The sequence below is a fragment of the Grampus griseus genome (genome assembly GCF_964374135.1).
Source record: "Grampus griseus genome assembly, chromosome: 15".
Taxonomy (NCBI): Eukaryota; Metazoa; Chordata; class Mammalia; order Artiodactyla; family Delphinidae; genus Grampus; species Grampus griseus.
The window spans coordinates 62,046,958-62,119,046 of record NC_139009.1 but is presented as its reverse complement, the minus strand read 5'-3'; the positions used below and the strand labels follow the sequence as shown (position 1 = coordinate 62,119,046).

Below are 72,089 nucleotides of genomic sequence, written 5' to 3'. Positions count from 1 at the left end.
TTCCATATATATGTGTTAGCATACAGTATTTGTTTTTCTCTTTCTGACTTACTTCACTCTGTATGACAGACTCTAGGTCCATCCACCTCACTACAAATAACGCAATTTCATTTCTTTTTATGGCTGAGTAATACTCCATTGCATATATGTGCCACATCTTTATCCATTCATCCGTCGATGGACAGGTTGCTAGTTGAAGCTTTTTTGTACAAATAAGCTGGAGGGTTTTGTTTTTGGCTCGATTATATATTTATTCTTTTATAAGGCAGAGAGGAAGAAAGGGAGGGATAGACTAAGAAAGTATGGAGCAAAACATTTCCTTAAATCACATTTAAAATAAGGTAGAGTGTAGTAAAATACAGGAAGGTAGACTGAAAGGCAACAGTTTATAATTATATTACATCACTTGACAGAGCTGTAGTGCTTTGTGTAAGCCTTTAAAACTTCCCCCAAACATGTTCATTCACCTTGATTCAGTCATGTGCAGAGAAGTTCCTTGTTGGGTTGGTAAAGCAGAATCATATCCAGGCTCTAGCTAGAGCCATACGCTATTGCAGTTCTGTACAAACCTGTGTGGTATGTACAGATAGAAACAATAATATGTAAACCTGTTCCCCTTTGGTACATTGATCATTTCCTAAACTTATTTCACCTGTACCCACCACCCCTCCCCCCCCACACACACAAAGCACTAATACCCCTGTAAGATATATTAAATGTGTTGATTTGGATAACTAGAATTTGATGGACAGAATTCCTCCAGCAAGAGGGAGTTTTAGGTGGAATGGAAGAGAAACTCATCGAAACGCTTGAATGGTCCTTTCCTTGATTCCACAAAATGAGTAAGACTGATCGAGTTCCTTTAATATGCAGCATCCATATTGCATTTGTTCTTACATTTTATGCTGTAATTAAATACAGAGTAAAAGTTATTGAGTGAATATTAAGTTTATTGGGTAGCTGAGTTGATAATTGTATTTTATTTTTGTGCATTGGAAATCTATGTACATTTATATTGTAGGAATATGGCAATGCTCCAAGAAAAATGAGAAATTCACTGGTAATTTCCCACCCAAAGAGAGCCATTGTTAACGTTTTAATATTATATACTCTTTGTGTCAGTTTGTTTTTTAGTCAAAAATGCATCTTATTGCTTGAATTTGCATTTCACTGATTATGTGATAAAAACTCCTTTTTAGGGCTTCCCTGGTGGCGCAGTGGTTGAGAGTCTGCCTGCCGATGCAGGGGACGCGGATTCGTGCCCCGATCCGGGAAGATCCCACATGCCGCGGAGTGGCTGGGCCCGTGAGCCATGGCCGCTGAGCCTGCGCGTCCGGAGCCTGCGCTCCGCAACGGGAGAGGCCACAACAGTGAGAGGCCCGTGTACCGTAAAAAAAAAAAAAAAACAACAACTCCGTTTTAATTTAATTTTTCTTGAGGTAACATTGGTTACCGCCTCTCAGCTCGAAATTCAGTTTTGTTACTTGCTCTGTGAAAAGTGCTATGGGTCCTTTAAATAGTTTTTCCTTGGCCAGCTCGTGTGATGTTAGGCTTTCCTAATTGATGGCACCTGAGGAAGGTGTTGCTTCGTGATGCCCCGGTGCTTGCTGGGAAGGCTCTTGGTGGCGTCTTCAGCACCCACTCACTCCTGCAGCTCCGAGGGCGTCCTCAGCCCTGCTCCCGGGGCTCACAACTTCTCCGGTAGTCGGCTTCAGCAGTGCGCAGAGAGACGGAAGCTGTCGTCTTCCGTCAGCATCTTCTATCAAGCAGTTTTGGAGTAGCGCCTCAGGTGAGAAATCTCCCCGTGCATAGTTTTACTGGAACCCTAGAATGTGGATTTCCAGCAACTTACAGAGGGCATATTTCCAGAAAGTTCCACCATGAGACACCACAGCAGCTTCTTTACCATCCAGTGAGCCACAGTCATGCTCTTTTCAACCGGGTCTGGACCTCAGTCCTGTGGGCAGGGAGGAGGAGGTCTTCTTTTCAACTGGAGGGTTAGCGGCTCTCCTTATTTCTGCTAACTGTGTGTTTTGGCGTTCTCTTTACTTGTCGCTGGCCATTCCTTCCTTACTCTAATCGTCTTCCATAATTAATAGTTTTTTCATTACACTTTCCATGCTCAAATTACTGTTTGTTTTTCTTCTGGTTGGACCCAGAATAATAACTAAATAATCTAATATTAGTGTGTTATTGTTTTATTTTAAAACCCATTTTTCACATTTTTTTGTTTCTACATCATTATTTTAATGGTTTCATAGTAGTCCATGTAGTAGTAAATACTTCATGCCTATTGTTATACAGTTTATAATATATGTTTTCATTTTCACAATTGTAGACAGTGCTTTAGTGAACATCTTGGTACACATCCTTTGCTCCTATCCATAATGATTTTCATTAATTCTCAGTCATTTGGACATTTTAGTCAGAGGCAAGTGATGAACACACCACGTCAAGTGCTTTATATATTTCCAGGGGAATACTGAACATATTATTTAGCGCCATAGCAAAACATCAGAAAGAAGTGAGGAAATCATGATTTTTATTGTCTTCTGCCAAACTCTCATAGCAAGAATCTGAAAAATCTCTGGTGAAACACAACTGAAACTAGATTTGAGATTGAGCCATTAAATCCCAGTTATCACCAATCACTTCTGGCTGCTTCTGATTAAACACTTTCTTTGTGTTTACGATTGGGGAATCCACCTCATGAAAAGAATGGCAAATGGGAAAGAAGTAAATGATTCGGAATATCTTGGTCGTTCCTGGGAGAGCGCTCTGACAAAGCAAGCGATTTACCTGAATGTCTTAAGCAAACTGAGCTTGGCTGATTTCCTGTGCTTACAGAAAAGAACCGCTGTAGCTTCAGCTGGAAACCCTAAGCCAGTGGCTCAGTGGTTGTTTTTTTTTGACGTGCCTGCATCACAGGTATAAACAATCTGCGATGTTGAGCTAAACATACCTAAACTGCTGAGGATCTTTCAGGTTAATTTAAACCAACAGGGAATGATCCTGACTGGCAACAATAGAAGATTCTCTCCCAGCAGGAAGTGCATGGGGGCATCCCTTCTAGATCAGACATGCTTCAGAGACTGCTTCTGGAAGCAGTCGTCTTAATTGAATGTTTCTGTATGAATGTTTGTTGCTCACAGATGTTTCTCACCAATACTGTTGAGCCTTTTGGTGGTTTCTAAAAGAGGCTATGTTAATCTCAGAACAAGGAGATACAACATATATGACGTGTAATCACACTATAATGATAAAAATAGACACATGCCATCATTGTTGTCATGGGCAGTATCAACAACACAACACAATCACTGTAACTTATTGGGCACCTGTTATGTAGACAACATGTCTCTTGTCCATGGATTAGTGTAGTTAATCCTCACAAAGCTCTTAAGAAGTAAGTACCAATAATATCCCCGTTTTACAGATGAAGACACTGAGGAAGAGAAAAGTTAAGAATTTGCCTATGATCAGTTATCCATCTGTTCAGCCAGTGCACAAATTACACTGCCCAACTCCAAGATCAGGTGAGTACAGTGGCCTGAGCACCCTGCTTTACTGCTTCCCACATATTTAGGAGCTAAAAGAAATCAAGTAGTGGACCTTAAAGAAAATCTTCCTCTACCTTCGTTCAACTCTTTTCGCTTTCATTGTGGTGGAGTCTGTGAGAGACTTAATGTATCATGTAGAATTATCAAGTTAAATGACTGCATTTTTCCCCTTAATTGACCATTTTGAATTGAATTGCTTGGATTTATCAGATTTTTTGTAATGCAGTGTGGTCTACAATAGCTATTGCCAGCCTCTTTCCCACCATCACTACACCTGAAAAATAAAATTCACACATAAGACATTCTATCATGTGCTTATCCAGAATTAATGCACAAAGCTGCATAAGTAAAAATCTGTGGTTTATGCACAGTTTCTTCCAGGCCAGCTGCTGTGTCTCCCAGTCACCCTAGGGTCTGCAGTTAAGGACCTACAAGTCTAGAGAAACTGAGAGAGACGTGTTGGCTTGGCCAATAGATCTTGAGCACCTATGAAGTGCAAGGAGCTGGTTCACTGTGGTGGACTTGTCGGGGATTTAAAAATAATAAGACAGCCTAGGAGACAGGCTTTGACACCACTGACAAAAATACACTTCAATTACCAGGCAGTGAGAAAAGGAGGGACGTGGGTAGAGGAACATGTCAGCAGGGTGTGCTGCGTGTGGCCCATCTTCAAGTCTCAGTTGAATTCTACTGTTCAAATGTGGGCCATTTGTGGGAAATTCTGTACCATGAGGGTTTTGCTTAATGTTTAAAAAGTCTTACAAAAAGATGAATAGGAGACATAGCAGGTGGCAAATCAGAAAGTTGTGTCTTGTAAACGGGAAGGTCAATCCAACCTCCAAATCCCAAAATATAGCAATATCCCATAATAGAGAATCACTATCAGGGAACTTGCTGTTTGTTTATTAGTGGCAGCATGGCATAAAATCAGGATAATTCAGCGTTTAAAATCCCTACTTTGTTTGAATTTATAACTAGTATAAATACTTCTAAGATTATATACATTTAAATTTTTTCTGCAACAAGTTAGACAGGATCACAAATTCACATGATGCTCAAAAGAACACTCAAATATTTAATGAAAACCTTCATTCTAGTGATGAGGAAACTCTAGCTCAAATAAGAAGCAAAAAACCATACTCAAGCAAACAAATCTGTAAAAGAGCTGTAATCAGAAATATCCAGTTGTCCTACCTCCTAATTTTGTGATCCATCTGCTTCACCATCAGTCAAAAAATCTGATTCTTCGAAGAAAGAACTTTGGCTTGGCTTTAGAGAGTAAGATTAAAAAAAAAAGAAAAAACCAAACACTTAGGCAAAGGAACAACAGCCAAAATTAAGTAAATCTGGGATTTTTTTTAAACCAGCTTGTCTGCATTGTTATTTTGGGCTCAGAGCGATGGCTTGATGCCAAATTTAAATGGAAAGCATTATCTACTCCATATTTATAAATCTTTAGATTCTGCATGTGTCATGAAAAATGTAAGTAAATTTTATAATAGTAAGGTGTGTGGGATTAATTTGTATTCTATGTTGAAAAGCTCCACGGTAGGCAATTAATTCATGAAACACTAGCGATTGCTGCCTTAAGGGCTATATTGCTAGATAAAATTACAGACCTCAAATCTTATGATTACACTGGTATCTATCTTTTGTGTGGTCTAGGGAATATATCATCTTAAATTGAATATTTACCTAATCAGTAGGCTAAGGGTATGTTCTGGGTTCTGCCCCCTTCGACTCTAGAACACACTGTCTAGTTGTGAATATTAATATGCTGCTTATATAGTTAGGTACTACTGCTTACTGTTTTCACTTCATGGCACACTTATTAAATGATACTTGTATGCTATACTAGAATAAACTAGAGGGGATCTAAATGGAGCTTGGTAAAAATTGTATAGCCTTTATATTAAACAATGATAAAGTAAAACAACTAATATAAATAAAAATTTAAAATAACAAGCCATAATAAAGTATAAAGTATTGGGAAAGATATCAAATACTTAATTTACATAATTTTCAAGTAATGCTTTTCAGGATTTTTACTGAGAAACTTGTAGTTGCTTCCACAAACATAAGTGGTTTTTGGTTTTTTGTTTTGTTTTGTTTACCAGGTCTTATTCTTGAAGTTGTGACTGTAATTCTAATCAATGTTTTAATAACATCTCTCTATTTTTGATCGTCACATTAGACAAAATTTTAATCATTTTTACGATCACAAATTTTAAGCCAGTGTCTTTCAAAGAATCTAGTTTCTTTTTTCTTTGGCACACAAAAACTCATTGCAGTATCATCTGATGATGTGTATGAGACTGATTTCGTTCCAAGTTGGTGGTTGCTTTTGTTAGGTATGTCCCAATAATGATGGTAGAAGGCACAGACTGTGGTAGAGCCTTCACATCCACTAGGTGGTCATATCATCTTTACATGAAGACAGAGATGGGCGGGTAACCACCTAAACCCACGCTGACAAGGTCTCCTGGGACTCCCGCCCCTGACCTGCTGTATCTTTGCTCTGGATCATTAGTTCTTGTAGCAGTCCTAGCAATCTCTTGTTCACCATGAGCATTGGCATACTCGCCGCTGGCTGTTGCACAAGTTGATGCCCGCTGGTTGAATGGCGAGAGAACTTTGATGGACCCATGGGTGTGGCGTTTCTCACTGTGTCTGCCATCCGAGACCACTTTTGACCTTTTGTCTGACTCTCTCTCTCGGGTAACCTTCCTGGGAGACCCTACAGAGGCTATTTGTGGCTGAATGTGAATAATTCCAGGGTTCTGGGTAACCCAGGCTGTACCAGGCAGCCCCAAGGGTTGAGGGGATCATTATCTCATGTCCCACTTACAAACATTAGATTCAGAACTGTATACCTAAGCAGACTGCTTGGTACCCTCTGATTCAGGTATGTGACTTAAAACAGCCTTGAAGAACTTTGAAAGTAATATAAAAAATGGCAAACTTCTCTATTTTACCCTTTCTTTACCTAGACTAAACCTGCAGCCTCACAGGAGCTGAGAACATATTTATTCTTTATCTTTTACTTCAGACACTCAGCAGGAAGGAACACACTTTGAATGAAAAAGGACAATTCAAGTTAGGTTGGTGCTTTGCCTAAGCCAGAAAGGTTTAGGGAGAGAAATTGAGGATGAAGAACACAAGAGACAAGCTTTTTCCTTTTCTTTTTTTTAACCTCTCATGGTTTGACTTAATTCTATTATTTGAATGATTTTGAATTGATTTGGACACAGCCACATTTAAATATAAGTTCAAAAATGCATTCTAAAGTCAAATGGAAAGTAATTTGTGTGGTCTTGTTATGAAAATAATTGTTTTATTCTCTGTACACTCCAGTCTCTCCACTCATTTATTCATACTTGTATTCATCTATTTACACATCATTCATATATTCACAAAATATTTGTTACTGTGGATACTATACCTGGTATTGATCTAGGTGCTGAGCTGGAAAGGTGAAAAAGTCATTATCATTACCTTGGAGGGTCTCCCAGTCTTGAGGGGAGTCATAGAGGTTAACACATAATTATTGTACAGTTGGACAAGTATCATTATAGTCTTAGGAACAGAATATCCGGAGAAAAATATTTTATTTAGTCTTATTATGTATTTGAGTATTCACCTGCCCAAGATGGAAATCTATCTAATAGAGTTTGTGCTTTTAAGGACATAATCCAACATGATATTTTTTATTTGCTGAGATCTTTTCTCCATGAAGTGAATTAGGAGCCCAGGCTTCTTCTATGTCCTGACTCTATTTCCTAGGGCCTCAAAGCCTTTGGAATGTAGTTGGAAGACAGAGGAGAAAAGGGTGTAGAGGCTCTGCTCTTAATCACTCCATCCCAGAAGTGACATTCATTACCTTTGCTCACATTCCATTGACAGGGTATACATGCAGGAGGTGCTGGGTCCTGCAGCCCTGGCAAGTTAACATCTAGCAATAGTTTTACACAGACGAAGGCTAGGAGCTCTTTGCTGAATTGCTCACATTCTCTGGACAAAAGTAAGGAAGTCTGTGGCTGTTTATCCCCTTCTCAAATATATGCTTCATTTTTTTCCATTCTTCTAACTCTAATCATGGGCAGCAATATTTCTTCAATATTTTATCCACTCACACTGTCCAGGGAGGTTTCTTCGGCACAACAAGCAAGGCACACTGGGTTTATTTTTATAGCACATTTCCCACAGTCGTATCAGATAAAATGCATTACATCTCACCAGGTGACTGCTGAATAATCTCACAACTGTGGCTTCCATGTGAAAGGCAGAGGTGATTAGCTTCCAAGGTGTTTGTGGGCCAGAATTGCTCTGCTTCTCTTAACTAGGTAGGTTAGTAGCTGTTCGAGTTCTTTGAGCTTTGTATACTGTTCCCTTGATTCACAGGAAGAAATCATAGACTTAATAGTCTGGTTGTGAGGATTAAATGAGATATTTTATATAAATTGCTAAGCATGGCTTTAGGCACATATAGAAAGCAATCCATAATTGAGGCTCTTGTCATTGCTAATTAAGGATAGGATATTAAGCGAAAGTGGAAGTGTCATTTTTGTGGAGGAGGATGATATACTGAAACATTTAAACGTATTATTTGCTGTAACTAGTTTCTAATGAGATTTCAATGTGTGCTTGCTGTCTGATTCCCCAAGAGAATGGATTTTCTCCCTCACTTTATCACATAGATATTGCCTGAATAAGGTCCTAATACCTGTAACTGAATTCACTTTTAGGATTGCACTATCCTTTAAGAGGCAGCAAAATATATTAATAAAGAGTGTTAGTTCTAAACTCAGATTTCAAGTTGTAACTGGGTTACTTATCAGCTGTGTGACCTTGATCAACCTGTTTCTGAATCTGTGAAACCAAAATTATCTGAGAAAACCAACCTGTTTCTAAATCTGTGAAACCAAAATTATCTGAGAAAACCAAAATTCAAAAAGATTCATGTACCAAAATGTTCAGTGCAGCTCTATTTACAATAGCCTGGAGATGGAAACAACCTAAGTGCCCATCGTCGGATGAGTGGATAAAGAAGATGTGGCACATATATACAATGGAATATTACTCAGCCATAAAAAGAAACGAAATTGAACTATTTGTAATGAGGTGGATAGACCTAGAGTCTGTCATACAGAGTGAAGTAAGTCAGAAAGAGAAAGACAAATACCGTATGCTAACACATATATATATGGAATTTAAGAAAAAAAAATGTCTTGAAGAACCTAGGGGTAAGACAGGAATAAAGACACAGACGTACTGGAGAACGGACTTGAGAATATGGGGAGGGGGAAGGGTGAGCTGTGACAGGGCGAGAGAGAGGCATGGACATATATACACTAACAAACGTAAGGTAGATAACTAGTGGGAAGCAGCCGTATGGCACAGGGATAGCGGCTCGGTGCTTTGTGACCGCCTGGAGGGGTGGTATAGGGAGGGTGGGAGGGAGGGAGATGCAAGAGGGAAGAGATATGGGAACATATGTATATGTATAACTGATTCACTTTGTTATAAAGCAGAAACTAACACACCATTGTAAAGCAATTATACCCCAATAAAGGTGTTAAAAAAAAAAAACACACACAATTTAAGTTCTGAAATATGCATATACCCATGGACCTGCCAACACAATGAAAAGAAAGAACATATCCATCACTTGCAAGTGTTTTTATGCCTCATTCATAAAGCCCCTTTTTTTCCCCTCACATTCCACCCCTCCACATCCCCAAGTGACCACTGATACGCTTTCTATCGTTAGACATGTGTTTGCATTTTTCTAGAAATTTACATAAATGGATTCACACAGTGAGGACTCTTTTATCTGGCTTCTTTCACACAATGTAATTATTTTGAGAGTAATTCATATTTTTGTGGGTAGCAATAGTTAATCACTTTGCTTTGCTGAGTAGTGTTTCACTGTATGAGTATACCACAGTATGTTTATTCATTTGCCTATTGATGGGTGCTCGAGGTTTGTTACAATTCTGTCTATTAAAAATAAAGATGCTGTGATGATCCATGTACAAGTCTTTGTATGAACATACGCTTTCATTTTTCTTGCATAAATATCTAGGTGCAGAAAGGCTGGATCATACAGTAGGTGTATGTTCAACTTATAAGGAAACAGCCAAACTGTTGACTGAAGTGACTGTACCATTTTCCTTCCCACTAGCAGTGTAAAAGACTTGCAGTTCCTACACTGCCTCACCAATACTTGGTGTGGTTGGACTTTTCTAGTGGTATCTCCTGGGGCTTTCATTTTCATTTAGCTAATAATTGATTACATTGAGCAACTTCATGTGCTTATTTGCATCTGTACACCTCCTTGGCAGGATCTCTTTTTAAATATTTTTACCCATATTGTTAATTAAAAATTTTTTTTCTAATTACTGAGTTTTGAGAGTTCTATATGTGTTGGAGACACAAGTCTTTTCAGGTATATAATTTTTTTTTAAATATTTTCTTCCAACCTGTGGCTTTTCTTTTATTAATAATGGCTTCCAAAGATGAAACCCAATTTATCACTTTTTTTCTTTTATGGATCTTGTTTTTGGTGTCATCTCTAGGAAATCTTTGCTTAACCCAAGGTCAAAAAGATTTTGTCCACGTTTTAGAGATTTATGTTTTGATCTACATTTAGTTAATTCTTTATATGGTGTGAAGTAGGGATCAAAGGTCATACTTTTGCATATGGCTATCTATGCACAGTATCCGTGTGCTATATGCTTCTGGCACCATTGGTCAAGAAGACTATCCTTTCTCCTCGAAATTCGCTTTGCAGCTCTGTTGAATAATCAATTGTTCTTATATGTGTGGATACGTTTCTGGGATCTACATTCTATTAGATTGACGTATTATATGTGACTCTTGGTTATAATATATTCTTTCACGGATGTCTTTCCACTTGCTCATGTAAATAGTCTCCCAGTAATATAGCCTTACCATTTTACTGGACATACCTATGTATACCAGAGATGCATTTGATAAATCGATGGAACTTGCACTCAAACTAGGGTTACTTTCCAAAAACACTTAAAATGTTCAGGTGTAAAAACTATGTACTCTACAGCCTTCCTGCCTCAACCAAGAGTATGTTAACGCATCCCCACAAGCTATTTTGCACGTGTATGGGGCTGTAGAGTCTGGGGAGTATGAGAGTGGTGTGTGCTGTCTATCCCAAAAGATCATCATAGGACACAAAGGAAACATTAAGGAAATAGACAGGAATAGTCAAATGCCAAACGTTAAAATATTTCTCATGCGTTTTTAATATTTACATTGAGATAAGCAAATTATAAAATACAAAAATTTATAGAATATTTCAAAATGCTCTTTTTTGCCAGATGCAACCAGATACTAGGAATAAATAGAGGAATTTTCTGGAACCAGCTTGTCTTTCCTTTTTTTTATCACCATTGAGTGATGGGGTTGTATTTTATTCAGTCTAGTACATGTGGGTGTGAATAAGATGGAACTTCTCTCAAAAAGAGATATGAGCAAAGAATATATGTTGTCAAATTGTCTAAAACATTTTTTCATGTTCTGACTAATTTTCCTTTGTATTGGCATTTCAAGGGATTTTGTTTTTTAATTTGACTTTTAAGAAACCTTGATAACTTCAGTGATATCCCATGAAGATAATATAAACAACTGTAATGGAAAATGAAAAGATGATAATAGCAACCAACACTGTGATATTTCTTGTCATAGTTCTTTTCTATTTAGGATAGTAACAAACCCCATATTAATTTGACTTTTTGAACTTTGGCCTTTACTTTGGTGGAAGAAGTTCCTTTCACTTTGCTTATTATCTGTTTGCAATTAAAAACAATGAATGGGGGCTTCCCTCGTGGTGCAGTGGTTGAGAGTCCACCTGCCGATGCAGGGACGCGGGTTCGTGCCCCGGTCCGGGAAGATCCCACATGCCGCGGAGCGGCTGGGCCCGCGAGCCATGGCCGCTGAGCCTGAGCGTCCGGAGCCTGTGCTCCACAACGGGAGAAGCCACAACAGTGAGAGGCCCGCGTACTGAAAAAAAAAAAAAAAAAAAACAATTAATGACCATACTTTGATATGATCATCTTAGAGTTGTATAGAGGGAGGATAGTTATGCAACTATTTATATATCTGTGGGTTCAAGAAAGTTTAAAGGCTTGATATTTGAATCCTGTGGAATGTAGCTTCCTTTCCCAGAGGGAAATGAACATATACATGTACTAACTGTAGTTTAAAATAAAGCAACACCTGTTCGTAGAGGCACCTTCTATTCCAGGCATGTTTAGGTATAGGGAAGGGGAACAAGAGCTATAAAACATAATTCTTGTCTATAAGGAGTTTACAGTTTAGGGGAGTTGAGGACACTCAATGACTCAACGAGGATGAGCCTGATGCAGGTGGCTACAAGGTCACCCTTGGATAAAGTCTGCTTTAGGAAAGACCAGCTTACTCTTATTCTGTTAAACTCTTCAATGCGGTGTCCAATAAACCTGAATATCAAGCTCAAAAGCCACTTTAGGAATGTTTTCAGGGGGGTAGCAGCCAAGAAGTTAATATGATTCCTACACACTTAACACAACTCACCAGAGGTCTTGAATTTGGTGAGCATATTGACCTCCTTTAAGAAAGATCACCATTTAAATTTCGAATGCTAAGTTCTAAGAGAATGAAGTAAGTAATAAGTGATATCAGGTTCAGAGGTGGAAGAGAAAAGAGGTCTCCCCTTGAGTAGAACATTTTGTTGGATTCTCCAAAGTGGCAAACAATAAGGAGAACACTAACCAGCTAAGACTCTGAAGAAGTTGAGAATTAAGATGAAAGCCTAAGATGGAGGTCAAAATGTCCCCTAGATTTAAGGATACACTTAGGCTGAAAGGGAAACTATTGAAAAAGATGTAGAAAATGCTAAGTATTTCACAAAAAATTTATTAGAACTAATAAAACTTAGCAGAATTGGTTTGCAGAATATGAAATCAACATATACGCATCACTTGCATTTCTGCACATTAACAATGAACAATCCGAAAAAGAAATTAGGAGAACAATTCCATTTACAATAGCATCAAAAAGAATAAAATACTTAGGAATAAGCTTAACCAAAGACATGAAAGACTTGTACACTGAAAACTACAGCATTATTGAAAGAAACTAAGGAAAACATAAATAAATGGGAAGACATCTCACGCTCATGAACTATTGTTAAAATGTCCATATTACACAAAGCTACCTACAGATTTAATGCAATGTCTATCAAAATACCCTATTTTTGCAGAAATAGAAGAAACGACTCCAAAATTGATATGTAACCACAAAGGACCCTCAACAACCTAAGCAAACATGAAGACCTGACACTCTCTTTTGAAATGAAGTTTTCTTGTTATTGTGGGTTATAAATCCAAAGTCCTAAAAGTCCATAAATTATCCTCCTAAATTTACATTTTGGTTCATTTTCAGTGACAGGCCTTTCTGTGCCTGAGTGGCAGTGAGGGCTGCTTCAATATCTGTAGCTTGGACTTCTGTCACTGACATGGTGTGGGTATCTCAGAGCCTTGGCTCTTTTACCAGTCGATCAAGTCCCGCATGAACCATGCTCAGAAGGGCCCCACGCTTGCTTGGTTTCATGCTGTGCTATTGCTGTCTTGAAATTCTTAATGATTTTATCTTTGAACTTACGTTCTGTAAGTAAAATTTATAGGACAATAAAATAAACACATGAGCAGAGGAGACATGTGCAATATGTGTGTCTGCCACCATTCCTGCTGCCCCATTCACATCTAGTTTTCACCCTGCTTATGGTGTGCTTTCCATGACATGCTTATTTGGTACCCATTTGGAGTCTTACTGAGTTCCACCAGAATTCTGTGCTACTGCTCATATCCAAGACTAAGTGAAGGTGTTAACAGCTCCGGGAGGCCATGCTTTCCATTTGAATCTGAACTTACTTCTAACACAGAAAGAAAGCAGTTGTTTTTTAAAAAACAAGACTATCCAAGGAATCTTATCATATCCTTTCTTACTCGTGTTACTTCCCAATATTAGCCAAACACTTCTGCTGAAAAAGATGACATATATGAAAAACAGAAGAGAGAATAACCCATAGAACCCATTTAGGGCTCACCCTAATCTAGTATGATGTCATCTTATCTCGATTCTATCTGAAAAAAGAATTTACTTGGACACATTCACAGGTTCCAGGTGAACATGAATTTGGGGAGGACACTATGCACCCCAGTGCAAATACTTTCAACAACACTATTTCTTTGCAGTTTGAACAAGAGGCACTATATTTTCATTTTGCACTGGAGCCCACACATTATGTCACTTTTTACTTTTAGAGCCCATGTTGGAAAATGGGGTTTCATGAGACAGCCAAGTGAGTCTGTCAAGTGAATTCTAGAATTATCCAGACTTACCAACACTTTGTTGCAGCAAGTTGGTTCCAGGCAAACCCACGTGAAAGGGGCATGTCCACAATGGAGCAGAGAACTTTTGTCTCTCTATCACCAGACTCACTCCCAAAATGAAGGAAAGAAGAGCAAAGCATGGCCAGTTATTCTTCCCAACTTTGCCAGTCAAGTAGGTCACCTCACCTAGCCAGTGTCAGTGAGTATAAGAGCAGGGAGGTTAAAAGTTATACTACTCAAATTCCCTTCACATGCTGGTACCATTAGGAACGAGAAGGGAAATTGTCACTAATGCTTCCCTGTTTCACTAATGTTTCCCTGTTTTTTTCAATCTCAACCCACTCAACTATGCCTTTAAGCCTGTAATTAACAGAATATGGCTCTCCCTTCAGGACAAAGAAAAGACCTTTATTGGGACAGTCCTGCTCGCACTTTTATGGGGCTACTCGTTTGAGTGGCTTCTGGGAACTGCTGGTGGACGACTTAGAGTTTCATCCCAGAAGTCTCTGATATGGGTGAGAAATTGCTTTAATTTAAATTAACTCCATGGCTACTCATATCCAATGATCAGAAACAACTTTTTGTTCTACCAGCCATCCACAGCACAGCTAACCATAGAAAGTTGATGAGGTTAAGTGACAAACTAAGATTAAATACATAAAAGCATCCAGTAATACAATTCAGAAATCATAGAAATGTTGCAAATTTGAAAGTACACCTCTGCCAGTATCAAATTCTTCACAGAGAAATTAAAAGGGCACACATTAAACGCTCTTATGAGTTAAGGTCCCAAAGTATTAAAGCCCAATTTTGAAATCAAGTTTCCTTGTTACTGTAGGTTAAAAATCCAAAGTCCTAAATGTCCATAAACCATCCTCTCAGATGTACATTTGGTTCATTCTCAGTGACAGGGCTTTCATTGCCTGAATAGGACTGAGGGCTCCTTCAGTATCTGTAGCTTGGACTTCTGTCACTGACACGGGTGTGGGTCTCTCAGGGCCTTGGCTGTTTTATCAGTTTATCAAGTTTCTCATGAACCATGCTTTTAAAGAGTCTAAGGAGTTACTAAGATACAATTTGATTTTACAGCACTATCCCCAAAATTTAAAAACAATCTCAAAAGCAAGCCAATGCCCCACTCCAAGAAGACAGAAACTAGGCACGTGTTTGTTCCCAGAATCCAGTACAGAATTTGACCAAAGAACAAAGCAGAAACTCAATGGCATTTGAGAGAAAGATAAAGTCTCTTTCATTTTAACGTCACTAGGATGTCCATTAGTCTATGCCATTTAACTGAAATTTCTGACTCGCGAACTTCGAACCAGGAGGAATCTTTGAAGCCTGACGTTGAGTTGTCACTATGAATTTGCCACGTGCAGTGCACAGCCCTGAGCATCTGTCACACATGGACTCTTGAGTTATCCTTCTTCTTTGATGACCTTGTGGTTCACACTGCAGTACTGAACTGATTACGGGATCTGTCAAGTGACATTACACCTCCAGTTCTGATGCGTAGATTTGACAGTCCTATGCTGCCATGGCCATTTTCACTGCCTCCTGCTATGGAACTGCATAGACCAAAGGCGGCTGCCTTTAAGAGAACATTTCTTTCTCCAGCATAATTGACAAAACCAGTGTCAGCTTGGGTCCACATGTAAAGGGAGTCACTTCAGCCTACGGTAGACCATATGTGTCAATGCTGACAAGTTCTACAAGACATGTTTTCCTTACAACTGAGTCTTTGTCTCAGTCAAGCCTGCTTGGGAAAAACTGTACCTGAAGAGTAAGGCAAGGTGGACAGCTGCCTGAGACTTTCCTGCCCTGTAAACTCCTGCACACTCTCAAGTCAAGTGCCAGGTAAAGATCTCTGTATACTAAAGACCCTCCAGGTGCCTTATTCATTCCGCTCCAGGTATTGCTCAGTCACCTGCAACTCCCTAACGCCCCTTTTCTTTATGTCAGACCTTTACTTAAGTGACTCGAAAGAAACAGCCACTCTCCCACACCATAAGCTGCAGCCATCAGCCAAAATCAAAGTATCTTATGGCTGGTTGGATGGGTGGCCCCCAAAAGGATATATCCATGTCCTAATCCTTGACTGTTACCTCATTTGAAAAAAAACAGTTTTGCAAATGTCGTTAAGGATCTTGAGATGGGATTTCCATCCTATATTATCTGGATGGGTCTAAATAGAATGACAGTTGTCCTTATTATACAAGAAGGGCAGAGGGACATTTGAGACAGACAAAAGAGAAGATACAGACACAGAAAGGGGGTGATGTGAAGACAGAGACAAAAACTGAGTGATGTGGCTTCAAGCCAAGGAAGATGGCAACCACCAGAACCTGAAAGAGGCAAGGGATAGAATCTCCCCTAGAGCATCTGTAGGGAGAGCTGCCTTGCTGACACCTTGATATCGCACTTCTGGCCTCTACAACTGTGAGATAGTAAATTTCTCTTGTGTTAAGCCTCCAAGTTTATTAGTCTCCCAGCAAGCACGGGACACTTATACAGCATGCATTAAACCTTTTCTAGGCTTTAGCAGTTTACTGCACAAACCTAAATATTTTCAAACAGTCAAAGGTCTCAAAATCCCACCATACATTAAAATCCAAGGCACTGGGCTACCTTCCTTGGCAGTAACAAAATATCTTCCACAAGGACAGTTTGCTCTCTAAGATGTCTGCTCCTTTCTTTTTATTTCTCAGTGTTCCCAGGTAATGCACCAAGTGTTAGGGTTTTTTAATTACCTTCCAGCTAGTACAATGCCTTAATTCCATTTGGTTTGGAATAAATTAGGAAACAAGATAAAAGCGGAAAGATGGAGGGCCGAATATTCCTGTTACTGTTGATAGCCCTGGCTTGAGAATCCAGTTTCAATGAAATGATCACATAACAGAACCCCAGAATTGGGCAGATTTACTAACTAGTAATACACAGAATGAGAGAAACAGAAGACACTCACTCACACTCTCAAGGGAGAGAACAGAATTAGTCAAGGCAAGCATGCTCACTTAATTCTTTTCAAGATTTCTATATAAGTCACTTGATCACCCTGGGGCAGAGTCAGTAAAGAAGCAGGGCTGAAATGACCCTAAGAGCTCTCTTGACAGGACTGAAACAGCAGCAGCAGGAAAGGAACATTCCCTCACTCCTCACCACCACCACACCCAGGAGTAAAAAATGATCATCCACATTGACAATGTAAATCAGAAACTATGCTAACTCTGATTCACTCTTAGTATACCAACAGCTAATCAGGAGCCTTCTGCAAAAACATCTTGATTAGTTGCTAATACAAACTCTTTAGAAGCAGACTCCTCCACATGCCTCAAAGGGAACATGCAGACGTGTATGCTTCAGGATTTTCTCACGAAAACCCCACACAGCCTTGTGCTCCAGGGGTGTGAGAAAATGGTAATGTTGCAGAAGGAAAAACTTGCACTTTGCGTGGAAGCCTGACAGGGGAGTTTTTTCCAGGGCAGCTTTCAGGGCGAACGTTGACCGTTTACTGGAAGCGTTCAGAAGGCGGAGTCTTTAGTGTTACCTGCTTAGACGGGTTCCTCTTCCACGAGGAGTAGCGCTTGCTTCCTGGGTAGTGCAGGCAGAGTCTAGTGGCAGAGCCCTTTCCTTAGGTGGAGGGTCAAATGGAAGTCAAGTGCGAGGTGAGCCCTGTTAAAGGGACAGCCGTGCGAATTAAGAAGAGGCATGCCCTTGAAACATGCCCTCGTGCCAGCGTACACGGTGGATTCATCTAGAGTGAAGGCTGTGTGAAATGTGTGTCGTCCTAGCTTCTCTCTGTAGACCATGGGTGAGTCTCCTGAGTGCCAGACCTCAGAAATGTCACCCATTGTATCGATTCGGCCTTTGAAACTCCTTGGTCTCTTTGGAATAAGGCTACAGTCCCTCTGGAAGGCCTATGCCGCAACGGTTTCCGCACGTTAGTTTACAGCTGCCTTCAGGTAAGGGAGCCAACGGTGAGTTGCCTAGAAATCGTTGCCACTGCCTGAAACGATCCGTATTCCGACCAGAAATACTTTCGTCTTGTCAAATTGAGGCAAAAGGAATTCCGCCTATGTTGTACTCTCTGCCCAAGAGTGCACACCAGAGGGCGCAGTGTGTTAGAACGGTTGCAGAGCTCTGCCTTAATCCTCTTCCTCTTCAGCCCAATGATGAGAAGCGCTCAGCTTAGTATCCTAGTGTGACTAGAGTCGACCGCCTTTAAGTTTGTTTGAGAGGCTGGTGTCCTACTGCTAAAACATACGTGCGTTTTCCCAGGCACAAGGAGGGAACCCCTATCTTAAAAGACATAGGGGTCAGAAACTTAGGAATCACCATCATTGACAGCTATTTCTCCCTCACCCTCATCCTCAACCCACCACCAGTGCTAACAATGATACTGCCTACATACCTCTAGAATCTGTCCACATCTTTCCACCAAAATGACCACCATACCCTGGTCCAAGCCACCATTATGCCCAGTTTCTACAAAAGTCTCCTATCTTGTTTCCTCGCTTCCACTCTTTCTCCCTGCAGTGTATTCTCCACTCGGTAGCAAAATGATAGGTTGAAAATGCAATTGGGTATGTTCCACACACTCACCTCAAAAAAAAAAGTTCAATGGTTTTCTATTACTCTTAAATTCTGAAACCTTAAACATAAGCCTGCACGATCGAGCTCCTGCCCACACTTGTAGCTCCATTATAATCACATGCTCCCCCAACAGCCCCACCTTCCTGGCCAGTTCCTCCAACACAGCATATGCTTTCCTCTTATAGGGTCTTCTGCTATTCCTTATGCTCAGAAATCTGTCCCCAACGTCCCTATCTGGTTAATACCTACTCAACCTTCAGATATCAGCTGAAACATCCCTAAATAAACCTTCTCTAATCTCCATGATGAGATCAAATCCTCCCTAAAATATGTTCTCATGGTACCGTGTTCCTCTCCTTGGCACTTGTCAGAGATGTAATCCTACATGCAGTGTATGATTCTTGAATATCTATTCCTTCTCTGGACAGTTAGAATTCACAAAGGGGAGGTCAAGTCTCTTCACTCACAAAATTTCACAAGTCTTGTTGCTAGCACTCAGCACAGTTCTTAAACATAACACATGCTCAGTAAGTATTTCCTGCATGAACAACCATAAATTGGTACAGTGTAGCAACGTACACAAAATCATAAGGGCATCAACTCTTTGATGCAGAAGTCCCATTCTGAGTGAAGTTAACTGAGACAAAGCATATATATTCAAAGGTGTTCACACAGCAATGTTCATTACTTTGACGTTTTATAATATCATAAACTTCAGACTTTTATGTGTTCATCAGTGAGCAAAGGAACAATGCAGCCTTAAAAAAAATAAGCAAATGGGACCTAATGAAACTTAAAAGCTTTTGCATAGCAAAGGAAAGTATAAACAAGACGAAAAGACAACCCTCAGAATGGGAGAAAATATTTGCAAACGAATCGACAAAGGATTAATCTCCAAAATATATAAATAGGTCATGCAGCTCATTATTAAAAAAACAAACAACCCTATCAAAAAATGGGCAGAAGACCTAAATAGACATTTCTCCAAAGAAGACATACAGATGGCCAAGAGGCACATGAAAAGCTGCTCAACATCACTAATCATCACTCAACATCCTGCTGCACTTGATTCTTTTATCATAATTAACCCACTTAGAGTCACTACACTGTGTGTTTTTTTATTTGTTGGTTCTTGATGAATACTCTGTCATATTAAGCCTCCTGTTTTTAGCGTGCAGAGAATGTTCACCGAAACTGACTGCTGCATGTTGTCAGATAACCTTTTAACATCTGCCAGTTTGGTCCTGTATTTTATTCTCTTTCATTTATTAATTAAGTTGTTGTATCAATGTAAATAATTATATTAATAGATTTTCTAAAGTCGCGTTATCCTTGCATCCTTGGAATAACGCCTTTTTGTAGTCCTGGTGTATATCATTCTTTAATAATTATTGATTAGATGTGCTGATATTTTCTTAGGATTTTTATATCTATATTTGTAAAGCGAAATTGGACCTTTTCTGCAAAACCTTTATTTTCTTTTCTTTTTATTTACAAATGACTCGAATTTTGTTGTTTTTTAGATATTTGATTGATGTAGAAGGCATGTGGTCAGATGATGCAATTGGATGTAAGTATAAGGGTTGTCACTACTTTTCCCTTTTTATAAAATTTGAAGGTAGAAGTGTAGGGGAATTTCTCAAATTTTGGAAAAAGAGAAAAGTTTGTAATTCATTTGTTCTGACATAAGATAACCTTTAACCAAAAGTTTTGAAAGGGATGTATCTGGAAATAGCGAGATATAACAGCCTAAATAATTAGTCAGTGGATTTCAGCATTTTTTTCTTTTTAAAATTTATTTAATTAATTACTTTATTTTTGATATTATATCCACTGCACCACCAAGGAAGTCCCTTTTTCTTCCTTCTTTCCTTCCTTCCTTCCTTCCTTCCTTTAAAGCTCCAAGTCATTTAAAATATATGACTTCTTACTAAAAATCTCCAGTTCATATAACCAATGGGTTTATAACTTCTCCTCTAAAAGTTATATTTCTGGGACTTCCCTGGTGGTCCAGCAGTTAAGACTCTGTGCTTCCAATGCAGCAGGCGTGGGTTCAATCCCTAGTTGGAGAGCTAAGATCCCACATGCTGCGCACCCAAAGAAATTTTTTTAACAAGTTATATTCCTGTATTATTGAATTTAGTGGTTTAGATTTTCTTTTAATGTTTAGAAGATTTCAATTTATTTACCAGGAACAAACAAAACAAAATGTAAAAATCGTTTTCCTGGAAACTATTTCCATCATTCTCTTCTTCCCTTTCTCCTGCAGACTGGTGTTTTATCCTTACAAGTTCTCTGTCATTCCATAAGAGAGCTGCTCTTCTTCTGGTTTCATAAGAGATGGTGAACAGTGGTAAAACATCCAGTTTACCTAAATTTCTAGAGTACACTTCAGGGAGCGAATGATGGGGTGGGATGTTGGGGCAGAGTGAGAGATACAGATTCCGGCGAGACTGAGAGTCATTCACAAAAATTACTGGGCTGTGGTGAGGGGAGAACAAAAATAAATCAGGTTCCTGCTGGTGGACAGGAAGGCAAAATGAAGAAGAATGTTGCGTAGCTGGGCAGTGTAATTAGGCCCATAAGTGCTGTGTCTTCTGATACTAATTATGAACAGAAATCAACTAATAATTACTCATAACATGTAGGTGAACAATCCTTGAGAGCTGAGGCAGAGAGAAGGAAATATGGCATTATACCTTGTCTCTGGTTCATTGAGTTTCCCAGGCTGGATTGTGACCAATCTTGGGTGAAACCATAACTAAATCATTTTTGCTAAGGAGATCAGCCTTTGTGGGGTCCTTTCTCTGCACTCTGTCCAATGATAAAGCCCACTGGTTTATGTCTCCTGGAAAAGAGTTATTTCAAAACAGTGTGTGAAGCACTGATGAAACAGCCATGAGGAACACGTTTCCACATGGCCTCGCACCTCCTTTTCAAAGTGCTTTAAAACTTTTTTCAACCAAAAATCATTAAAAGAAAAGGATTGGGATCAAATCCCGCACAGAGGTAGTGTAAGAAAAAAGAGAATAAGGAGCAGAATAGGATCTCTTCAGACAATAAAATCAAGTTGGAAAAGACAGGTCCACAAAACAGATCAAAACTGTAATCTATTATTTCAAAGTGGGCTAAAAGATGTTAGGAAAAACAATGGAAAAGATGAAACAACATGAATCGAGGAGGGAATGGGAAGTTATTGTTTAATGGCTCTAGAGTCTCTGTTTAGGATGGTGAAAAAGTTCTGGCAATGGTAAATGCTGATAAATGCCACCTATGGGTGTTTGGTTTTAGTTGATCTTCTTCCATGAAACGGTTTGGAGAGATACAGAAACTATGCTGCTGCCTCCATCTTTCTGAGGTCCTGCTCAATCTTTAGACATAATTATTTTGAATTTGGATAGTGGTGATGGTCGCACAGCATTGTGAATGTATTTAATGTCACTGAATTGTATACTTGAAAATGGTAGAAATACTAAATTTTGTTTTATGTATATTTTACCATAATAAAAAAAAAGATGAACAAACAGCATAAACCAGAATTAGTTAAGATGATAGAACTCAGGACGGAATTCAAAATAAAAGAAAAAACATTCAGAAATGAGGACTAAATTTAAAATAATACAAGAGTGGGGACTTCCCTGGTTGTCCAGTGGTTAAGAATATGCCTTCCAATGCAGGCGATGCAGGTTCGATTTCCAAATCGGAAAAGAAGTAAAGCTGTCACTGTTTGCAGATGACATGATACTATACATAGAGAATCCTAAAGATGCTACCAGAAAACTACTAGAACCAATCAATGAATTTGGTAAGGTAGCAGGTTACAAAATTAATGCACAGAAATTTCTGGCATTCTTATACACTAGTGATGAAAAATCTGAAAGTGAAATTAAGAAAACACTCCCATTTACAACTGCAACTAAAAGAATAAAATATCTAGGAATAAACCTACCTAAGGAGACAAAAAACCTGTATGCGGAAAATTATAAGACACTGATGAAAAAGTTAAAGATGATACAAATAGATGGAGAGATATACCATGCTCTTGGATTGGAAGAATCAACATGGTGAAAATGACTCTACTACCCACAGCAATCTACAGATTCAATGCAACCCCTATCAAACTACCCCTGGCATTTTTCACAGAACTAGAACAAAAAGTTTCACAATTTGTGTGGAAACACAAAAGACGCCGAATAGCCAAAGCAATCTTGAGAACGAAAAATGAGGCTTTAGGAATCAGGCTTCCTGACTTCAGACTATACTACAAAGCTACAGTAATCAAGACAGTATGGTACTAGCACAAAAACAGAAATATAGATCAATGGAACAGGATAGAAAGCCCAGAGATAAACCCACGCACATATGGTCACCTTACCTTTGATAAAGGAGGCAAGAATATACAGTGGAGAAAATACAGCCTCTTCAATAATTGGTGCTGGGAAAACTGGAGAAGTACATGTAAAAGTATGATATTAGAACACTCCCTAACACCATACACAAAAATAAACTCAAAATGGATTAAAGACCTAAATGTAAGGCCAGACACTATCAAACTCATAGAGGAAAACATAGGAAGAACACTCTATGACATAGATCACAGCAAGATCCTTTTTGACCCACCTCCTAGAGAAATGGAAATAAAAACAAAAATAAACAAATGGGACCTAATGAAACTTCAAAGCTTTTGCACAGAAAAGGAACCATAAACAAGACCAAAAGACAACCCTCAGAATGGGAGAAAATATTTGCAAATGAATCAACTGACAAAGGATTAATCTCCAAAATTTACAAGCAGCTCATGCAGCTCAATAACAAAAAAACAAACAACCCAATCCAAAAATGGGCAGAAGACCTATATAGACATTTCTCCAAAGAAGATATACAGATTGCCAACAAACACATGCAACATGGCTCAATATCATTAATCATTAGAGAAATACAAATCAAAACTACAATGAGATATCATCTCACACTGGTCAGATGTGACATCATCAAAAAATCTAGAAACAATAAATGCTGGAGAGGGTGTGGAGAAAAGGGAACACTCTTGCACTGTTGGTGGGAATGTAAATTGCTACAGCCACTATGGAGAACAGTATGGAGGTTCCTTAAAAAACTACAAATAGAACACCCATATGACCCAACAATCCCACTGCTGGGCATATACCCTGAGAAAACCAAAATCCAAAAGAGTCATGTACCAAAATATTCATTGCAGCTCTATTTACAATAGCCTGGAGATGGAAACAACCTAAGTGCCCATCATTGGATGAATGGATAAAGAAGATGTGGCACATATATACAATGGAATATTACTCAGCCATAAAAAGAAACGAAATTGAGCTATTTGTAATGAGGTGGATAGACCTAGAGTCTGTCATACAGAGTGAAGTAAGTCAGAAAGAAAAAGACAAATACCATATGCTAACACATATATATGGAATTTAAGAAGAAAAAAAAATGTCATGAAGAACCCAGGGGTAAATCAGGAATAAAGACACAGACCTACTGGAGAACGGACTTGAGAATATGGGGAGGGGGAAGGGTGAGCTGTGACAGGGCGAGAGAGAGTCATAGACATATACGTACTAACAAACGTAAGGTAGATAGCTAGTGGGAAGTAGCTGCATGGCACAGGGGTATCGGCTCAGTGCTCTGTGACCGCCTGGAGGGGTGGGATAAGGAGGGTGGGAGGGAGGGAGACACAAGAGGGAAGAGATATGGGAACATATGTGTATGTATAACTGATTCACTTTGTTATAAAGCAGAAACTAACACACCATTGTAAAGCAATTATACCCCAATAAAGATGTTAAAAAAAAAAAACAACTACAAATAGAACGACCATACGACCCAGCAATCCCACTACTGGGCATATACCCTGATAAACCAATCATTCAAAAAGACTCATGTACCAAAATGTTCAATGCAGTTTTATTTACAATAGCCAGGACATGGAAGGAACCTAAGTGTCCATAAACAGGTGAATGGATAAAGAAGATGTGGCACAGGTATACAATGGAATATTCCTCAGCCATAAAAAGAAACGAAACTGAGTTATTTGTAGTGAGGTGGATGGACCAAGAGTCTGTCATACAGAGTGAAGTAAGTCAGAAACAGAAAAACAAATACTGTATGCTAACACATATATATAGAATCTAAAAAAAAAAAAAAAAGATCATGAAGAACCTAGGGGTAAGACGGGAATAAAGACACAGACGTACTGGACCATAGACTTGAGGATATGGGGAGGGGGAAGTATAAGCTGTGACAAAGTGAGAGAGTGCCATGGACATATATACACCACCAAACGTAAAATAGATAGCTAGTGGGAAGTAGCCGCATAGCACAGAGAGATCAGCTAAGTGGTTTGTGGCCACCTAGAGGGGTGGGATATGGAGGGTGGGAGGGATGGAGATGCAAGAGGGAAGAGATATGGGAACATATATATAAGTATAACTGATTCCTTTGTTATAAAGCAGAAACTAACACACCATTGTAAAGCAATTATACTCTAATAAAGATGTAAAAAAAAAACAAATAAACAAACCAATCCATAAATGGGCAGAAGACCTAAATAGTCATTTCTCCAAAGAAGATACACGGATTGCCAACAAACACATGAAAGAATGCTCAACATCATTAATCATTAGAGAAAGGCAAATCAACACTACAATGAGAAATCAACTCACACCAGTCAGAATGGCCATCATCAAAAAATCTAGAAACAATAAATGCTGTAGAGGGTGTGGAGAAAAGGGAACACTCTTGCACTTTTGGTGGGAATGTAAATTGCTACAGCCACTATGGAGAACAGTATGGAGGTTCCTTAAAAAACTACAAATAGAACACCCATACGATCCAGCAATCCCACTACTGGGCCTATACCCTTAGAAACCCAATAATTCAAAACGGGTCATGTACCAAAATGTTCATTGCAGCTCTATTTACAATAGCCAGGACATGGAAGCAACCTAAGTGTCCATTAACAGATGAATGGATAAAGAAGATGTGGCACATATATAAAATGGAATATTCCTCAGCCATAAAAAGAAACGAAACTGAGTTATTTGTAGTCAGGTGGATGGACCAAGAATCTGTCATACAGAGTGAAGTAAGTCAGAAAGAGAAAAACAAACACCATTTGCTAACACAAATCTAAGGGAAAAAAATATACATGGAATCTAAGGGGGAAAAAAAAGGTCATGAAGAACCTAGGGGTAAGACGGGAATAAAGACACAGACGTACTAGAGCATAGACTTGAGGATATGGGGAGGGGGAAGGGTAAACTGTGACAAAGTGAGAGAGTGGCATGGACATATATACACTACCAAACGTAAAATAGCTAGTGGGAAGTAGCCACATAGCACAGGGAGACCAGCTCAGTGCTTTGTGACCACCTAGAGGGGTGGGATAGGGAGGGTGGGAGGTAGGGAGACGCAAGAGGGAAGAGATATGGGAACATATGTGTATGTATAACTGATTCACTTTGTTACAAAGCAGAAACCAACATACCATTGTAAAGCAATTATACTTCAATACAGATGTTAATAAAAATGAAATTAGAAACTAAAAAGTAAAACTGACAAAAACATTTGTTATAAATAACAATGGAAATTAGTATGCTATTATACCCTTAGAACTACTGTAGAACATGCTGTTCTTTGCTGTTCCACTTGTGGCATGATTCATAGTTTTTCTAACAGGTACAGATCCATATGCTTGATACTGTGCGGAAATGTTATACTTGAGCTCCACTTTTACCTCTCTCAGGCATTTTTTGGAATTGTCTAAAATGTAAATCCATACTGTCAACCTCCAGCATGATACCAGGCACATAATAGAAACCCAATAAATGTTTCACTGTGAGTGGAGTATAAGTTGATAGAATAATTTTGAAGGTTGATTAGGCAGATTAGATTGATCGAAAATCTTTCAATATTTTAAGTTTGCATCTCTTTCATTCCAGAATTTGTATGTCTAGAAATTTATATATAGTTATATACATGTGTAAAGAGGTTCACATTGCAGCCTATCTGAAACAGAGGACAAAACCAGAAAACAAACAAAAAACCGCAAACTGAAAACAACTAAAAGTCCATCAATATTGGGCTGGTCATGTAAATTATGTAATGTTACGCAGCTATTGAAGAGAATAGAATGGATGTACGCAAAAATTGACTGGGAAAATCACTATCCAAGACAGATTGTAGACTATGTACAGTATGTTGCTCTTCTATAAAATACAGGATATCCCTTACGCACAAATACTTAATACAAGATACAGGTGTGTATGTAAGCACTTGGGAAATATGTGAAAGAACCACACAAGAAAGTGGGAGAGTGGGACAGCTTTCCATGTCCCGTATGATTGGAATTCTGAAGGGTACACACACGAACTAATGGACCTCTGCTACCAGCCTCCTGCTAAGGAGGGAAATTGCAGGCATCAGAATCCTCTTTACTAATGAAGAATCTCAGTAGGCCGACGTGATGACATCATCTCGACGGGCGATGGTGATTGCGCAGTAGAAGGAGGTCTGCGAGCTGCGTGGGCTTGTGCCTAGGCGCCTATGTTTCGTGGCCTTGTGCTGGCACCGGGGGCGCCGGGTTGGCGACTTTGGCACTCTTGACGTTGGGTGGACGATATCTTGGGGGTCACATGAGCCAGTGGCATCATGCCCGCGGGCGCTGGGGCCAGCGTCGCGGCTTTTCCGGACGTTCGTCGGCCAAGAGGAAGGGCGGAAAGCACATCCTGGAAAGGTAATACGCCTTGGCCCCTGGGCGTTGCCGGTGGAGCTCAGAGCCCTGGGCCTTGGCTTCGTCTCTTGTGCTGTCGCCTGTCACAGTTGCTCCCGCGAGCTGGCCCATCCGTGCTGTGCTAGGGGGTATTGGTCGTCTCGCAGCTCAGTTCACAGTAGCTGAAAGGGACAGTGTGTGATGTTCTGATTTCTCCCCACCGTTTTAAAAGGGAGGCTCTGGCCATTGCTCCTCGGGTAAAATGCAGAGTGACTGCTTTTTAAGATGGGACTGTCAGTGTTGGGGACCCTCCTTAATTACCAGGATGGAATCCCCTTCAGTTCCTCAAGCTGTGTTGATTTGGCACAGAAAATGTAAGAGGAACTGGAACTAAGTTTGAGTGAAAAAACACACGGGTACCTCCGAATTTTCCATCGAAACAATTGATTTGTGTTGTCTCTTGGAATGATAAAGGGCATACTGTTGCTTCCTAACTGATGTCATTTGAGAGATCTACCTCTGTACGATGAAATGATTAATTTTGAGACTTTGCTCATATGTGCAGTAAACGCTTTAGTTCCCTAAGACCTTCCTTTCCTCCATCTCATACCCCATTAAGCCCGCTTCAGTTTATCTCCTGAATTTCTTCTGAATCTGTCAGCTCTTCCTCAACATCCTAATACTGAACTTTCCTGTCTGTTGCAATTAGGTCCTAACTAGTGTCCATATATCTTGTTTCCTTCCAATCCATTCTTCACACAAGAAACCTTAAAAGCAAGTTGGAACATTGCTCATAAACATAGCTCAAAACCATTGTTTTGAGAATAGAGAACAAACCGTTGGCCTTTAAGACTTTGCGTGGTCTAGAATCCTCTCTTCTGCTCTGGCCCAATCTTGCGCCACTTTTGCCCTCACTTTCTATGCTTCAGCTACACTGAATTAACCTTAGTTCTAACTCATCTTACAGAAGTCAGTTCAGATATTATTTTTCACTGTGATTCCTAGCATTAAGGAATTTTATCATCAGGTTTTGTATGAGGACTGAAAATAAACTGTGAAGTGGAAGAATTGAGTTTGAGCTATTTCAGTCAGCACGCATGTATTAATGATACCTTAGTAGTCAACAGCAGGCTAGGTTTTATCAGGGATACAGAAGTTCTGGCCATCTCTGGTTTTAGATATCCCTTATTTGTTGAGACCTTTGCATTGTTTCGTTGCCTTTTATCTGTTTTCAAGATGGGAAAACAGGAACAAGGGAAGTATAGGTTATTATTAGGTGGGGTTGAATAAGTGGAGCAGCAAAATGCAAAGCATAAAGAAGAACGACCTACTATATAGGGATATGATTTCCATTTTCAATGCGCATCCATCCTATGCAGGGAGACAGCCTAACATAAAATTTTCCTAACAAAAAATATATTAACAGGTGGAAGGACTATCTCCCAGTTGAACAGCGGATGCCTGGGACTCGTTTCATTGCTTTCAAAGTTCCTTTCAGAAAGGTAAGCAAAAGTTAATACCGTATTCTTCCAGAAATCTGAATTCACCATATAGAGCCCTGGCTCTCAACCCCGTCGTACTCCATTTTCCCTTTTTATAGCAAATACTTTTTAATACCTCCTTTACTCTCCAGAAATGGAATTCATAGATAAATACAACCTAATTCTGTACTTAATTGAAAAAAACAACAACAATATAATGCCTTAACTATAAATAAAGAATAAAGTAATTTATAAGAAAGTAATATGTATCTCAGTATGTAAATGTTTAGAGATGACCATACTAGAAATATAGAATAGTCAGTTACTTGTACCATGAATGCAATAAACTATGGACTTTGACTGATAATGATATGTCACTGTTGGTTCATGAATTCTAACAAATGAAGCACACTGGTGTGCCATGTTGATCATGGGGAAGGCTGTGTGGGATGAAGGAGAGCGGGTATAAGTGGGAACTGTGTACTTTTTGCTCACTTTTGCTGTGAATCTCAAACTGCTCTAAAACTAGTCTACTAATTTTAAAAAAAGTGTGTGTTGCTGACACTTGAATAACCAAAGAGATCAATGGAACAGGGTACATGTATAAGCCAAATACATGAAAGAATATTTAGCAGTGAAAGCCATCCTTCCTATATGTAGATATTCAAGAAGTATTTATTTTTGTGTCTATTTTCAGGCACTCTGATTGGAGCCAGCAATACAGTGGTAGGCACAATTGATGTGGTCCCTGCCTTCTGGGAGTTTACAGTCTGGTTAGGAGACCAAAATGAAACAAAGAAACATAGAAATAAATATAGAGAAGTGAACTTATTTTCTTCCATTTAATCTCTCTGGAAGAAAGGATTGTAATATCGCTTGTAAATTCCAGAGGAGGAAACTTTACTTTGAATCTCATATGTTAGCATCACAGGGTTTGAATAAATGAATAATACAGTAAAGGATTTTAAACACATGTGCTTTCTTATTTTATTCTTTCTGATTCTTTTCTGAGTTTTGAAAAGAATCTTGCTCCAGAAGAATAATTTTCCCCCTTCGATCTTTTTTAACAACTGCAAGAGCAGAATGAAGAACTTGGGCTGATTATTGACTTAACATATACTCGCCGCTATTATAAGCCAGAGGTAAATGGAACCCATAATTGAAAATGACCTTCTTTCTGATACTGGAATAATTCATAGTAATTCAGTAGTTATCATCTTATGCTAAGGTGAATCCTGGCCTTCTTTCATGGGTTCAAAAAGGGAAGCTAGTGGTTTCCTTAAATACACATTTGTAATTGCTGTTTCAAAATGAGATTAAAGATATGAATTGAACTATATATTTGGCAGTAGGCTCTAGATATGCTTAAGAAATTCTATAAGCTTCCATGTTCTATATTTTGAAAATGAAGTAAACTTTTACTAAGAATAGTAGTAGCCTAAAAGGAAAGAAAGGTATGTCCATTATGTCTTTAGCCCTTATTTTAAGCAGTTGCCTGAGCATGTTTAAGCATCACAGTAAAAGACAATTGTTCTCTAAGTTTTATGCTTTCTTTCCCTAATATCTTCTGATATAATACAAAAACCCATGTATCCTCTTGGCCCATGTAGGACATACCAGTGCAAAAGAATTATCCTTCTTCTGACCTGTTCCATGGCCTTGGGAGACAGTAACACCTCATGTTCGTTAAGATTTGTATAGCAGTTTGCCATTTAGAAAGTTCTTTCATATGCATTGACTTAGTTAATCTTCACAGCAATCCTTTGCTGTTGAAGTGGAAGTAGTACTGATATCTCCTACTGAGTGCTTACCCTGCACTAAGCTCAGAGGATAGACAACTACAATTACTAATTTTACAGGCGATGAAACTGACTCTCGGAAAAGGAAGAATTGAAATTTCAGCTCAGTTATTTCTCTTTTTTTTATTGTGGTAAAATATAGATAAATTATATTTATTTCAACCATTTATAAATATGCAGTTCAATGGCATTAAATACAGTCACAGTGTTGTGTAACCATCGCCACTGTCTATAACCAAAACTTTTTCATCATGCTCAACAAAAACTGTAACCATCAAACAGTAACAACCCCATTTTCCCTCCCACCAGCCCTTAGAAACCTCTATTCTATTTTCTGTCTCTATGAATTTGCCTATTCTAGGTACCTCGTGTAAGTGGAATCTACAACATTTTTCTTTCTATGTCTGGCTTATTTCACAAAACATCATGTTTTCAAGGTTCATCCATGTTATAGCATGTAACAAAAGGCCATTCCTTTTTTGGCTTGATAAATCCCATTGTGTTTATATACCATGGTTTGTTATTCAATGGTTGATTGACACTTGGGTTTTTTCCACCTTGTAGGTATTGTGAATCATGCTGCTATGATCATTCGTGTACAAATATGTGTTCAAATCCCTGCTTTCAGTTCTGTTAGATGTGCAGTGTAGGTAGTAGCAGAGTTGTTGGATCATATGGTAGCTCTACGCTTAACCTTTGAGAAAGTGCCAAACTGTTTCCTACAGTGTCGTCTTGTTTTTAAACAATTATCACAAATTTTAAGCATATACAAAAGTATTAAAATACTGTAAGTGTTCCTTGTATACCCATGAAATCATCCAGCTTTATTATTTACCAACTGATGGCTGTCATGTTTTATTTGTACCCCCACCTGTTTCACCCCATTCCATATTATCTTGAAGCAGCTTGGAAATAATATATATTTTCATGGTTTTGCCTTGTAGGACTTACAAGAAATTATTCCTTATTTAAAAATTTGTACAATTGGGCATCTGGTGCCAGATGATCACACCATTTTTAAATTCCAATGTGCTGTTAAAGGGTTTCTGAAAGAAAATAAAGATAATGGTGAGTTGTTTTTGTTTTTTTTTTCCTTTACCTGAACTTTGGTATGCATTTTGAGTGGGATTGGGGATTTTTAACATTTTTAATAGTTCTGATATTAGGCCTGTTGTGTTTGGTAACATTAAGGTGGAAATGTCAGATGGTGCTAATAGAGTACGGTGTTTTTCCTGTTTATGGTCACAACAATTTAGTTTAGTTTGGAAAGTGATTTTTGTGAGAAATCTCAACTGAACTAGCTTACTTACCTCTTTTTTAAAAATTTGAATGGAAAATACATAAAAACATAAAAATGTTCTTCTGTCCTATTTATTGGTTGAGAGGTGGAAGAAAAGGTTAAGACTCTCAGGGTCTTAGCGTATATAAAAGAGAAAACAAAAAGCAAAGGTTCGGAGTGAGACAGATCCGTAGAAGCAAAACAAAACAGAGTGGACAAGAAGAGCGGCTTCCTCATCGTATATGTGTTTAAGATATTTTTGCCGCTTTTACACTTCGGGTACAAGTGAGGAAGAACACTTCCACCTCTTATTCTTATCTTCAGACAGGAAGAACTTAAAAGGCTGATGTTTTCTTGTTTCCACTTTAAGATCTACTCTGTTAATAGTAGGTCTTAATAGCGTGTGAATTTAAGGTTCCACTTGCCTATTTCTAGCATCTAGCTATCAGAAAGAACATCGTATTTGTCATGTTTTAAGACTGAGGAATCTTTTGTCTTTGGAACACCACTGACGCCCATGAGAAAGTGTTCATTTTGTCCTCTTTCTAAATTTAGCCTGAGGAGTGTGCACTTTATTAAATAAATCTAACAGACAGTAAATATTCCGTGTATATATAAAAGGATGCACATATATACATAAAACAGGGAGTAGGGGAGAAGGAATAGAGATGGAGGTGGGAAGATAGGGGATAGGAGGTGAGAGAGAGAGGAAGAGACTGGAATTTCAAGATAACTTTTCATTCTATAACCTGGTTGCTTAATGCAGGTACTAGCTCTTAAATATCTTAAGCCCTATTCACAGATCTTCCCTGTACTTTAGCTTTAAAATTTGAGAGACTTGACCTTGCGTGTGATAACCAGGGTGTCTAGAAAGGAGGCAAATTATCTGATTCGTGTAAACTGTAGTCACAGAAATATTACCTCTTAAGATGTTAGGGCGCAGCTGCTGGCCTACTCCCTTCCTCCAGCCTACTTTGTGTGTGTTCTGTCTGTTCCGCGTGGGCTAGTAGATCCTTACAAGTGCATGAGAACACGTTTGTAAACCTTGATTGTTCACATGTTATACCAAGTGTAGTCCAGTGCATATGCTGACTCCTCTGTGGGTCTTCTGCATGCAGTGGGCTAACTTCACCATGCTCTCTGCCATTGCAGTCTCACAACCTTAGTTATGATCCATGGGTGACTTCCTGTGGTATAAGCCCCTCCCACAGGTGCCAGGCTCACTGATAATGAGGAGACTATACTATCCACTCCCTAGAATTGGTAGAGACTCAGAAAATAAATTGTTTCAGTAAACACTGAGAGCCTTATAGGTTTGTTGTTAGGGCACGGGGATACAGAAGTGAGTAGAAGTCTTTGTTCAGTAGCAACTTACAGTTATCTAGGAAGAGAAACATGTAGTGACTATAAGTGGGTTAATTATAATAGAAGAATCAAATGCAGCAGGAATATAGAGGAGAAATTGAGGAAGGCCTGACTGAGGAGACAGCATTTGAGCTGGGCTTTGGGGAAGAGGATTTTTCCGGAATGAGGAAAGGACAGCCCAGGTATTGGGGACAGGTACAGAAGGCACAGGGCTTGAACTTGTGCTCTGGAGGGGCAGCCTCTGGTGTGACTAGAGGGTAGTGTGAAAGGGCAGAGAATTCATACATTCATTTTCAGCAAATATTTGTATAATACCTTCTACATTGAAGGCACTCTTCTAGGAAGTAGGAACAGAACAAAGTTCTTGCCCTTACGTAATTTACATTCTAGTGGGAGAGAGAGATGAATAAATAAGTAAATATATGGAGTGTCAATTGGTGGTAAATGCTTTGGAGAATAACAAAAGAAGATGAAGAGGTGAGGGAATGTGGTAGGTGATCAGGGAAGTCCCCTCTATTAAGATGTCGATTGAGCAGAGCCTTGGAGTGAGAAACAAGCCATTGGATATCTGGGAGAGAGGAGATGGTGCGGGATTGTGTGTTCTAGGAGAGTGCAGATGAGGTGGGAGGGTGTGTTCTGAAGCAGAAGGAATAGTAGGTGCAAAGTCCCTGAGGCATGACTGTGCTTGGCATGTTTGAGGAATAGTAAGGAGGCCAGTGTGGCTGGACAGGGGTAAGTGAGTGAGGGCAGAGCAGTAGAGAATAAGATCAGGGAGGGTGGCAGGGGAAAGGAGGGAGGTGGATGATGTAGGTCCTTGTAAGTCATAGTTTGAACTTATAATTCAGTTGGAGAGACAGAGTGATATTTGTTTATATAGAGTGCTCAATGCTATGCTAAAAACTTGGGCTTTGTTCTGTTCTAAGTGAAGATGTTTAAGCAACAGAGCAATCCAGCCAAGTTTATATTTTAGAAAGATAACATCTTCCATGTGGAGGAGCAGTTGAAATAGACTTTTTTTTTTTTTTTTTTTTTTGTGGCACACAGGCCTCTCATTGCCGTGTTCTCTCCTGGATGCACAGGCTCAGCGGCCATGGCTCATGGCCCCAGCCGCTCGGTGGCATGTGGGATCCTCCTGGACTGGGGCATGAACCCGTGTCACCTGCATCGACAGGGAGACTCTCAACCACTGCGCCACCAGGGAAGCCTGGATCAGTTGAAATAGAAGAGATCGTTAGAATTGTAGGGCGGCAGTAATCCAGGCAGGAGATGACGAATGCCAGACACCACCTAGTCACAGACATACCTTTTGCAGAGATCAGCTACATGTTGTTGTTTTTTATTTACTTTCTCATATAATTTTTCCAGTGCTGGACCACGAAATACTGTGGCATACTTGGAAAAATCTGAGACTCGATTCTAGTCTTTTTTCTGTTTGCGTGCTGTGCAGCTTGGGCTTACGTCTCACGCCTTACTTTTTCATTGTGAAATAAGCACGGTGTTACTTACCCAAGAACTGCACAGGCATATAGACCCATGACGTGTGAGCAGCAGTGAATGAGAGAAGGAATGGAAGTGCTTTGGGACCCCAAAGAAGAAACTGTTTGTTCTTTTTAATATGGAGCATTAAAAGTGAAGGCATTCCATTTGTTTCACTCAAAATCAAATTGTATTCTTCTGATAGCCTGGTTTTTTTCCACTCCCTTTTTCTATAGTCAAATCAGTTCCTTTGGGGCATTCTCCAGTCCACACTATTGCATCTGATTGGAGGCTATGCAAAATTTCCCAGAGACAATGAATTTTGACTTTATAGTACGTTCCTGCAAAAACACTCTTTTCTTCAGAGTTTTTCCTTTTCAGGATAGTGGTAGTGTTGTGGTAACTAATAAAGGCTACTCTTCAGAAAATTGTATAACTTGTTTTTAGTGTATCTACTTTGCTTACTTAATTCCATATTCACTGTTTTATAGACAGGCTTATTGGTGTCCACTGTACCCATGGTTTAAACAGGACTGGCTACCACATCTGCAGGTGAGTTGTCAACCCCAGGAGGCAGACCTTGTTTAAATTGTACTGTATACAGTAGTAACGTAAGCTAATGTAAGCTGAATGCAAAACATGCAGTCAGAGAAATGTATGAAGTGGAAGGCAATTTTGCCCCCTACTCAGAGGTTAAGACCAGTAATTATTTAGCACATACTTTTTCAGACGTTAAAAATGCAGATATAAGCATATACAATTGTCCCTTGGTATCTGCAGGGGATTGGTTTTAGGACTCCCCATGGATACCAAAATCCTCGGATGCTCAAGTCCTGTATGTAAAATGGTGTAGTATAGTCGCCCTTCCATATCTGCAGGATATGGAACCGTTGGATATACAGAACTGACTGTACATGTGATTTAATGGTATAGTATTTAGACATTCTGGTTTATAATTTACTATATGGTACACATCTTCCTATGAAAATATTTGGAGACCTCAATCTTATTTATTTATTATTATTTTTTCCTCCAAATTTGCTTTATGTAGTTGGATATAAATTAATGAACAAAAACTTAAGCAAGATACATGTAAGAGTTTAATAGAACCTGATATTCTAATTCTTTCAGTTTTTTTCAAACTCATCATGGGGCTTATAAGAAAATTAACCAACATGGATACTACTACAGTTGAATGTCAAATTCTTAAGTGCTTATGACATACTAAATTCTTCCCTAATGCACTTATGAAGAACCCTTCAAGAGACTTGTATGTTGTATGTAGAAAAGTGTTGATTTATTTGAGGAGTGAAGCATTCAGCTTTGGTGGATATATCCTTGTTAGGCTGAGGCAATCATTATCATATCCCTCTTTGCCATGAATTGTCTTATGAATGGTCATATCAGTCTGTTTTGGCAAATAAGTAAACAGGGGAAGGCTGTTATTGTGCTTATGAGAATGATATTTTTCTCTGAAAAAAGATAAATATGCATTAGGAAAATGACCATTTGGACTCTTTTTCTGCTTCCTCCTTGTTTTGTGAGAATATGATACTTGGTTTTACAGCAGCCATTTTGTGACCATGAGATGATTATATGCCAATAACGACAAATGGTAGATTAGAAAGAACCAGAAAAGACAGAAAACAGCAACATCAATAGTAACAACAATCACAGCAAAAGAACAATGGGACCTTAACTTGTGGAGTTCCTATAAAGTAAAAAATAAATGCTCTATGTTTATTCTAAAAAAAAAAATAACTATGCAAACAAGCTTAAAACTACTTTTTTTTGTGCCAGTGTTATAAAATGTAGCTTTAAATAAAACCTTGACCCAAATGCCAGCAACTTCAGAAAAGAATTTGGGTAGGGGGAAGAAGAAAGTTATCTCACTTAGGAAAAACAACCACTATCTTTATCCTAATCTTCGACACACAATTGAAACATATATAGCTGCTGTAACACTTTACACAAATCCTATGTACTGGAGCAATAACAAGATCTAAATACAATTATATTTTTAAACACTGGGTGAAGGCTTTACATAAAAATAGCATCTTACTTTTCCCCCTAAATTTCTAAAATATCACGTACTTTTCCCCAACATCTGCAGCCATTCAGGAATTATTAGGAAACTTTCATGCATTATCTTAATTCCTAATCCCCGGCTCTTTGGGCTCAACGACAAAAGATCAAAACCACCAAAAATAATGGTTCTCTTGAAGTCAGGTGAGAGACACTGGCTCAGTTAGTCTCGTAGGGCAAAAGCAGTGCTGCATCAACTGTCTCCTTGCAGGAGGGGCACGTGAAGGATCTCATCAGCCAGTCATCTGTACAGCCCAGGTGACCTGCATACACAGCAGAAATCAAATTGGGTTGTCATAAACAAAGTCCATCACACAGATCACACACTCCTGGATCTTTTTTTTTAATATTTGTTTTATTTTATTTATTGATTTTTTTTTTTTTTTGGTTGCGCCAGGTCTTGGTTGCAGCCGGTGGGCTCCTTAGTTGTGGCATGCAAACTCTTAGTTGCAGCATGTGTGTGGGATCTAGTTCCATGACCAGGGAACGAACCCGGGCCCCCTGCATTGGGAGTGCGGAGTCTTTAGCCAGTGCACCACCAGGGAAGTCCCCCGGATCCTTTTTTCTGATCCATTTCTTCCAGGATCATAAACTCCTTTAGGCTGATGCTGTATGAGGCCTATTCTTTTGAGCTATCCTATTCTGTTCCTCTCAGCTGAGTTGCTAGGCGAGTCTGGCTAGGTGTTTTATGATAGACCAAAACTGGAACTTGATCCAGATATGGCAGCAGTGGCTCCTGATCCAGCTCCGTCCCCTTGCCGAAGCTAGCCCAGTCGGACTGAGACTTGTGAGGCAGGGAGATGTCATCCAAAGTGGGGTACTTAAGGCACTTCCCCATCTTCTGGGGCTTGAGTGTGTGATCTGTGTGCTGTTTTGACAGTCTTCCAACCTCATTCTTTTTTTTAAATGATTATTAATTAATTAATTTTAAAAATTTATTTATTTTTGAATTTAAAAAATTTATTTTTATACAGCAGGTTATTAGTTATCTATTTTATACATATTAGTGTATATATGTCAATCCCAATCTTCCAATTGATCTCACCACTACCGACCCCCACCCTGCCCCACTCTCCCCTCTTGGTGTCCATACGTTTGTTCTCTACATCTGTGTCTCTATTTCTGCCTTGCAAACCAGTTCATCTGTACCATTTTTCTAGATTCCATATATATACATTAATATACAATATTTGTTTTTCTCTTTCTGACTTACTTCACTCTGTATGACAGTCTCTAGGTCTATCCACGTCTCTACAAATGACCCAATTTTGTTCTTTTTTATCTCTGAGTAATATTCCATTGTATATACTTACCACATCTTCTTTGTCCATTCATCTGTCAATGGGCATTTGGGTTGCTTCCATGACCCAGCTATTGTGAATACTGCTGCAGTGAACATTGGGGTGCATATGTCTTTTTGAATTATGCTTTTCTCTGGGTATATGCCCAGTAGTGGGATTGCTGGGTCATATGGTAATTCTATTTTTATTTTTTAAGGAACCTCCGTACTGTTCTCCATAGTGGCTGTATCAGTTGACATTCCCACCAGCAGTGCAAGAGGGTTCCCTTTCCTCACACCCTATCCAGCATTTGTTGTTTGTAGATTTTCTGATGATGCCTACTCTAACCTGTCTGAGGTGATGCCTCATTGTAGTTTTGATTTGCATTTCTTTAATAATTAGTGATGTTGAGCAGCTTTTCATGTGCCTCTTGGCCATCTGTATGTCCTTTTGGAGAAATGTCTATTTAGGTCTTCTGCCCATTTTTTGATTGGGTTGTTTGTTTTTTTAATAGTGAGCTGCATGACCTATTTATATATTTTGGAGATTAATCCTTTGTTGATTCGTTTGCAAACATTTTCTCCCATTCTGAGGGTTGTGTTTTCATCTTGTTTATAGTTTCCTTTGCTGTGCAAAAGCTTTTAAGTTTCATTAGGTCCCATTTGTTTATTTTTTTTAAGGCTGCATTGTACCTTTGCTCACTTATGAACATATAAAAGTCAGAAGTTTTTGATATTATAAAACATCAAAGTAATGGACATTCCTGTGTGAACATCTTTGAATATATATGCTTTGTCTCAGTTAACTTCACTCAGAATGGGACTTCTGCATCAAAGAGTTTATGTCCTTTTGCTTTTTGTGGATGTTGCTACTCTGTACCAATTTATGGTTGTTCATGCAGGAAATACTTATTGAGCATCTGTTATATTTAAGCACTGTGCTGGGTGCTAGTAAAAAGACTTGTGAAATTTCGTGAGTGAAGAGACTTGACCTCCCCTTTGTGAATTCTAACAGTCCAGAGAGGGAATAGATATTCAAGAATCATACTGTGCATGTAGAATTACAACTCTGACAAGTGCCAAGGAGAGGAACATGGTACCATGAGAGCATATTTTAGGGAGGATTTGATCTCATCATGGAGATTAGAGAAGGTTTATTTAGGGATGTTTCAGCTGATATCTGAAGGTTGAGTAGGTATTAAGCAGATACGGACATTGGGGACAGATTTCTGAGCATAAGGAATAGCAGAAGACCCTATAAGAGGAAAGCATATGCTGTGTTGGAGGAACTGGCCAGGAAGGTGGGGCTGTTGGGGGAGCATGTGATTATAACGGAGCTACAAGTGTGGGCAGGAGCTCGATCGTGCAGGCTTATGTTTAAGGTTTCAGAATTTAAGAGTAATAGAAAACCATTGAACTTTTTTTTTTGAGGTGAGTGTGTGGAACATACCCAATTGCATTTTCAACCTATCATTTTGCTACCGAGTGGAGAATACACTGCAGGGAGAAAGAGTGGAAGCGAGGAAACAAGATAGGAGACTTTTGTAGAAATTGGGCATAATGGTGGCTTGGACCAGGCTATGGTGTGCATTTTGGTGGAAAGATGTAGGCAGTATCATTGTTAGCACTGGTGGTGGGTTGAGGATGAGGGTGAGGGAGAAATAGCTGTCAGTGATGGTGATTCCTAAGTTTCTGGCTCCTATGGTTGGTTAGATAGGGTTTTTAGATATGATGTTAATATTTATCCTAATTTGTCTTTTGTTATTTGTTGGTTCTTGATGAATACTGTGTCATATTAAGTCTCCTGTTTTGAGTGTACAAAGCATTTTGACCAAAACTGACTGTTGTATGTTATCAGATAACTTTTTTTTTTTTTTTTTTGGTACGCGGGCCTCTCACTGTTGTGGCCTCTCCCGTTGCGGAGCACAGACTCCGGACGCGCAGGCCTAGCGGCCATGGCTCACGGGCCCAGCCACTCCGTGGCATGTGGGATCTTCCCGGACCGGGGCACGAACCCGCGTTCCCTGCATTGGCAGGCAGACTCTCAACCACTGTGCCACCAGGGAAGCCCTCAGATAACTTTTTAACATCTGCCAGTTTGGTCCTGTATTTTATTCTCTTTCATTTATTAATTAAATTGTTGTATTAGTGTAATATTAATACAACTATATTAATATTAATAGAAAATATTAATAGATTTTCTAAAGTTGCGTTATCCTTGCATCCTTGGAATAAAGCCTTTTTGTATTCATGGTATATATCATTCTTTAATAATTATTGATTAGATGTGCTGATATTTTCTTAGGATTTTTATATCTATATTTGTAAAGCAAAATTGGACCTTTTCTGCAAAACCTTGATTTTCTTTTCTTTTTATTTACAAATGACTCGAATTTTGTTGTTTTTTAGATATTTGGTTGATGTAGAAGGCATGTGGCAAGATGATGCAATTGGATGTAAGTATAAGGGTTGTCACTACTTTTCCCTTTTTATAAAATTTGAAGGTAGAAGTGTAGGGGAATTTCTCAAATTTTGGAAAAAGAGAAAAGTTTGTAATTCATTTGTTCTGACGTAAGATAACCTTTTACCAAAAGTTTATAAAGGGATGTATCTGGAAATAGTGAGATATAACAGCCTAAATAATTAGTCAGTGGATTTCAGCATTTTCTTTTCTTATTAAAATTTATTTTATTTATTTATTTATTTTTGGCTGCGTTGGGTCTTCGTTGCTGTGCGGGCTTTCTCTAGTTGCCACGAGCAGGGGCTACTCTTTGTTGTGGTACGTGGGCCTCTCATTGCGGTGGCTTCTCGTTGTGTAGCTCGGGCTCTAGGCACTCAGGCTTCAGTAGTTGTGGCGCATGGGCTTAGTTGCTCCGCGGCATGTGAGATCTTCCCGGACCAGGGCTCGAACCCCTGTCCCCTGCATTGGCAGGCGGATTCTTAACCACTGCGCCACCAGGGAAGTCCCTGGATTTCAGCTTTGATCTGCTTTCTCTGGGAAAGATTTGCTTTTTGTACAGTTATTTCTAACAGTTCATCCGCTCCTCAGTATTTAATAGGAGCTGTGGACATTGCTTAGAAAGACAAAACTACATTGAAAACCTTCAGAATGGTCTCATCAGAAAGTAAGTTGCATTTTATATATGAAATTTGTGGTTAGGAAGATCTATTTTATATCATTTAAGTTGCACATGTCCCTTCTTCTTGTAGCTTGTTTACTTGCTCGAGGAAACCTAAACAAATAGGAATGGGGGGAGGATGGAATTGTTATTTTCACAGGCCAAAATATAGTCACTAAATTGGCTACTGAATTTGCAGACCAGTAACATTTTGTGGAAACATTCTGTTTGAGGAATCAGGATTCCAGTGTATCCAGAACAAGTGGTTTTGATGACTCAGCGCATATGATGGAACCAGTTCACACAGCTAATAAGTCTGTTAACCAAGGAAGTATAACCTACATTAGACCCCAGGTTACCCAACATCTCGGCATTTCCATACCCAGACCCAAGATTTGCAGCAATCAGAAAGGTATCTCTGCTTTCCCTTTTTCTAGAATTGAAATAGAAATTAATATTGTAAATTAGTGCAAACACATTATAATGTGAAGAATTGGTGTTTTCTTGCTGATCAGTGTCAACCAGGGGGTATTGTTTGTTCCATATTTTGCATTTAGGGGTGGAAAGTCAAGTATAGGAGGGGGAATAGGTGAGTTTTTAGAGGCAGTTGGGAAGAGGACTTAGAAATTTTCATTGATTCTTAAACTTAGTTTAAGCCAATAATTTGATGTGAGTGTCAGAAAGGATCTTACATTCTTAGGCTGCATTAATAGTGGTATAGTTTTCAGAATAAGGAAGTTTGCTTTATTTAAAGAGTAAATACAAATTATAGGGAAAATGGTAAAATTCCTGTAGAGAAACTTGCAAAGGGGTTGAACACGTAAATCACAAACATACTTTTACTTGGGAAACAGGAAAAACCTCAGTACAATTAAGACAACAACAGTTTTTGCCATTTTGCTATTAATTTAGCAAGTTTTTGACAAGGTAGTCCAGTGTATTGATTGTAAGGCTGGACCTGGGTTTGCATCCTGGCTCTGCTGTTCACCCTGTATGTGATCTTGAGTAAGATCTCTAAATTCCTATTTTCTTATCAGTTAGATGGAAATTTTACTAATATTATAAATAAATTTATTTAATAACATATACCTTGGGATTGTAGATTATTACATGAGTTAATAAAGTACTTTAGCACATTGTAAACTTTCAGTTTTCAAAAAGATGTTTCGGCATTTTTAGCAGATGTAAACATTTCAAAAAGGTGTTGCTTGTGTTGCCAGGGGCACTGAAAAATGGTATAGCCCTTTCGAAACATAACTGTAATAGCCGTAAAAATGTTCATACCTGGTAATTCCACCATGAGGTTACAGAAATACTTTAAAATATGGAAAAATCTACGTGCATTTAATCACTCAGCACATTCCTCAAACTCCCTACTATGTATCAGACTCTGGACTAGGTACTTACGATACAGTTGTATATGTTCTGGGATGTTAATCCCAGCATTATTTACAGTAGTGGAAAAATTGGTAGCAGCTTGCATTTCTAACGATGAAGAATAGCTAAGTAAATTATTATATCCATACTATGATATTTTATAAAACCATTGAAAGTGATAGCTTACTTACGATAAGTGAAAATAATAGGTTATGATTCAGCAGTCAAAAAAAGATGCTAGGGGGAAAAAGACCAAAAGTAATATTAACCAGTTTACTTAGATTAAGTGGGATTGAGGGGTTTTGGGAGGTGTTTACTTTTCTCAGATCTCCAAATTTTCTTTTGTATGATTATATTAGATTTACTGATGTTACCTTTGAAACAATTAAATTCTAATTTTCCAAATTTGCTGCATGTGCCATGGTTAGAATTTCTACATTTTATAATTAATTTATATATGTGTTTACTTATAAAGTGAAAATAGGTTCCTGGTTTCAAAAATAAATAGCTTATTCTGTTTCATGTCAACACTGCCACACTTAGAGAGAATGTATCTGATTAGAATAGTATGGGCATTTATCTCTATAGGGAAAGGTGGAAAGGCTTCTGGGAACCTACAGTGTGCCAAGGCATTGTGGTGGGTAATTGAAGTATATCATCTTAATTTACCTTCAAAACAATCCATGAAGATGGAAGGTATTATTAGCTCTATTTTATAAAGAACTACGAAATCCAAAGATTAAGCAATTTTTTTTTTTTTTTTTTTTTTTTTGCGGTACGCGGGCCTCTCACTGTCGTGGCCTCTCCCGTTGCGGAGCACAGGCTCTGGACGCGCAGGCTCAGCGGCCCTCACGGGCCCAGCTGCTCCGCGGCATGTGGGATCTTCCCGGACCGGGGCATGAACACGTGTCCCCTGCATCGGCAGGCAGACTCTCAACCACTGTGCCACCAGGGAAGCCCAGATTAAGCAATTTTATCTGCTAAAATCACACAGGTAGAAAACAGTAGAACCAGAGTATCTATGTATAATTTTATAAAGCTTATTATATATATTTATTAAAACTAATAATGGTGTATTACTTTTGTTTTGTTTAAGAAAATTTTCACAGAATCAAAACATTTACCAGAGAGGCCATATTCCTACTCCTGGTCCCCACGGAGAGGACTGTTTACAAAGGAGGTACTCTTGGAATGTAGAGCCAAACGCCAGTCAAGCAGCGCAGAACAGAAGGTGGTATCCTGGCAATTACTACAGACTACCCTATCCGACCTATTATAGATGAACCAAGTGACACAAGCCTACCCTGGAAATCTACCTGGAGACAGAACAGGACTGAAGACAGCCAGAGTGACGTTTTATAAAATCAGGTCAAATGAGGTTTATAATCTATTTTAGTGCTCCCTTATGTGTTTGAGCTTAAGGAAAAATTATATTGATACTTAGCTCCGCTGATAAATTTGCAGTATTTACAACAGTGAAGGAAATAGTCTGTCATTCTAATCTTAAATTTTTTTAAAGGAGGATGATATTTTAGAACTGATAAAAAGTAATAAAGAACATCGCTTGTAAATTATTTTTAAAAATTCTATCTTCCTTTTCTGGTGTATTTCCTTCTGACTAGACTTGTAATGTTAGAGTGTGTGTGTGTGTGTGTGTGTGTGTGTGTGTGTGTGCAGAAAATTTTTAGTGTTTCTGTCATGTTCTGTTATTACCCAATCATCAGGATATCTCCCCCCCACCAAACTGTTCAAGATTTCTATCAAAATCTACCTAGGAGATAATCTCTTTAGAACCTAATCACTATTTGTAATTAGTTGTAGTATTTTTGTGATTAGACATTTCTTTCTTTCTTTTGGCAGTCTACTGTTGGATTTGACCAATTTCCTTTCACTGAATTGTCAGATACACCATCTAACACTGGATAAACTTTTAGGGATTTATTGTCAGTTGAGCAGGAGAGACCAATTGGTAAATGTAAATGCTAAATGCTGGGTAATTTACCTGACGAGGTAATTGTTATCAACTGGGTGGAGCTACTTAGAAAACTTGAAAACTTTTATAGACTATAAAGGTTGCTTGATGAACAGAATAGGGTGTGACATTTAAAGCCTGGAATATCTGGGGAGACTTGCATGGCTCCTTGTGTTGTTGCTTCTTTGTTGACCATAACCTGCTGCAGTCTTTCTCCACTTGCCTCTCACAGTGGAATGGTGCCTTGACCTTGACTTTTTCTAAGTTGCCCCTTCTGCTAGTTTACCTCTGGAACACACAGCTGGATCATGTGGGAGGTGTTAATTATTTTTAGTTGCAGAGGAAGCCAGAAACCTTTGTTTGCTCAAGAAAGGGTCTAACTGTCATGACATCATAAGCCTTGGTAAATATTTGATGAATACTTGGGCAAATTGGCTTCGTTTTTTAAGTCTCTGATTTTGAAGTGTTGTATCATGGGAAGTCTGATATTGCATATGATAGTTGTTTTCTCTGTTCTGTGTTATAAATGAACATCATGTGGAACCTGACCCTAATGAAGTTCTCTAACTCAGCTACTCCCTGGTCTGTGTCTGATGAGCTCAGTCAGGTTGCTACCTTTCATCTAGGCGGTGGCTCAGAAAGTTTTTTTCTGCCAGCCACATTTAACAGAGATACAAGAGTTCTTCTTGCCAGAATGCTGCTCTGTGGAATTTGTTCCTTCGCATACATCGTGAACTCTCCCTTGGAAAGATACTGGCGCAGCAAGACAACTGGTGAGGCAAAAAAAAGAACCACCAGAGTCCAGCTAATCTAATAGTTTTAAGGAGTTCCTTGGCAAGCAGTTTCTGAGGAGGACATTGCCAGCAGAAGTGTCATCTTAAGCACTGCCACCTTTGAAAACCTTCTTTGATCGTGTTGTCCTCTCTGTCCCCATCCCATTTCATTTATCAACACAGCTTATTGAAAACCAGTCTCCTTTTGCTATCTCGTGTCTCATTTATTCTTCAACACACTGTGTTTCCGGCTTCTCACATCACACCACTGAAAGTCCTCTGGGTAAAGGGACGAGCAACCTTTTTTAAAGGTCTTTAGTGGTCTGTTTAAGCTTTTAAATTTTTTATTTTTATTAAAAAAACACAGGTAAGTATTGGGTTGGCCAAAAAGTTCGTTTGGGTTTTTCTGCAGGATGTTACGGAAAACCCAAACGAACTTTTTGGCCAACCCAATAGTTTAAAATTCAAATAGTTCTACTGAGATGTCTATGAAAGAGAGTAATCTTCCCATCAGCACCCCTGCCCTATCCCCTGATTGTCACTCCCCAAGGGCAATCACTTTAAGTATTTTTGCATTATTTTCTACCCAAAGGCAACCACTTTAAGTATTTTAGCATTATTTTCTAATATTTGCCTCCATATTTAAATACTAGGCTTATATTACCACGTCTTGATTTTTCAGTTTCTGATACTGTCTATTGACTTCCTACTGTGGAAAATGAGAATTTAGCTCTTTCACATCATCTGTCCACATACACACTTCTGTTCCCCTCATCTTTTCAGGATAGTTATTTCCCAACTTTTGGTTAATCAATATTCTAAGTTTATGTTATTTGCTAGGTAAGTATCATTCACCTCTGAACCATCGTGCACGGGTATGTTTCCATTCTTACACCATTTTGTCCCCTTCATTTTTGTTTGTGTCTTTTCCTATGAACCTATCACTAATTCATCCTCCAAATCTCTAACACCACTGTAACATTTCTCAGTGTGGATAGGGTAAACACATCAGATTCTTTTTTGTTTGAAATCTTTCCTGGATTGATTGGACTTGTTCTTGACCTGTTCTAGGTTGGGCACTGCTTTTAGTTTGCCAGAGCTGCCATAAAAATGTACCACAGACTGGGTGGCTTAAACAACAGATGTTTTACTTTCTTACAGTACAGGAGGCCAGAAGTCCAAGATCAAGGTGTTGGCAGGGCTGGTTTCTTCTGAGGCCTCTCTCCTTGACTTGTAAATGGCCATCCTCTCCCTTGGTCTTCACATGGTCTTCCCTCTGTGTCTACGTCCAGATTTCCTTTTCTTATAAGGATACCCAGTCATATTGGATTAGTGCCCACCCTAATGACCTCATTTAAACTTACCTCTTTAAAGATGTCGTCTCCAAGTACAGTCATATTCTGAAGTCCAGGTGGTTAGGACAACTTCAACATATGACTTTTGCGGGAGCACAGCTCAACACGTGACAGGCACGTTGGTTGTTCTCTACACCTGGGGCATAGCTCTTGCCCTGAGATTTCTCTTTGCCTTCACCCTGGTCCTTTCTTATATCCCTCTTCTGTTTCCTGGATCCACAGCTGCTGCGTTCATGGTTTACTTCCCTGTTTGGTGGAGCATATCCTTCCATGGTTTCCCAAGGATTAATGGGATGTAAATTTTTTGAGGCTTTTGCATGTCTGAAATGGGTTTATTTTATTCTTGCACTGCACTGATAGTTTGATAGAATGTACAATTGTAGGTAAGCACTTTAAAATGCATTTATTCATTGTTTTCCATAGTTCATTGTTGCTGTTTGAAGCCTTGTACGATTCTGATTCCAGAACTTGTATTTGTGAACTGTAATTTTTCTTTCTGCAAGCTTTAGGATCTTTGTTTCAGGTGTCCTGAAAGTTCATGATATGACTTAGTGTGGGTATTTTTTAAATTCGTAATGCTAGATACTAAGTGAGGTCTTCCAGTCTGGCAGGCTATGTGCATCAGTTCTGGGAAATTTTCTTTTCACTTTATCTTCTCTATTTTCTTTTTGGGGAACTTCTATTAGTTGACTATTGGATTTTCTGAAATGTACCTCTAAGTTAATTAAATTTTTTCTTTTATTTTCCATTTTTAACCTTTCCTTTCTTCTTTTTTTTAAATCACAAGAATTTTCTCAGCTTTATTTCCACCCTTCTGTTGATTGTTTAGGTTTTCTTCTACATATTATATACATATTTTTCTGCTATATGTTTTTTTCTTAATAAATTAATTTATTTATTTATTTTTGGCTGCCTTGGGTCTTTGTTGCTGCACGCGGGCTTTCTCTAGTTGCGGGGAGCGGGGGCTCTTCTTCGTTGTGGTGCGCGGGCTTCTCATTATGGTGGCCTCTCTTGTTGCTGAGCATGGGCTTTAGGGCACGTGGGCTTCAGTAGTTGCGGCGCGTGGGCTCAGTAGTTGTGGTGCACGGGCTTAGTTGCTCCTCAGCATGTGGGATCTTCCCGGACCACAGCTCGAACCCATGTCTCCTGAATTGGCAGGTGGATTCTTAACCACTGCGCCACCAGGGAAGTCCCCTGCTATATGTTTTTAATCTCCAAGAGCTAGCTCTTCTTTTCTGAATAGTTTTTTTCCCCAGGCACTTCATTCTTTTATTTTTTTAAATGAATGCATTATCTTTTCTCTCTCTAAAGTTATCAGTTTTTAAGTTTCTTCTGTTCCCTGTGTCAGCTGTTTTTGTTTTCTCCTGTTTGTTGATGCCTTTCTCGCCTGTTAGATGTGATCTTGAAATATCTGGTGATCTTTGCCTGTCATTTAGTACTTACGATTGAGGCACTCAGAGCTGATGGAAGTGTATGGTAGACTTGAAATAAGGTGGTCAGGCACCTTGACTTTTTTGTTTAGTTTCCCCTTGCTGCACACAATTAGGTTTTATTTTTCTCCATTCTAAGAGTTAATATCTATGAAATTTTTATTGTTCTCTCTCTCTCTCTCTGTCTACCATTCATCATCCCTCCCATTCTCTTGTGAGTTCTTAATCTTTAGGAGTCTTATCTTCTTGGTAGGGTTTGAGTAAAGAGTAGAGATATAGGAACGAGTTCAATCTAGCCAGTGTAATGAGACTTTGCCATTAAATTGGTTTTGGGTTTAACCTCAGTCTGGTAAGCTTGATTTTTATGCCTCGTATCTCAGGACTGTAGGCCATTCAGGGCCCTAAGTCATGATTTGGACCCACAAAATCAACTACAAACACTCCTGCTATGGAGGTAGGCCCTATCTAGATCCTGTCTGAGCCACCTTTCTAATGTAATTCTAACAACTGCCCCAGAATTATGTCCTAAAACAAGCTCATTAATGTTATTCCACTCTTGGAAATCTTTAATGGCTTATGGCCTTCAGAATCCATTTCCAACTCCTTGTCAGGGCCCTGTGTAATCTGACTCCCAGCTGACTTTTCAAAGCCTCTGCTGTGTTCCACTCCATTCTTCAGTGTGCCAGCCGTTTCTTGACCACAACATTATACATGTTTATGCCACGGTATCTTTGTCTTTCAGGTTGTTCCCTTGGCTATAATGGCTCTCATATAGCCTCTGTGAACAAATCATTCTTGAAGCCCCCTCTCCTCAGTAAAGCCTTCTCTCCCAGCCCTACCCCCTACTGAATTACTCCTTTTTCTACAAGGTACCTTGTATCACTATTTAGCATTTATTTCATTTATATCTCCTGTTATGTGAAACACAGGTTCTAAGAATGGTCTCAGATTCCCTCAACCTCCTCCTCCTCCCTGAAGGTGCCATCTGCCACCTGGACCACACTCCCTGGTCTTGCCTTTGCCAGCAAACCTAATTAGCACTCTCTAAGCTCACTAGAGCCCAAGTTAAACTCTGGGCCTCCATACCAAGCCCTCTCCATTCTCAGCCATCCCTCCATGTTAGAGTTGGAGGAAATGCTACATATCAGGCCACAACTCTGGCTTTCTGAGCTGCCAGAGAAAGGTGAGATGATGAACAGAAGTGTAGAGGAGTTGGCTCCCATGGAAGGAGCCTTGATTAATGAGACGTGTAAGACAGGAGGAAGCCTGGCAGGCAAATTCCCGCTTCTCTCTCCCTTCTGTGGATTACTCTCAGGCATGGTTTTTCCTTTCAAGCCTCCCAAAGAAAGTCCAGCCTGCTGAGTGAACACATATACCAAACAACTGTGTGGCTTTTTGTCTCATTGTGAAGCCTGTTCCTCACCCTCACAACTCTGTTCTTACATACCCCAAATAAAATACCAGCATTTTAATCCTTGCCTCAGGCTCTGCTTTCTAGAGGACATCAGCAAGACAAATGTAACACATTTAAAATTCATAAATGTAGGGACTTCCCTGGTGGCACAGTGGTTAAGAATCCGCCTGCCAATGCAGGGGACACGGGTTCTTCCTGGTTCAGGAAGATCCCACGTGCCATGGACAACTAACCCCATGCGCCACAACTACTGAGCCTGCACTCTAGAGCCTGCGAGCCACAACTACTGAAGCCCATGCACCGAAAGCCCTTGCTCCACAACAAGAGAAGCCACTGCAATGAGAAGCATGCACACTGCAACAAAAAGTAGCACCTGCTCGCCACAACTAGAGAAAGCCTGTGCGCAGCAATGAAGACCCAATGCAGCCAAAAATAAATAACTAAAATTTAAAAATAATAAAATTCATATATTTATTATTTGTTAATAAATCTGGCAGTCATAGCTGTTAATTTTTCAACCACGCATATGAGACCAAGAAGTACCAGAGCTCTTCCACTGACTTGACATTGAGATCCTACAAATATTTATACCTTTTAGGAATACAGAGATGTCAAGTAACAGTTTATCAAGAAGTACAGATTTCATTTGGGGGGTTATTTTCACATGACACAGGAATGGTTCCAGTTGCTCACATGGTTCCAGTTGCTCACCAGAACTTATATTGTCAGTTTTTTCATTTCTTTGAGCTGTTCTAATACAGATGTAGTGTTGTCTCATGATTTTTAAAACAGCTTTAGAGATATAATTGACATCTGTTACACTGTACAACTGTTAAAGTGAACAGGTTGATAAATTTGACATGTATACATCCATGAGATCATTACCACAATTAAGATAGAATACATCTATTGATATTACCCCAAAGTTTCCTAGTGCCCCTTTGTAATTCTCCTTTTCCACCCCAGGCCCCCTACCCAAGCCACCGGTGATTTGCTTTGTCACTATAAATTAGTTTTATATAAAGGGAGTCATACAGTGTACACTATTTTTAGGTCTGGCTTTTTTCAGCATGACTATTTTGAGATTTATCCATGTTATTTTATGTAGCAATAGTTGATTTCCTTTTTAGTGCCAACTTGTATTCCACTGTATGGATATATAGTTTGTCAATTAACTTGATGAACATTTGGATTGTTTCCAGCTTTTGGTGGTCACAGACAAGCCACTAAACTGGGACAACTTTTTTTTCTACGTTTATTTTATTTTATTTTTTTTTTGCGGTACGTGGGCCTCTCACTGTTGTGGCCTCTCCCGTTGCGGAGCACAGGCTCCGGACGCGCAGGCTCAGCGGCCATGGCTCACGGGCCCAGCCGCTCCGCGGCATGTGGGATCTTCCTGGACCAGGGCACGAACCCGCATCCCCTGCATCGGCAGGCGGACTCTCAACCACTGCGCCACCAGGGAAGCCCTCTACGTCTATTTTTTAATTGACTTTACTGAGGCATAATTTTATAAAATGTACTCTTTAAAAGTACATAATTTGATGAATTTTGACAAATTCATACTCCCTTTTAACTAACACCACATCAAGATATAGAACATTGGCTTCACTGCAAAGGTTCCCTTGGGTGTTCTTTTCAGTCACTGTCTCCCACTTGCCCATTCCTAGCAACCACTAATTTGCGTTCAGTCACTCTAGAATAAATTTGCAATTCCTATAGTTTTATAGAAATGGAATCATACAGTAACATAATTTTAGTTTCTTGCTTTTTTGCTGAGCATGTTTTTAGATACATCCATGTTGCAAGTATTGTTGCAAGTATATTCATTCCTTTTATTACTGAATAGTATTTCATGACATGAATTTACCACAATTTGTTTATCCATTGATGTGTTGTTGGGCATTGGGTTGTTTCCAGTTTGGGACTATTATGAGTCAAGTTGCTATGAACATTCACGTTCAAGCCTTTGTGTGGACACGTTTTCACTTCTGGGTAAATACCAAGGAGTGAAACTGCTGCGTATGGTAAGAATACATTTAATTTCTTAAGAAACTGCCAAACTCTTCTCCAAAGTGGTTATACTATTTTATACTCAGACTAGCAACATGTGAGTGTTCCAGTCCTGCATGTCTGACAACACTTGGTATTTAAAATTTTTAAGGTATTTTAAATTTTAGTCATCTTACGGATATGTAGTAGTATCTCATTATGTTTTTAATTTGTATTTCCCTGATGACTAATGATGTTGAGCATGTTTTCAAGTTTCTATTGGCTTTTCATATATCTTTTGTGAAGTGTGTTCAAAAATATCTCCTTTTCTTAATTAGGTTGTCTCATAATTTTTGAGTTGGAGTTCTTTCCATAATCTGGACACCAGTCTTCTGTCAGAACAATTTTTTTTTCTTATATATTCCCACTGTGCTCAAGACACAAGGTTCTTTGCTCTTTCTTAAATAGGCTAAGGCCATATCTGTCTCAGCCTTTGAACACTCTTTGTTGCCTGGAATGCTGCTCTTCAAATACACACAGAACTTGCTTCCAGATCTCCTCCAGTCACTGTTCAAATGGCCCTATTTGGTGAGATCTTTCTTAACCATCCTATTTAAAATAGTAATACCCACGGCCTGACATTACCCCATTTCCTCTGGTTTTGTCTTCATAGCATATAACCACCCTATTTGTAATTTACTTTTTTTAAAAAACATCTTTATTGGAGTATAATTGCTTTACAATGGTGTGTTAGTTTCTGCTTTATAACAAAGTGAATCAGATATACATATACATATGTTCCCATATCTCTTCCCTCTTGCATCTCCCTCCCTCCCACCCTCCCGATCCCACCCTTCTAGGTGGTCACAAACCACCAAGCTGATCTCCCTGTGCTATGCGGCTACTTCCCACTAGCTATGTATTTTACGTCTGGTAGTGTATATATGCCCATGCCACTGTCTCACTTTGTCACAGCTTACCCTTCCCGCTCCCCATATCCTCAAGTCCATTCTCTAGTAGGTCTGTGTCTTTATTCCTGTCTTACCCCTAGGTTCTTCATGACTTTTTTTTCCTTAGATTCCATACATATGTGTCAGCATATGTTATTTGTTTTTCTCTTTCTGACTTACTTCACTCTGTATGACAGACTCTAGGTCCATCCACCTCACTACAAATAACTCAATTTCATTTCTTTTTATGGCTGAGTAATATTCCATTGTATATATGTGCGACATCTTCTTTATGCATTCATGTGTCGATAGACACTTAGGTTGCTTCCATGTCCTGGCTATTGTAAATAGAGCTGGAATGAACATATTGGTACATAACTCTTTTTGAATTATGGTTTTCTCAGGGTATATGCCCAGTAGTGGGATTGCTGGGTCGTATGGTCGTTCTATTTGTAGTTTTTTAAGGAACCTCCATATGTTCTCCATAGTGGCTTGTGTCAATTTACATTCCCACCAATAGTGCAAGAATGTTCCCTTTTCTCCACACCCTCTCCAGCATTTATTGTTTCTAGATTTTTTGATGATGGCCGGTGTGAGATGATATCTCATTGTAGTTTTGCTTTGCATTTCTCTAATGATTATGATGTTGAGCATTCTTTCATGTGTGTGTTGGCAGTCTGTATATCTTCTTTGGAAAAGTGTCTATTTAGGTCTTCTGCCCATTTTTGGATTGGGTTGTTTCTTTTTTTGTTATTGAGCTGCATGAGCTGCTTGAAAATTTGGAGATTAATCCTTTGTCAGTTGCTTCATTTGCAAATATTTTCTGCCATTCTGAGGTTTGTCTTTTGGTCTTGTTTATGGTTCCTTTGCTGTGCAAAAGCTTTGAAGTTTCATTAGGTCCCATTTGTTTATTTTTATTTCCATTTCTCTAGGAGATGGGTGATAAAGGATCTTTCTGTGATTTATGTCATAGAGTGTTCTGCCTATGTTTTCCTCTAAGACTTTGATAGCTTCTGGCCTAACATTTAGGTCTTTAATCCATTTTGAGCTTATTTTTTTGTATGGTGTTAGGGAGTGTTCTAATATCATACTTTTACATGTAGCTGTCCAGTTTTCCCAGCACCACTTATTGAAGAGGCTGTCTCCTCTCCACTGCATATTCTGTTTTTTTGGTTTTTTTTTTTGGTACAAGGGCCTCTCACTGTTGTGGCCTCTCGTGTTGTGGAGCACAGGCTCCAGATGCACAGGATCAGCAGCCAGGACTCATGGGCCTAGCTGCTCCATGGCATGTGGGATCTTACTGGACCGGGGCACGAACCCGTGTCGCCTGCATTGGCAGGCGGACTTTCAACCACTGTGCCACCAGGGAAGCCCTCCACTGTATATTCTTGCCTCCTTTATCAAAGATAAGGTGACCATATGTGCGTGGGTTTATCTCTGGGCTTTCTATCCTGTTTCACTGATCTATATTTCTGTTTTTGTGCCAGTACCATACTGTCTTAATAACTGTAGCTATGTAGTATAGTCTGAACTCAGGGAGCCTGATTCCTCCAGCTCCATTTTTCGTTCTCAAGATTGCTTTGGCTATTCGGGGTCTTTTGTGTTTCCATACAAATTGTGAAACTTTTTGTTCTAGTTCTGTGAAAAATGCCAGTGGTAGTTTAATAGGGATTGCATTGAATCTGTAGATTGCTTTGGGTAGTAGAGTCATTTTCACAATGTTGATTCTTCCAATCCAAGAACATGGTATATCTCTCCATCTATTTGTATCATCTTTAATTTCTTTCATCAGTATCATAATTTTCTGCATACAGGTCTTTTGGCTCCTTATGTAGGTTTATTCCTAGATATTTTATTCTTTTTGTTGCAGTGGTAAATGGGAGTGTTTTCTTAATTTCACTTTCAGATTTTTCATCATTAGTGTATAACAATGCCAGAGATTTCTGTGCATTAATTTTGTATCCTGCTACTTCACCAAATTCATAGATTAGCTCTAGTAGTTTTCTGGTAGCATCTTTAGGATTCTCTATGGATAGTATCATGTCATCTGCAAAGAGTGACAGCTTTACTTCTTCTTTTCTGATTTGGATTCCATTTATTTCTTTTTCGTCTCTGATTGCTGTGGCTAAAACTTCCAAAGCTATGTTGAATAACAATGGTGAGAGTGGGCAACCTTGTCTTGTTCCTGATCTTAGTGGGAATGGTTTCAGTTTTTCACCATTGTGGATGATGTTGGCTGTGGATTTGTCATATATGGCCTTTGTTATGTTGAGGAAAGTTCCCTCTATGCCTACTTTCTGCAGGGTTTTTATCATAAGTGTGTGTTGAACTTAGTCAAAAGCTTTCTCTGCATCTATTGAGATGATCATATGGTTTTTCTCCTTCAATTTGTTAATATGGTGTATCACGTTGATTGATTTGTGTATATTGAAGAATTCTTGCATTCCTGGAATCAACCCCACCTGATCATGGAGTATGATCCTTTTAATGTGCTGTTGGATTGTCTTTGCTAGTATCTTGTTGAGGATTTTTGCATCTTTGTTCATCAGTGATATTGGCCTGTAGTTTTCTTTCTTTGTGACATCTTTGTCTGGTTTTGGTATCAGGGTGGCCTCGTAGAATGAGTTTGGGAGTGTTCCTCCCTCTGCTATATTTTGGAAGAGTTTGAGAAGGATAGGTGTTAACTCTTCTCTAAGTGTTTGATAGAATTCGCCTGTGAAGACATCTGGTCCTGAGCTTTTGTTTGTTGGAAGAATTTTAATCACAGTTTCAGTTTCAGTGTTTGTGATTGGTCTGTTCATAGTTTTTATTTCTTCCTGGTTTGGTCTCGGCAGGGTGTGCATTTCTAAGAATTTGTCCATTTCTTCCAGGTTGTCCATTTTATTGGCATACAGTTGCTTGTAGTAATCACTCATGATCCTTTGTATTTCTGCAGTGTCAGTTGTTACTTCTCCTTTTTCATTTCTAATTCTATTGATTTGAGTCTTCTTCCTTTTTTTCTTGAAGAGTCTTCCTAATGCTTTATCAATTTTGTTTATCTTCTCAAAGAACCAGCCATTAGTTTTATTGATCTTTGCTATTGTTTCCTTCATTTCTTTTTCATTCATTTCTGATCTGATCTTTATGATTTCTTTCCTTCTGCTAACTTTGGGGTTTTTTTGTTCTTCTTTCTCTAATTAATTTCGGTGCAAGGTTAGGTTGTTTATTTGAGATGTTTCCTGTTTCTTAAGGTAGGATTGTATTGTGATAAACTTCCCTCTTAGAACTGCTTTTGCTGCATCCCATAGGTTTTGGTCGTCGTGTCTCCCTTGTCATTTGTTTCTAGGTATTTTTTGATTTCCTCTTTGATTTCTTCAGTGATCACTTCGTTATTAAGTAGTGTATTGTTTAGCCTCCATGTGTTTGTTTTTTTTACACATCTTTTCCTGTAATTGATATCTAGTCTCATAGCCTTGTGGTCAGAAAAGATACTTGATATGATTGCAAGTTTCTTAAATTTACCAAGGCTTGATTTGTGACCCAAGATATGATCTCTCCTGGAGAATGTTCCATGAGCAATTGAGAAAAATGTGTATTCTGTTGATTTTGGATGGAGTGTCCTATAAATATCAATTAAGTCCATCTTGTTTAATGTATCATTTAAAGCTTGTGTTTCCTTATTTATTTTCATTTTGGATGATCTGTCCTTTGGTGAAAGTGGGGTGTTAAAGTCCCCTAGTACGAATGTGTTACAGTCGATTTCCTCTTTTATGGCTGTTAGTATTTGCCTTATGTATTGAGGTGCTCCTATGTTGGGTGCATAAATATTTACAATTGTTATATCTTCTTCTTGGATCGATCCCTTGATCATTATGTAGTGTTCTTCTTTGTCTCTTGTAATAGGCTTTATTTTAAAGTCTATTTTGTCTGATATGAGAATTGCTACTCCAGCTTTCTTTTGATTTCCATTTGCATGGAATATCTTTTTCCATCCCCTTACTTAAGTCTGTATGTGGCTCTAGGTTTGAAGTGGGTCTCTTGTAGACAGCATATATATGGGTCTTGTTTTTGTATCCATTCAGCCAATCTGTGTCTTTTGGTGGGAGCATTTAGTCCATTTACATTTAAGGTAATTGTCGATATATATGTTTCTATTCCCATTTTCTTAATTGTTTTGGGTTTGTTATTGGAGGTCTTTTCCTTCTCTTGTGTTTCTTGCCTAGAGTAGTTCCTTTAGCATTTGTTGTAAAGCTGGTTTGGTGGTGCTGAACTCTCTCAGCTTTTGCTTGTCTGTAAAGGTTTTAATTTCTCCATCAAATCTGAATGAGATCCTTGCTGGGTAGAGTAATCTTGGTTGCAGGTTTCTCTCCTTCATCACTTTAAATATGTCCTGCCAGTCCCTTTTGGCTTGCAGAGTTTCTGCTGAAAGATCGGCTGTTAACTTTATGGGGATTCCCTTGCGTGTTATTTGTTGTATTTCCCCTGCTGCTTTTAATATGCTTTGTTTGTATTTAATTTTTGATAGTTTGATTAATATGTGTCTTGGCGTATTTCTCCTTGGATTTATCCTGTATGAGACTCTCTGTGCTTCCTGGACTTGATTAACTATTTCCTTTCCCATAGTAGGGAAGTTTTCAACTATAATCTCTTCAAATATTTTCTCAGTCCCTTTCTTTTTCTCTTCTTCTTCTGGAACCCCTATAATTAGAATGTTGGTGTGTTTAATGTTGTCCCAGAGGTCTCTGAGACTGTCCTCAGTTCTTTTCATTCTTTTTTCTTTATTCTGCTCTGCATTAGTTATTTCCCCTATTTTATCTTCCAGGTCACTTATCCATTCTTCTGTCTCAGTCATTCTGCTATTGATCCCATCTAGAGTATTTTTCATTTCATTTATTGTGTTGTTCATCGTTGTTTGTTTCATCTTTAGTTCTTCTAGGTCCTTGTTAAATGTTTCTTTCATTTTGTCTATTCTATTTCCAAGCTTTTGGATCATCTTTATTATCATTATTCTGAATTCTTTTTCAGGTAGACTGCCTATTTCCTCTTCATTTGTTAGGTCTGGTGGGTTTTTATCTTGCTCCTTCATCTGCTGTGTGTTTTTCTGTCTTCTCATTTTGCTTATCTTACTGTGTTTGGGGTCTCCTTTTTAAAGGCTGCAGGTTCGTAGTTCCCATTGTTTTTGGTATCTGTCCCCAGTGGCTAAGGTTGGTTCAGGTTGTGTAGGCTTCCTGGTGGAGGGGACTAGTGCCTGTGTTCTGGTGGATGAGGCTGGATCTTGTCTCTCTGGTGGGCAGGTCCACGTCTGGTGGTGTGTTTTGGGGTGTCTGTGGACTTATTATGGTTTTAGACAGCCTCTCTGCTAATGGGTGGGGTTGTGTTCCTGTTTTGCTAGTTGTTTGGCATAGGGTGTCCAGCCCTGTAGCTTGCTGGTCGTTGAGTGAAGTTGGGTGCTGGTGTTGAGATGGAGATCTCTGGGATATTTTCACCATTTGATATGTGGAGCTGGGAGGTCTCTTGTTGACTAGTGTCCTGAAGTTGGCTCTCCCACCTTAGAGGCACAGCACTGACTCCTGGCTGCAGCAACAAGAGCCTTTCCTCCACACGGCTCAGAATAAAAGGGAGTAAAAGTAGAGAGAAAGAATTAGTATAAGTAGGAAGAAAGAAAGAGAGAAAGAAAGGAAGGAAGGAAGGAAGGAAGGAAGAAAGAAGAAAAGAAGGAAAGAAAGAAAGAAAGGAAGGAGGGAGGGAGAGACAGTGGGAGGAAGGAAGGAAGGAAGAAAGGAGGGAAGGAAGGAAAAAAGAAAGAAGGAAGATAAAATAAAATAGAGTAAAATATAATAAAGTTATTAAATTAAAAAATAATTATTAAGAAAAAAATTAAAAAAACAAAATGGACGGATAGAACCTTAGGACAAATGGTGGAAGCAAAGCTATACAGACAATATTTCATACAGAAGCATACACATACACACTCACAAAAAGAGGAGAAGGGGAAAAAATCATAAATCTTGCTCTCAAAGTCCACCTCCTCAATTTGGGATGATTCGTTTTCTAAAGGAGGGAAGGAAGGAAAGAAAGAAAAAGAAAGAAAGAAGATAAAGTAAAATAAAATAGAGTTATTAAAATTAAAATTTTTAAGAAAGAAAAAAAATTTTTTAAAAACGGACGGATAGAACCCTAGGACAAATGGTGGAAGCAAAGCTATACAGGCAAAATCTCACACAGAAGCATACACATACACACTCACAAAAAGAGGAAAAGGGGAAAAAATGGGCTCGCGCCCATCTCTGGAGCTCCTTTAAGCAGCGCTCTTAATCCTCTCTCCTCACGCACCAGGAAACAAAGAGGGAAGAAAAAGTCTCCTGCCTCTTCGGCAGCTCCAGCCCTTTTCCCGGACTCCCTCCCGGCTAGCCGTGGTGCACTAACCCCTTAAGGCTGTGTTCACGCCGCCAACCCCAGTCCTCTCCCTGCGTTCCGACCAAAGCCCGAGCCTCAGCTCGCAGCCCCGCCCACCCCGGCGGGTGAGCAGACAAGCCTCTCGGGCTGGTTGAGTGCCGGTCGGCACCGATCCTCTGTGCGGGAATCCCCCCCTTTGCCCTCCGCACCGCTGTTGCTGCACTCTCCTCCACGGCGGCGAAGCTCCCCCTCCGCCACCCGCAGTCTCCGCCCGCGAAGGGGCTTCCTAGTGTGTGGAAACCTTTCCGCCTTCACAGCTCCCTCCCACTGGTGCAGGGCCCGTCCCTATCCTTTTGTCTCTGTTTTTTCTTTATTTTCTTTTGCCCTACCCAGGTACGTGGTGAGTTTCTTGCCTTGTGGGAGGTCTGAGGTCTTCTGCCAGCGTTCAGTAGGTGTTCTATAGGAGTTATTCCACATGTAGATGTATTTCTGGTGTATCTGTGGGGAGGAAGGTGATCTCCGCGTCTTACTCTTCCACCATCTTCCCCTCTTCCCCTCGTCCTTGGCAGGCGGACTCTTAACTACTGCGCCACCAGGGAAGCCCAAAGGAAGGTTTTTTTTTTTTTTTGCGGTACGCTGGCCTCTCACTGTTGTGGCCTCTCCCGTTGCGGAGCACAGGCTCCGGATGCACAGGCTCAGCGGCCATGGCTCACAGGCCCAGCCGCTCCGCGGCATGTGGGATCTTCCCGGACCGGGGCACGAACCCGTGTCCCCTGCATTGGCAGGCAGACTCTCAACCGCTATACCACCAGGGAAGCCCCATGTCTCTTTCTTTAGGATAGCTTCCCTGAAGTGGAGTTATTAGGGAAGAGGATATGAATTTTTTAATACCAGAAAGGTGCCATTTTGCACTGGTAATTGGCACAAGTGTGCCAGTCTCAGCAGACTCGCCAACAATGCCTTTTAACTTTTCAACATTTTCACCATTTTGAGTTGTCAGACTACTGGTGAAGTTGAACTGTTTATTAGTTTGCTATGAAGAGTGTTTTGAAAGGGTTTATTTCTGTAACTATTTATAATGTTTTCAACTCTTTGGGAGCCTTTGGGTGAAGAAGAAAAAGTAATGCCATTTCCTGGGAAAGAAGTTAACGTAAGCTCCACAAGCTTTTTCTCAAAAAAAATTGATCCAATTTAGGAACAATGTTCTTTGTTCCTAAATTAACCAGGTTGCTTCAGAGCCTAAAGGCTCCCCAGCAAAAGCAAGCTGTAATTATAGGGACTTTGGTGCTGGCAGAGAAGGGATGCAGTTTGGTAGGACACCCTTATCTAGCTCCCTAGTCAAGGGTTACATATTAAAGTAAAAAGCCAGCTGTCTCTGGGATAAGGTGAGGGAAGGGGGCTCTGTTACCCAGGCAATCATTGTTGCCATCTCCCCAGTCTTGGGAACAACTAAGGCTGTAACTACAGTGAAATGGTCTTTAATCCCCTATTCCCCTCCCCACCACACACTCAGAAGAACTACGAGAACTGCTCCCAAGCCCTGCACCTTCTTTTTAGAAGGAGCCTCATGGCTCACAGGATATTTCAGGCCTCCTGCTGCCATTCTCATTCTGCTTTTCCCTTGATGACCTTTCCACTTGTCTGCAAACTGCAGTTGTCAATTCCTCTGCTCTGGAACCTGTGCTGGGGTTGCAGCTGCTTCTCTGCTCCTGGCTTTGTTTTGCAGACTGACGTGCCATCTGTACTCCATGTTACAATACTGAGTAAAGCACAGCTCTCTAGGTTGATTGGGTGCAATGAGCAAAGTTTGTATTCATCAAATTTGCCTGTTCTTGTTTTCATATCCTCTGTGCCAGTAGTCTCCCATCGTTCCCTCCAGGTCACCCTTCATCTTTCTCCACTCTTCTCTCTGCCCTGGAGGCTGACTTACCATGTACCCAGCAAGAGGTCCTCCCTTCCCCTTGGCTTCTACTTGGGTTTGGCCAGTGTGTGTGAAGGGGGGAGGCTAGCAGGAGAACGAGGCGAGGGTATTTATTCTTCTGGCCCTTCCCTGCAGGACCCCTAGGCTGGCTTTGGCCCTGAACCTCTCAGGGCGGTCTGCGCTACTCAACTCCTGGGTCAGGCTCTTGTCACCTCTCCCTCCACCTCGCTTCAGGCCTCTGAGCAATAACACACCTCGTTTCCCCTCTACCCATCCACACCTTCATAATTAGGCCCTCTGGTGATCTATATCTGTAAAATCAGCTCGAGTTATCCTAATTTGAGTGCTGATACCATCTCCCTTTTGCTAAATTTCTTAAAAGGTTAAGTTAGGTTAGATTAGAAACATTTCTATAGAGCTGAATCATTGTTCTAGGATTTCTGAACATCTTGCCAAGGACCTATTAGTCCACTTTCTTTCCCCTTGAAATAATTTGCTGTTATTTCCTCTCATTCGTCTAAGTTATGAGTTCTCAGTGGGAGACCAGGGCACTGACCTGAGGCTAGGTTATTGGGAGCCCCGATGAGAGATCAGGGGAGATGATGTTCTTTCCAGGACATTTTCCTTCTCTTTCGGAGGCTTCTAAAACACTATGAGTCTTGATTGTCTACCTTCCATTTCTTTATTTTTTTAAACATCTTTATTGGAGTATAATTGCTTTACAATGGTGTGTTAGCTTCTGCTTTATAACAAAGTGAATCAGTTATACATATACATATGTTCCCGTATCTCTTCCGTCTTGCATCTCCCTCCCTCCCACCCTCCCTACCCCACCCCTCTAGGTGGTCACAAAGCACAGAGCTGATCTCCCTGTGCTATGCGGCTGCTTCCCACTAGCTATCTATTTTACATTTGGTAGTGTATATATGTCCATGCCACTCTCTCACTTTGTCACAGCTTACCCTTCCCCCTCCCCATACCCTCAAGTGCATTCTCTAGTAGGTCTGTGTCTTTATTCCTATCTTACCCCTAGGTTCTTCATGACCTTTTTCCCCCCCTTAGATTCCATATATATGTGTTAGCATACGGTATTTGTTTTTCTCTTTCTGACTTACTTCACTCTGTATGACGGACTCTAGGTCCATCCACCTCACTACAAATAACTCAATTTCGTTTCTTTTTATGGCTGAGTAATATTCCATTGTATATATGTGCCACATCTTCTTTATCCATTCATCCGATGATGGACACTTAGGTTGCTTCCATCTCTTGGCTATTGTAGATAGAGCTGCAATGAACATTTTGGTACATGACTCTTGAAGAACACTTGCCTAATAGACCAGCTCAGTCCAGAAATGGGCCAATGAAATGGAAGGTAGAGTCATGTACCTTCCATTTCATTGGCCCATTTCTGGCCTAAGCTGGTCTATTAGGCAAGTGTTCTTCATAAATGCAAGCATGGGATTTCACTGACATGCTGCTCTCAAGTCCCACAACTCTGGGAATAACAGTGATTCCAAAAATATAATTATCTATTATATTATATATTATATAATATAATATATAATATATAACAATATATTATATTATATATATAAATATTATATATATTATATATATTAATAATAATATATTATATTATAATCAGGCTCCTATAGGCAATAGAAGAATAAAATAATTTATCCAGTTACTTGTAACTGTTTAATTAACTGTAATAAGTTAACAGTTACTTGTTAAGTAAGTAACAAATTAACAGTGATATAAGTGCTTAATGAGAAGTGCAAAGGCTTCAAAGAGGGAGCAGATACAAGATCCATCTGGTTGGGAGGGGTCAGAAGTCTTGATGGAGAAGGTAGCACTAAACTGGATCTTGACGAAAGAACAGAGCCTTAGTCACGTATTGGAATTTGGTCAAGTATGGTCTGACCACTGGTGATAGGGGCGTAATGAGGCTTGTAGGTGACTCTTGCATCCCAGCAGACAGAGCTGGTTCTCCTGGAATACAGTGCTTTACACTACTTAATAATTCACTTGTCAGACAGCTGCCTGTTGGGGTCAGCATGTGGTACTGAAAAAGCAAAATGTTCAGGCCTTCAAGTCAGAGCTGCCAAGGCTTGGGTCCCACCCTGCCATGTTCTATGGGGTTGTGGGAAGGATATTGCAGACTTGTGGGCTTCGGTTTCCCATTTGTAAAATGGAAACAATATCAACCTTAGCTCTTAGGTTGCTGCCAATATCAAATAGTACAGCATAGGAAAAGTGCTTTCTCACAGTACCAGGCATCTAACACCTCAGTGAATAACGGCTGTCTCTCCTTCCTTGTATGTACCTGCATAGTGCCGAGGTAGATAGTAAAACCAAATAAGACTCACTGCTGGTGGCAAAGTAAAACTCTGGACAACAGTTTGGCAGCTCCTCAAAATGTTAAAATAGAGTTACCATATGACCCAGCAATTCCACTCCTAGGTATATACCAAAGGAATTGAAAACAGGTGTTGAAACAACCACTTGTACAGAATGTTCATAGCAGCACTATTCACAATAGCCAAAAGGTGGAAACAATTCGGTCGTCCATCAATGGATGACTGGATGAACAAATGTGGTCTATCCATACCATGCAACATTATTCAGCCATGAAAAGCAATGAAGAACTGATACTAGGACATGGGTCAACTTTGAGAACAAAAGTGAAAGAGGCTGAACGTAAAAGTTCACATATTACGTGTTTCCATTTAAATGAAACATCAAGAATAGGTAAATCCATAGAGACAGAAAGCAGGTTAGTGGTTGCCAGGGGCTCGGGAGCGGTGGAAATAGGGAGTGACTACCTACTGACTAACAGTTCTCCTTTTGGGTAAAGAAAATGCTTTGGAACTAGATAGAGGTGGTAGTTACACAACATTGTGAATGTACTAAATGCCACTGAATTATACACATTTAAATGGTTAATTAAAAATAAAATAATAGAATAAAATAACACACCTGCCTTACCTTTAGGAGTTCACAATCTTAGCTGGGTCTCTTTAGACTCTTAAGAGTTGGCTGAGGGAACTTCCCTGGTGGTCCAGTGGTTAAGAATCCACCTTCCAATGCAGGGGACAAGGGTTCGATCCCTGGTCAGGGAACTAAGATCCCACATGCCGTGGGGCAACTAAGTCTGCGCCACAACTACTGAGCCTGTGCAGCACAGCTGGAGAGAAGCCAGTGCGCTGCAACAAAAGATTCCACGTGCCGCAACTAAGACCCGATGCAGCCAAAAATAAATAAATATTAAAAAAAAAAAAGAGTTGGCTGAGGCACATTTGCATCAACATGGATGGACCTAGAGATTATCATGCTAAGTGAAGTCAGAAAGAGAATGACAAACACCATATGATATCACTTATATGTGGAATCTAAAATATGACACAAATGAACTCATCTACAAAACAGAAACAGACTCACAGACGTAGAGAACAGACTTGTGGTTGCTAAGGGGGAGGGGGCGTGGGGGAGGGATGGATTGGGAGTTTGGGATGGTCAGATGCAAACTATTATATATAGGATGGATAAACAACAAGGTCCTAATGTATAGCACAGGGAACTATATACAATATTGTGTTAAACCATAATGGAAAAAAATCTGGAAAAGAATGTACATATATGTATAACTGAATCACTTTGCTGCACAGCAGAACTTAACACATTGTAAATCAAGTATAGTTCAATAAAATAAATTAAAAGAAGAAGTTGGCTGAGGCAGAGACAGGTAGATTCCCAAGCCTCAGTTTCATCATCTGCATGCAGGGCCAAGAGTCTGGAATGTGCTGAGACTTCCAGACTTCATTTCTTACACAGAGAATTACCCATAATTCCTCTATCCAGAGACAAATGCTGCCAATGTTTGGTGTAACCGTTCAGACTTTTCTCTCTGCATGCTTGTGTGTATAAATTATTTTTGTTATATTTTTCCAAAAACGAATGAAAACATACTGTTTTATAACCTTTATAGCTTGGTGCTATATTTTGACAATTATTTTTCAGGTCAATAAATCCTCCTCATTATTCATGGCTATGAGGAAGGTTGAAAAGCCTGAATGTAAACCAAGGACATTGGGTGTTGAGGAAGCCACAGAAGCTGGTGAGAATACAGGAAAGAGAGGGCAGGGACAGATCAAGGACCTCTGGCTTCTCAGCTTGACTGTTAGGTTTCTGACTAGTTATTATTAGATAGACTCATTAGGGATACTCAGCTGTACTTTGGAGCCTTCTATTCTCTTTTGAGTCTTACTTCAAGTTTTGCTTAACATTTAAAAAAATATTAAAATGTACTGAAAACAATGTAACACACCCATGGCTCACCACCCTGCCTTCACATTAGTTAAATCCTTGTGGCCTTTTTGCGTGCTGAAGATCTGGAGCCTCTGCAGTCTCCGTCACCAGCCCTGGATTCCAGCTGCCAGGATGGCGCCTTTGGGGTGGTCATGATCTGTCTCTCCAAGTCTGGTCTCTCTCCAATGTCTTCCTAGATGCTCTTGCCAGAAATCTGGCTGTCATCTCTGACCACTTCTTCATCCTCAGATCATCAACTCCTGCCATTTCTACCCCCAAAATGCACCTCCAAGTGGGCCAGGTCACACCCATGGCCCAACTCTGGTCCAAGTCACTGCTTTCTAGCAGGACCAACTGAGCAGCGACACCTTTGAGCAAATAAGAAAAAGGTGCCTTTTCCTTTGGTCAGACTCAGCTCTGTGCCAGGGCTCATGGATTTTAGTTCCCACTAGCCTTCTTGGGCGAGGTGCTCTTTTACAATGAGCAGCCTGCATATCTGTATCTGGAGGCCCTTCTTTTGCCTGGACTGCTGTGCTAGCCTCTGGGGGCAGGGGGATATATGCTTCCATTCCTGGCTCTTCCAATCTATTTTCCACATGTAGCCAGAGTAATAGACACACACCACACACCCCACCCCTACCTCTGGTTATGTTACTCCCCAGCTAAAAGCATAGCAATGGCCTCCTGGTATTCTTGGAATAGAGTCCAAACTTCCTAACCTGGATGATAGGCCCTGCATGGCCAGGTCCCTGCTGCCCTCATCCAGCTGTGAAGCACCTTGTGTGCTGAGCCAGGGGACTTGGATTCTGGTCTGTGATGACAGAGCACAGGGTGAGGGGCAAATTCGCCAGGGTCATAGCAGCTGTGTGGAGGGGCTGAGGGTGGACATCAGAGAGCACCAAGGTGCTGGGTGAACTGCCATGGTGTGGGGTATAGGCCATCCACAAAGGCAAGGACTCCTGAGCTGTTCCAGACCCTGCGTACCCCTCCAGGTTAATTCCCCAGTGATCAGAGAGTGCAGAATGGACTCCCTGCTCCATCATAGCCCAGCTACTTGAGCCTGGGATTTATGATGAACAAATATCCAGGAGCTGGCCAATGAGGTGCCATCCAGGACCTGGTCCCTGGAAGTGGAGCGTGCCCTTGCAGTCTCTCCTGGATGCCAGCTGGAGGCTGGGGGCAGTGGCTGCCCTGGACACTCAAGGCTCTTGTGGTAGCAGGTGAGAGGCCATGGGTGGAAGGACAGTGTTCTTAGGTGTGGCCTGGAGCTCTGGACCCTCCTCTGGCTCTCAAGGCTGGTCTATTTTTGGTGTTTGGCTCTTCTGCCACCTCAACAGCCTGAAAATTTGCAAACAAGTGGGAAGAAGCCTTTGTTGAAACTTGTACTTGGAAACACAGGACTACTGCAGTGTACGGTCCCTGGGAGAGGGACACATGCTTGGCTGCTGCATGGTGCCACCCCAATGTATGGAGAAGCTGAGAGCCAGGGAAAGGGGAACGAGGGAGAGGGGAGGGTACTTCATAACCAGAGATTTGTATATGTTATTAAGTCCTCTAAACAACTTCAGAAGGCAGGTTCTTGGAGAAGATTATGTAACATGCCCAAGGTCATGCATGGAGACAGGACCAAATGCAGACCTTTCTGCTGACTCTACACCTTCTCCCAGTGATTGTGGCCTATTTCCTCTTGGGTAGAAGCAGAAGGACACATCCTTGAGCAGGGTCATCCCCGGTTCTGGGGGGTGGGAGGATAAGCCACTCACATGGCTTCTTCTCTCTCCCCCAGGGCTGCCAGGAAGTCATACAGGGACTCCTACCTCTCTCTTGAACTTTGAGATCCAGACACAGAAGTCTTCCATGGCTCATCAAATCCACAAATACCAGGAAAATTATCGCAAATGGGTCGTGGGCTTGTTCTCCAAGGTGATGACCGAGTACCTTCCCACAACCTTCCACCACATCCTAAAGCTGCCCCGAACCCTTGTGCTCTTGCTTGCGGGGGCCCCTTGCCCTATTCCTGGTCTCTGGCTCCTGGGTCCTGACCTTCGTGGCCAGCCTTGCCCTCCTTGCTGCCCTGAGGTTTCCTGCCAAATACCACTGGATCCAGTTTGAGGTCATGTCTTTGCACAGACATGTCTGACATCACCAAATCCTACTTCAGTGAGAGTGGCTCCTGCTTCTGGGTGGTTGAGTCTGAGGGGCAGGTCGTGGGCATGGTGGGAGCACCACCTGTTAAGAAGGCCACCCTGTGGAATGAGCAGTTGCAGCTGCTTCACCTACGTGTGGCCCTGGAGCACCGTGGTCAGGGGATAAGTAAAAGCCCTGGTCAGGACTGTCCGAGTCTGCGTGGCACCAGGGTTACAGCAAAGTTGTCCTCAGCACCAGCACACTGCAGTACTCTGCCCTGGCCCTTTACCAGCACCTCGGCTTCTGGAAGATGGGCTAGTTTTTCTTCTCCACAAGCTATAGGCTAGTTGCTGTCCCTGCAATTCAATTTATCTACCGTCTCCCCTCTGCTCAGGTCTCTCAGGCACTGGAGCAAGGAGGGGGCCCTATGATCTGTGTCATTGTGGATTAGTTAGGAGGGATCGGCTCTGCTGCAGTAATAAGCAAACCCTGAAGTCTCACTGCGACGACACAGTAAAAGCTTACTGCTTGTTCACATTGGAACCCGATGGCCTTGGTGGTGGGGTGGCTCTGCTCCATTCAGTTTTTGGGGTTGCTACTGTTTCATTTATCTAGTGCCACGAGAATGTTGCATAAAAAACCACCACAAAATAATGATAAACATTTTTTCAGCTCATGAGTCTGTGGGTCAGCAGCTTAGGCTGAGCTCAGCTGGGCCGCCGCTTAGATCTCCAGGTGTCATGCCCTGCCTCTTCAGTGAGAGGAAATGCGAAGTCATGTGGAAAGGGCGTGGAGAAGGAGTGTGAGAAGAATCCACGTGAGAAGGATCAGGGCCAATGGTGCCATCAGTCTGCTATGGCCCCAAGGTCGCTGCTGAAGGGCAAGAAGGCAGCCAGGGACAGAGTGTGGGATTTGACATGGACTAGGCCTAGAAGTGGCACAACCCCACATCCCACTGGCCAGGGCCAGGCCATGATTTAAGTCAAGCTTCTGTTGCCTCTTGAGTTGTGCCTACTAAAGGCTAATGTTCCCGAAGGAAGCTGGAATGAGGCTAGGAGGTAGCTCTGGACCCAAGGCACCTGTGTCTGCTGAGAGTCTCTGGGCCCACCTGATGGCTACCCTAACCAGACACTGCCTGACACCAAGTCAACAAAGGGCTCTCACCATGTTATGCTGCATTTCTTTTCCTTGACTGGTGCTTTTAGATTGAAGTTCCCCACACACCTCAGGGAGACACTGCATAGCTCCCTGCACCTCTACAGATGGGAAATAACCCTCTGCTGCTTGCTTTACTATGAGTCAATCAGAAGTTATTTTCTATAAAAACACATACAAAAAGGGACTTACTCTTGCCTAGAATTAAGATAATACCATTGTAACAAACGTCCCTGTGGGCAAGGCCACTGTGGAGAAAGTATTGCTCCTGAACCATTAATAATCTTAGTCATCATTCTACCCAAGACTCTTCAGAAGGTTACTACTTCTAAATTACACATGGACAACAAGATAAGTTTTATTAAACCAGACTCATAAAAGTAAGGATTGTGCTCCTCCAGGCTGATAAAATATAATTCCAAGGCTCTGAGGAAAATATTCTTATGTCAGTTCCAAGGAACTTTTCTCCCCAAGAGTTGATTGGTCAATTTCTGTGGAAGAAAAGAAAGGCAGGAAAGAAGTTAGATACTCTTGCCACTAGAGGCAGACAGCCACTCCTCACCCCAGACATGTTGCTGAAGAGACCAGTGTCATTCTCCCCAAATCTTATCTTCCCCAGCTTCAGAAACGATGGTAATTATACAAAAAATACTTCCTGAAGTGTTTAGGGGAGATGATCTGTAGTCTATTATAGTCTATACAGAAATATAATATTAATATAATCCTAATAGACTAATCCATCCATCAGTTCACAAACACACAAGCACAATAAGAGGCCTGGCCTTGTGATGCTGACACACCAGACAGGTCATGTAGTGCCTGGGGCGTCCCCATTTGAGGGAGCCCAGCCTGAGCCACGGTATGCGCTCCAGAAGCAGCTCTCCAATCCCACATCGGTCTGGTATGAACTCGTCTCTTGGTTTCTGACTTTCAGAGTCCTCTGGGGGTGAAGTGAGGGGGCTGGGAAAGAAATGAGAACACTGAAGGATCTGGACCTTCAGGCATAGTAGCCCATCTGCTTTCTCAAGGAATTAATTGGTAGCAAGTCCCCTGGACCGTAAGGTTCTAAAACTTGCAGTACCCCTGATTCTACTGGGGCTGTGGGCAGGAAATGGTAGTGGCTTCAAGGCTCTGAGTACCCAAACTGCCAACTTGTATGCTACACTTGGACATTTTCCAATTTATTTAAAAAGTTCTAGTGGTGTATGATTCACCCATAAGGGGCATAAAACTATCATTTGGGACTCTGGATGAAAACTCATCAGCTCTGAAAGATGTGGGCATTTCCAGCATGGCGTCTAAACTGACACCCAAGTATGAAATTTGGTTTCATTCCAAATGTATGCCTGGAAGGTGCCTTATTTATTTATTTATTAAACAATTTTAAAACATTAAAACAATTTTTTTTTGGCCGTGCTGTGAGGCATGTGGGATCTTAGTTCTCTGGCCAGGGATCAAACCTGTGCCCCCTGCAGTGGAAGCACTGAGTCTTAACCACTGGACCATCACGAAAGTCCCTGGAAGATGCCTTTTTTAGATTTGCCTTTCTAGATTTTCAGATTTGAAGTCTAGTTACAGGTGCTTTTATCTTCTAAATTTTAGTAGTGGTATAATGCGTTATGAGCTTAAGTTCACTCTCCAAATGTGGTTAATTCAAACAGGTCAGATGTGTTTTTCTCAATTTCTCTTTCCCCTGATAAACCTCATCAATCCTGCTCTAGGACTGACTGACCTTTTTATATAGCTGGGCTCGCAGCCGGTACGACTTATATTCCAATCTCCTCTTCTCCTCTTCTCTCTTTTTCTGTACTTCTGGAAGCTGTTCATAAATCCTTAGAAATGGCACCGATGGAAAGACAGAAAGCAGTGAGGCCACCTGACCACAGAGGCACACGATCACTCCTCCCCACATCTCCCTAAGCTCTACTGCTCTCCAGGCACTCAGTCCCTCAGACAGGCTGTGGGCCTGTTGTGTGTCCAGCTTCCTGTTAGACACTTGGACACAAAGAACCCTGGCCTGGAGTGCTCATGATCTGAAAAGGGATACAGATAAAAATATAATAAAATCCTGCTAATAGTGGTTACTTATGGGAAAGAAGTGGAATAAGGGGTGGAGATGAACTTCTTTTCACTCTATATGGAAAAATGTATGGTTTCAATATAAGATAATGATTTTGTATTACTACCATATTTTTAAGCATGAAAAATAATGCAAAAGAAAATACAATAATCGTCATATCTACAAAATGCTACATAGGAAAAGAAACAAAACTTATTCTGATTGAAGGAGGTCAAGGAAGACCAGAGAGGAGACTAAGCTTGAGGTAGGTCTTGAAGAATAGTTAGGAGCAGAAAGGGGAGGTGGGGAGAAGGGAGTGTTGGTAAGAATGGAGTCAAGGCTTCACGGAGAGAGTGTAGGGGAACAGGAGGGAAGCAGATGGGGTGAAGGTCTCGTAGCCGTGTGAAAACCTTGGGCTCTGTCCTATCAGGGACTGGATGCCACTGATTTTAAGTAGGGAGGAACATGATCAAACATTCACTTGATAAATACACTCTAACTGGAAATAATGTAAATCTCCAACAAAAGAACAGTTAAACAAATTATGGGCTATAATAAAATTATTACAAAGCATAAAATGTTTCAAATAGTTTTTATGCTATGGGAAAACGTTCACAATACAATGTTAAGCAAAATAAAGCAGGCTACAAACCTGTATATATAGTATGATAAACAATCTGGGGAGAAAGAAGTGTGTTAACACAGGTCTCTGCAAAATCCCCATAGAAACAGGACTAGTGTTAGTTATGTTTAGATGGAAGAATTATGAGTGACATTTATTTTCTTCTTTCTAATTTTTTCTATATTTTCCAAAGTTTTCTATAATCTGAAAAGAAAATCATTGATAATGATGCAGCGGCTCTGTGGAAAAGAGATTAGAGAAGATAAAGAGCAGAAGGGGGAGAAGAGCAGTCCTCCAAGAGAGGAGGCTAAGCCCGCATCAAGGCAGTGAGGAGAATGGGTTCCAGGGCAATCATGAAGGCGAGTCTCCAGGACGCACTAGCCGGCTGCACGAACAGTGCGGGGTCACGGAGCTGGAGGCAATAGCTCCCCAGCTTTTCTAGTGGGTGAGTGGGTGGCCCAAGTAAGTGTGGGAGAGGAAAATGGGCAGTTCCACTTTGGACACAGTGAGGATAATCACTAAATGAAAACACAAAAGTGGAGGTCAGGAGAGAGACCAAAGAAGAACAAACATATTTTTAAAAGTCACTGTTGATGAAAACCACAATGAGATAGTACATCACATCTGTTAGAATGGCTATTATCAAAAAAATAAGAGATAACAAATGCTGGTGAGGAGGTGAGAATGTGCTCCGTTGGTGGGAATGTAAACTGGTGCAGCCACTATGGAACACAGTGTGGAGGTTCCTCAAAACATTAAAAATAGAACTGCCGTATGATCCAGCAATCCCACTTGTGGGTACATATCTGAAGGAGATGAAATCATGATCTCAAAAAGATATCTGCACCCCCATGTTCATTGCAGCACTATTTACAATAGTGAAGACGTGGAAACAACGTACGTGTCCATCGACGGATGAATGGATAAAGAAAATGTGATATATATATCTACGTATAATGGAACATACATATAATGGAATACATATAATGGAAAATGTGATATATATATACATATAATGGAATAGCCATAAAAAAGGAAAAAAATCCTGCCATTTGCAACAACATGTATGGA

General features: G+C 40.1%; 3 protein-coding genes and 1 pseudogene across 4 annotated transcripts in view; 2 read left to right on the top strand and 2 right to left on the bottom strand.

Moving 5' to 3' along the window:
- Window positions 1-27,225: 27,225 nt before the first annotated feature.
- On the top strand, window positions 27,226-44,112 carry LOC309833994 (RNA/RNP complex-1-interacting phosphatase-like; the record flags this gene model as incomplete). The annotated part of the gene is given in 11 exon segments (XM_082672591.1): window positions 27,226-27,326; window positions 28,729-28,804; window positions 29,794-29,823; window positions 29,827-29,847; window positions 29,851-29,925; window positions 31,527-31,650; window positions 35,194-35,254; window positions 40,476-40,522; window positions 41,116-41,191; window positions 41,419-41,597; window positions 43,659-44,112. Coding segments are annotated over 11 exon segments (891 nt in total). The 3' UTR covers window positions 43,760-44,112.
- Window positions 36,947-37,625, bottom strand: LOC309833995 (RING finger protein 11-like; annotated as a pseudogene). Its single transcript has 2 exons — window positions 37,339-37,625; window positions 36,947-37,116 (listed from the first exon to the last, which is right to left on the bottom strand). The product of its transcript is annotated as an RING finger protein 11-like (transcript).
- Window positions 44,113-66,912: 22,800 nt separating the features above from the next.
- Window positions 66,913-67,633, top strand: NAT8 (N-acetyltransferase 8 (putative); the record flags this gene model as incomplete). The annotated part of the gene is given in 6 exon segments (XM_082672755.1): window positions 66,913-67,053; window positions 67,055-67,182; window positions 67,184-67,370; window positions 67,372-67,397; window positions 67,399-67,498; window positions 67,502-67,633. Coding segments are annotated over 6 exon segments (714 nt in total).
- A 1,054-nt stretch (window positions 67,634-68,687) lies between these two features.
- ALMS1 (ALMS1 centrosome and basal body associated protein) overlaps window positions 68,688-72,089 on the bottom strand; it is a 231,200-nt gene continuing 227,798 nt past the window's right edge. The window contains exons 21-22 of the mRNA XM_082672085.1: window positions 70,070-70,169; window positions 68,688-68,828 (exon numbers count right to left, since the gene is read on the bottom strand). Of these exons, the coding sequence (XP_082528211.1) occupies window positions 68,784-68,828; window positions 70,070-70,169 (145 nt within the window). The 3' untranslated portion in view covers window positions 68,688-68,783. The remainder of the gene's footprint in view (window positions 68,829-70,069; window positions 70,170-72,089) is intronic.